Source organism: Ascaphus truei, chromosome 4 (assembly GCF_040206685.1).
Source record: "Ascaphus truei isolate aAscTru1 chromosome 4, aAscTru1.hap1, whole genome shotgun sequence".
Classification (NCBI taxonomy): Eukaryota; Metazoa; Chordata; class Amphibia; order Anura; family Ascaphidae; genus Ascaphus; species Ascaphus truei.
This window is the reverse complement of record NC_134486.1, coordinates 245,175,284-245,236,231: the sequence shown is the minus strand read 5'-3', so window position 1 is coordinate 245,236,231 and position 60,948 is coordinate 245,175,284. Positions and strand designations below refer to the sequence as shown.

General features: G+C 44.1%; 2 protein-coding genes across 3 annotated transcripts; both read right to left on the bottom strand.

The window, feature by feature from the left end:
• Window positions 1-295: 295 nt before the first annotated feature.
• On the bottom strand, window positions 296-23,172 carry ZC2HC1B (zinc finger C2HC-type containing 1B). Its single transcript, XM_075595010.1, has 7 exons — window positions 23,041-23,172; window positions 20,538-20,599; window positions 18,334-18,453; window positions 8,609-8,744; window positions 4,829-4,974; window positions 1,257-1,374; window positions 296-306 (listed from the first exon to the last, which is right to left on the bottom strand). Exons 1-7 carry the CDS (start codon window positions 23,081-23,083, stop codon window positions 296-298), a joined length of 636 nt encoding a protein of 211 aa, XP_075451125.1. The 5' UTR covers window positions 23,084-23,172.
• Window positions 23,173-32,984: 9,812 nt separating this feature from the next.
• LTV1 (LTV1 ribosome biogenesis factor) lies at window positions 32,985-47,811 on the bottom strand. 2 transcript variants are annotated; one of them, XM_075597159.1, is made up of 12 exons: window positions 47,745-47,811; window positions 47,361-47,554; window positions 45,063-45,194; window positions 44,032-44,220; window positions 43,693-43,780; window positions 42,851-42,983; window positions 41,669-41,918; window positions 39,679-39,806; window positions 38,041-38,177; window positions 36,754-36,806; window positions 35,314-35,514; window positions 32,985-33,854 (listed from the first exon to the last, which is right to left on the bottom strand). In XM_075597159.1, exons 2-12 carry the CDS (start codon window positions 47,361-47,363, stop codon window positions 33,741-33,743), a joined length of 1,428 nt encoding a protein of 475 aa, XP_075453274.1. In that variant the 5' UTR covers window positions 47,364-47,554; window positions 47,745-47,811; the 3' UTR covers window positions 32,985-33,740. The 2 variants fall into 2 exon arrangements, with proteins under 2 accessions (XP_075453274.1, XP_075453275.1); XM_075597160.1 differs by lacking the exon at window positions 47,745-47,811 and having other exon boundaries at window positions 47,361-47,588.
• Window positions 47,812-60,948: the final 13,137 nt, after the last annotated feature.

The window sequence follows — 60,948 nt, the reverse complement described above, 5'->3', positions numbered from 1 at the left end:
CACTGCTGGATTAGAGGCACATTTCCTGAACAGGGGTAACTCCCCTGTTACACCCCCCCCATACTGTCGCCACACACACTTCCCCCCTGATACCCATACAAATCCACTCCCACCCACACAAAATACAACACACACACACAAAATGCAAAAAAATACTTACCCTGCTGGTGGTCTGAAGCTGCCGGCCCCTGCCCTCCCCAGCTCCTGCGGTTATCTCTCCAGCTGCGGGTATCCTGCCTCTCTCTCCCGCCAGTGTGTGCTGGAAGCTGGGCCCAGACATAAGTCTGGGCCAGCTTTAGATGCACACTGGTAAAAGAGAGAGGGGGGGGCGAGAGGCAGGATACCCACAGGAACTGGGGCTGGGACCAACTTCCAGCGCCAGCCGAGCCCCCCGCAGCCACCGTGCCTGGGACAGCTGTCCCAGCTCTTCCTCCCGCACCACCCCCTGTCGGCATGCATGTACCTATGCACCAAAACTTAGATTGTAAGCCCATCTGGGACTGTGTAAAACTCCCACAATGTGTGCTGCGTACTGCGCACTATACTGTAATTGTGAAGCACTTTGAGTCCCATTGGGAGAAAAGAGCCATATGAAATAAAGTTATAGAAAAAGGCTCGGGAGTGTTAGTATTCGTTACCAATGTATGCATAATTTTGTATATTATTTACATATCATGATGGATCTGTACTAGTGACTGATCAGCGAGCACCCACACATTATTATTTGTGTCTTTCTTATTTATTAGTGCATATTGTTCCTCTTTATATAGCTAAGGCTGCGTCCACTGTGCTGCTGACCGCGCTCATGCTTGAGTGGTGACGTAACCAACTCTCCAAGCATGAGCGTTCGGCTGTCCGGCAAATTTTTGCAGACGTGTCTAAGACATGCAAATGAGCATACAGGAATATTTCCATTTGCTATATATATATATATATATATATATATATATATATATATATATATATTTCTACAGTGCCATTCATGTGCATGGCGCTTTACAGGAGTAATACACGTAATATAATAGGAATAAGCGCTTCATACATAAAAGTAGACATTAGGAAAAGGACGTCCCTGCCCCAAAGAGCTTACAAAAATACGTTTCTAAATTCCTGCTAGGGTGGACCTCATTAATGATATCAGTATGTGTCAGTGTGACTAATGCATGCGGTTTCCCATATTACACTGCCTTGCATATTATGCTGTAACCCAGGGTACAGCGTCACATTCAGAATACTGCTGCACGTTACATCTTTACCTGTTCTAGTTTTGCATAGGTTGGACGTGGGCTGCGTCCTGCTACCATGTCCCGCCACGTTTGTATCCAACGCTGACGACATCTCTTTCCTCTGAGCTACTGGTGCCTGTGGATTACGCTAAAGGACCAATGTCAACATGTTAATTAGCTGGTCTTTGCCTAATGCACATATACCCAAAATTAAATGACCTGGGACCCCATCAGTCTTAGAGGCTCCTTCAACTACTGCACAAGTCTCCCTAGCACTAAAGGAGTTAATCTTTGCATATATCTTCCAACAGCCATACCACATCTAAACTCTCCATTTAAAAACGAATAAAGCAAGGTTCAAGATGGCAGATTTACTGGGAATTTCAACTTGGGTATCTATTGGCTAATTTTTTTGTACTATTTTAGTCCTTTCTTATTTGGGAGGTGAAACATCTGCACTTGATTCAGAACCAGCGTTTATTGATTGTTACTCCGGTTTAGTTCAAAGTTCTCGTCGCCTTATTGGTCCAGGAGAAATGTAGCTTTGTTGCAGGTTGTATTAACTCTTAGGGAACCTATTCAAGAATTCGTCATAGATTAAATTAGTGTACAAAGCTTTCATCATCTCATAGGTTTATCTGAAGGTACAATTGATATTTGAAAGTTCTCTACAATATCCTTTCATCTATGAAGAACCCTAGTATTTGACCCCTACAACGTGGTGCTTATTTAATAAGGTCTGATCATGCTGATTCAGCGCCACTACATGAAAACTCCCATTGACTTATTACCTAAACGTTTTACCAATGTAAAATAGATATGGGACAGCTGAGAATTCGCACTGGCACTGTTACAAGATGTTAATGTAAAATGAAAATGTTTTGCCATTGATGTACTTTATAGTTTTTCATAAATTTAGTTTAATTGAAGGTGTGACGTTTGTGCTAAACTTGTACATTCCACATGTTCTCTTGTGTAAGTATATAGCAATGTAGTTTTGCATCATCGTTATTGTAAGTGTGTGTGTGTATATGTATATACATACTCACACACACACACACACACACACACACACACACACACACGGTCCTCAGTTATCTGCCCGAATCCATCCCACAAACCGCCATCGGATTGCAGATCAATATTAATTTGCGGCGGTGAGCAATGGATAATCCATTCCAATGCATTATCTGGTGTCGGATAATCTGTTCAACGGATAATGGATCGATGCATAGCGAGGACAACCTATGTGTGTATGTGCAGTGTTCGACAAACCTATACATTTGCTCGCCCCGGGCGAGTGGATTTAACCCCCGGGCGAGTAAATATTGGCCCAAGCAGCACACGTTTGGTACTAGGTGGCGAGTAGATTTTTTTGGTGATTTGTCAACCACTGTGTATGTGTATATATAAATATATATATCAAATGGAAATCTTACTGTGTGCTCATTTGCATGTCTTAGACAAATCTGCAACACTGCCTTTTACCATTATCGCCCAGCATACAGTGCTTCCACTGCAGCAAGGGATTCTAGGAAATGATATGCAAATGAGCACACAGTGCCACCGTTTGCTTCAAATCCATTTTGACATGGACCCCTATAAGATTATGCTTGCTGCATTGCACAGCTTTTCAGCACAGCCTGGGTTAAACCTACCCACAGATAGTTGTTTCGACCTTTTGGGTCTTATCAGTGTGAGGCTGGTTATACTGGCTTTGTAATTTGAAGCTTGGTATAATCAAAAACAAATACTCAATACCGTTGTGTGGCTAACGAAATGCTTTTATTTGTGCGAGCTTTCGAGATACACTGATCTCTTCTTCCGGCGGTGTTACAATGAATAAAGCAAGAAAAGTTTTACTTTAAAACAGCCTGAAATGTTACCCCCCCCCTCCGCCCCCCTGTGCAGTATGTGATTTATGACTTTAGGTGTTAAATGGTCCCTGAATATTTGTGATAGATGAGTGTGTGTATGTATATGTGTGTATGTGTGTAAAATGTAAATAGACATTTATAAAGCGTCCACAGTGTATACAGCGCTTTACAAAAGGTGTGTAGAAGGGGAGTGTATACCAATGGTGTTCGTGGGTGTTGAAATGTAAGAGGCTGTTGCATCACAGGAAGGCCCCGCTTATCGGCGATCCGCTGATACGGCGGTACCGAGAAGAGGGCCGCCATGTCTGCGCATGCGCAGAACAGGGAAGTCAAGGGTCGCGCATGCGCAGAATGGCGGTTGCGCGCGCCGAACAGAGGTTGCACATCCGCAGAAGGGGGGGGAGGGGGGATTGATGGTTTGCGCATATTCAAAAAAATCGCCGGTTCCGCTTTACACCGATTTTTGCTTTGCGGCAGACCCATAGAATGGAACCTGTCGCATGCCCGGGGCCCTGCTGTACTATACATTTTTTTTAACTGCATATGATACACCCTGGCCATGTCGTTTATTGTATGTGTGTCACCCCATGTAAAATTTACAGTGAAACAGTGACAATTTGTAGAATCATATACGGTTTGTCTCCCTACATGGGTTATTATTATTAACGAAAATGAAAACCTTATAATCCTGTATGTGTTCCCTGCATAACATTCCCTTGATATATGAGAAGAAAGGGTCGGGGGTCGCCATGCGGCCATTGACTTCTCCCCTTTTTAGCACGTTGTACACAATATTACATGGAGGAGGGGTGGCCGCATGAGAGACATGTTGTCCGGTATATGTATTCACCCTTTGTGCAGTATCAGCAGAATTTGTTTAAGTAACTCATTTGTGCAATGTTACATTTTCCAATCCCCAACAACTGCAACCCCCTGACCTTGGTCACACATTATATTACGTCCCCTTTCTTATTGGCGGGCAAGTCGCCCGAGCCCTGCAGTCGGAGCGTTCCTTTAAGCTAACCACATAAACACAAGCCTCTAGGATATCAGAGCCAAGTAGTCGGCAGGATCCGAACCTGGCGGGGAGACCCCAATGGATTTCTAGTCCATCACCCTAACCACTCGGCCACGACTACAGATTTCAACACACCAGCACCATTGGTATACACTCCCCCTCCACACACACACACACCTTTTTTTAAAGCGCTGTATACACTGGGCGCTTTATAAATTTATATTTACACACATACACAAATCCACACACACACACCCATACACACTCTTACATCACAAACATTCAGGGACCATTTAACACGTAAAGTCATAAATCGCATACTGCACAGGGCGGAGGTGGGGGGAGGGAAAGGCCTCATCAACAGATAACATCCCAGGCTGTTTTAAACTAAAACTTCTCTTGCTTTATCCATTGTAACATCGCCAAAAGAAGAGATCAGTGTATCTCGAAAGCTCGTACAAATAAAAGTTTTTCGTTAGCCACAGAACGGTATTGAGTATTTGTTTTTGATTATTAAGCTTGGCTAACACAGTACAGATACCTCTACACACCACACCATATATATATATATATATATCCATCTATATATATATATATATATATATATGTGTATATATATATATATATATATATACACAAAGAGAAATAAGAACATGTCTAAGTTTTTAATGGGAGGATTCTTAAGAAATGTGAAATGAGCTTATTACCTGGGTAGCTAAACTCTGCCGTGTTGCTGAATATTTGGAAGGATTGGAGAAGGCATGACGGGCAGCCAGGTCCTTGCAGAAGACAATGTGCCGCTCTGCTGCAGTTTCATTAAACCTTCTCATGCAGTATGGACACTGGATGTAATCTGGCCATAACAAAGGATATTCCTTATTCTTCCCTACAAGTCTTTCCTTGCAGTTGAACTAGTACATACACATAATACCCTGTGAGAAAGGCTTTATCTGTCTGACAGTAAATTAACTGCAGGTGCCTTATACCAGGGGTACTCAACTCCAGACCCCCTCCCCAGCCCCCTCCCCCAGGTCAGGTTTTCAAGATAACCCAGCTTCAGCACAGGTGGCTCAATCACAGGCTCAGTCGAAGCAGTGAGCCACCTGTGCGGAAGCTGGGATTTCCTGAAATCCTGACCTGTTGAGGAGCGGGGGGGGGGGGGGTGGGGGCTTGAAGATTGTAATTTTGCACCCCTGCCTTATACATTTAATGGTAATTGGTACGTTTGAAAAACAAAAATCCTTGGTTTAAGAAGAATTATAGGCAAAAACTGGTAAATTCCGGGCATTATTGAAATCCCTGCTTTCCGGGAATTATCCAATCAGGAATGGGCCGGAATTTTTGGCACACTGCCAAGTTTTTCAGCCAATCAGCTTTCAGTTCACATTTACTAAGAGTATGATCAGGTCTCGGACAAGGGAGGTGATTGGACAGGAGGCACCAGCAAGACACGGACTCTTCCCCCATCCTGCCTGCAGAGAGCTCCGAGTGAGGGGAAAGGTTTGTATGTCTGTCTGCTGTGTGTTGTGTGTGTAGAAGAGGGCTGCAGAGTGTTTTGTTGGGGTGTGTGTGTGTCTCTTGTGCGTTATGTGGGTGTAGAGGGGGCTACAGAGAGTCTGTTCTGTTGGTGTGTCTGCTGTGTGTGTTTTGTGGGTGTAGAGTGGGGGGGAGGGCTGCAGTGTGTGTGTGTGTGTGTGTGTGTGTCTGTCTGTCTGTCTGTCTGTGTGTGTCTGTGTGTGTCTGTGTGTGTGTTTTGTAGGTGGACGAGGGGTGCAGAGTGTTTTGTGTGTGTGTTTGCAGTGTGTGGGTTTACAGGGGGGCTGCATTGGGTGTAGAGGGGGGCTGCTGGTGTGTGTTTTGTGGATGTAGAGGAGGCAGCAGTCTGTTTTATTGGTGTGTGTCTGCAGTGTGTTTTGTGGGTGTAGAGGGGGGCTGCAGTGTGTGGGTGTAAAGGGTGGAGGAGGGCTGCAGAGTGTGCGTGTGTCTGCGGTTTTACAAGGGTCTGCAGTGTGTGTTTGTAGAGGGGGATGCTGTGTGTGTGTGTTTTGTGAGTATAGAGGGTGGAGGAGGGCTGTCGTGTGTTGGTGGGACTGCAGAGTGTGTTTGTGTATATAGAGGGGGGGTTGCAGAGTGTTTTTGTGTGTATAGTGGGGGGGGGGCTGCAGTGTGGGGGGAGAGAGAGAGACAGGGAGGGTGAGACAGGGAGGGTGAGAGAGGGAGAGAGGGAGGGTGAGAGAGGGAGAGGGAGAGAGAGAGAGATACAATTTTCATTTAATAAACTTGCAGTAAAAGCAAAAGAATGTAGACCAGCGGTGCGCAAACTGGTGGGGGGCGCAGGGTTTACAGAGTCCCCACGCGCTTCCCGAAGGTGCTTAAATTAAGTGCCGGGGACGTGGCGAAGGCCTCTGTAGTCCTCACTTACCTTGGCTCCAGCGGCTTCTTAGACGCGCCGCCATGGCAAATGACGCCGCGGGGGACAATTAATGCTTGTATTGCAAATGCTTGTTTGGCGTGTTTTGATGTTTTTTATATGTAGTTTGCTTGTTTGATTAGAACTGTTTCTGCTCTAATAGACGGTTTAACCAGCGTCTATTGTGTGAAACTAATGCAATTGTTTGAGTGTCTCATGCCCAGGTGCAGTCCTTCCAATTAGATGGAACAACATCACCTAAATAAAGGTGACCGGCTCAAGCACATTCTACGCAAAAGCGCTTTTTATCTAAAGTGGAGAGGCCCATTCCAGATTCTTCTCCGTCAAAGTATTTTTCCTGGATCCATGTTACGCAAGTGCACCCACAGTCGCTTCAAGTTAAACCGCAACACAGGAGGGAAGGCCTAAAGACACAGCTATTTTCAGTTGGTGTTTTTGGGTCATAATAAAACCCGGCACTAACCAACGAGGAGAAAAGTTCATAGGCAGAAATCCGGACTTCAACACATGAACTTTGAACTTTTTAATAACCTTTTTTTCTTTACAAGTTTTATTATTTTTAATTATAATGTATATTCTATTAGGTTTGTATAAGCAGTGTACACACGAAGACGACAGGAATATTTTGTTTAGTAATATTTCTTTTGTTTTTATTGTCCTGTGTATAGCATAGATGCACACTCTTTTGTTATATAATAGAATCCTGGTAAACAAAGCCCATATCTTATGTGCAATGTAACCCAATGTACTATCCATACCCAATAGGTTGCACCCCAGGAACACGAGAGTTATATTTAACCCCTTGGGAAAAAGACAATATGTTATAAGATATTTGTAGAACCATATATAAGAAATTGGTTACGAAGGGGGTAGAAATACGAGTTTGCGCTAGGGAAGTTATTGACTCTATGATAGAAGGACAGATAGAGTATTACCCTGCAACTAGACCAGATTATGTTATTTGGGAAAAGTGGTTCCAGTGTTTAAAGATAGAAATGAGGGATGGGGTCCGTTGGGACTTGGTGGTTGGATTATTTCACTGGGACCGAAGTTAGCGAATGTTTTTGTATGTGTGTCTGTCATACTCATTATTCTCTTTGTATGTGTTATGTACAGCAAAATTTTGGTCCAAAAGTGTGTTGCAATTGCCCACCCAAGCTATGCCTCTTTTTTGTGATGAAGATGTCAGCAGTCACCCAGAAGAAGAGACCGAAGAAGAAATCAACTGGGACAATATAATTGCCAGAAAGGAATCAAGTTATGCACCATAGGACTGTTTTTTGGTCCAGCAGGACTGTGACAAGGAAAGGATCACTAGTCATCCATTTTGACCATGGCAGCCATTTTGTCTGGTCCGATATTTTGAGTAAATTAAGTATGTAGTATGTAAGATGTATGTGTTGTGCAGTCGCTCCTAGGAAATATTAACCCCCACCAACCCCCACTTATTCTCAAAAATAGAATTTGTCTGTTTTTCAAATAATGTCCAGCCTACCAAAGCAAAGAATATGAAATTGAAGGGCATTAACCATTAAAAGTAGCTCAGCTAAAAGAGTTGCCATTTCGCCACTTACTGCATAAACCCCACGGTCTTCTAGGGCTTATGTAGAGAGTCACAAGGATAAGACGTAGCATTATAGTACGTAACTCAGGCTTCTGCCTGTTTTATTTTGTACCCATAGGTGACTGCAGTTTCAACAGATACATGTTGGAGGCACTCAGCCATTAACCTTCAGTGTTTATTCTTACATTAGTGACACAATATGTTATACAGCCTGTCACTTTAAGGAAACGAAATCATAAAAGTAAAGCATATCCCTTTTAGGGAAACTAACTATACAGCAGCATAAGCCTCTCTACTTGTCACTGGCCAACTAACCTGGGTCCAAGTTTAAACAACACATTCCTGTTTAGGGTTACTATATACTTAATATTATCCACAGTCTTTAGGCACAGACATATACATTGATTTCTTATCTGATAGAAGGGGACAGCGTCCCAATAGATTGTCTCAATAGATTCTCTGCAATACTATAAGAAATTTTGTTAGTAAGACCTGCATTGATGGATGGAGGTGGTGGAGGAGGAAGAGGACGTCCCTCCCTCATGGCTGTTGTAGCTTGCTTTGCTGATCTGATAGCTGTGATGAACTCCTCGTGCTGGTCTCTCCATGAATACTTTCTTCCACTTTGCTGCGTGTGAAAAACACAAAGTTTAAAACTACTTCTTCTTGACTGGATAGCAGAGCATAGTAAAGGTAAGAAAACCCATTATCAGTGTGATTTTGAACATACAGTACAGATGCAGCCAGTTGTATCTACAACCTGCCACAGCACTAGTGCTGACCAAACGTGGAGCGTTCACGGCAAAGTGCATAGCATCGAGGAATGGCCCATAAGGATTAACACATTGGGGTCCCTGCTTCTGAATGGGACTTCCGCGTCATGACCCTTGTGACTGGAACATTTAAACATGCAGGAGATATCGGCACCTTATACCGGGGCTTGTAACTCTGGAAGCAGACTGATGCAGCCCGGTAGGATTCACACTGCGGGAGTCCCATTCAGAAGCAGGGACCCCTGCTGTGTTAATCCTGATAAGCCATTAGTCTGGTTAGCCTTAAGCCATTAGTCTGGTTGCGGAGATTCAGCATGGATGCAGTAATTCAGGCAGCTGACATCTATGGTTTCCTGGCAGACTAGGTGACCAACCACCTGGCTGCATCTGTATGAATATGCACACGTTTTTCTTTAAAGCAGCAATCCCCCCTCAGAAGCCTTATTTAGTTTAAATCGTATCATTTTAACCCTCCTTGCCCAGGCTCTAAAGGAGTTTACATTGAGTTAAACTATATACTGTACATGGCATTACTCAGTCTTTCATACCTATTCAGGGTGCTGGGTTGGAGCACGATGGGTATGGATATGCAGATAGATTAAGGATGGGCTCTTGGAACTTTTATAGTACAATAAGAGCTTTATTCACATCCGTTTATAAGGCTCGCCATACAAGGACATACTTCATGTTAGACTTATTAACTGGTGGCAAATCATAAAGTTACTCTGTGCTTCTTCCCCTGGTTGCTCTCGCTTCTAGGCAAGGAAGGTACTCATGCTTGTGTAACCCTCCCTGCCCGGCTCCTAGGAAGTCTACATCGGTGCGCAGTATTTGGCTACACAGCGTAAGCTATCTCACTTCAGGGTGCTAGATTCAGGTGGCTGGGAGATGAGGGAGCAAGGTTGAAAATGATGGGCACCATGAAGTTTTGTAGTACAACTCGGTCTTTATTCAGACACGGGGATACATCACACACATACTCAACTTAGTTGCGCGTTGCTTTCAATATTCTTGGTTACTCATTGAAACTGTGCTTCCCAAGGTGCCCTGTCTTAACACTCAAAGGTAGGTGCATTTACTTGGTTGCATTACTGTACTTGTATTGAACCGGGCCCCACTTGGTGTAATATCCATTGTACCCCATATACTTTGGGACGGTATTAGGATCCTAGCTGTTTCTGTGCATGTTAAGACTAGATTACATTCCCATACGAAGTCAAGGACTTTGTCTCGGCCTGTGTGGTGTGCGCACAAACCAAGGTGCCACGAACTCTGCCATGTGGGCTCTTCCCATTCCATCCCATCCATTCCAGCTTGAACTTCCTCCATCACTCAAGATTCCCTTCACCTTCCATGTCTCCTTGCTGAAACCGGCCAACTGGAACAGTTTTTCCAGGACTCTACCCCTTCCCGCTCCAATTTTTGTGGACGGTCAACTGGAGTATGGTGTCCACAAGATCATTAGTCCCGTATCTCTAGAGGGTCCCTCCAGTACCTGATCGACAGGAAGGGGTACGGCCCTGAAAAGAGGAGTTGGGTCAAAGGCATACGGTGTCCACGCTCCTGCCTTGGTTAAGAACTTCCATCAGGCCTTTCCTATTTCGGAATAGGGGACCTCTGACAGCTCTGTGTAAATCAGATTGTGTCTGTAACAAGTTGCTGTTGCTGAAATAATATAAAGCAGGGGTGGCCAACTCCAGTCCTCAAGGGCCACCAACAGCCCAGCTTTTCAGGATATCAAAATGTCTGAGTCACTGATTAAGCCACCTCTGTTGAAGCAGGAAAATCCTGAAAACCTGAACTGTTGGTGGTCCTTGAGGATTGGTGTTGGCCACCCGTGGTATAAAGTGTTGTATGTTACCACTGCTTTCTTGTGATTGAGCAAACTCCTCACAGAAAAATACCCAACAGATATGTTACTATGAGGATCAGCGTAAGGTCCCGCCCCCGTCACGCATCTCGCGTCATCACCAATGATGCGCGTCAGCCACAACCTGCCCCCAGGCACCGCGTTGCTGGAAGGGCAGGGACCGTCCCCAGGCTCCACCCTCGTGACGCATCCCACGACGTTACAGGTGACGCATGTCAGCCACAGCCTGCGCACAGGTGCTGCGCCGCTAGCAAGAGTGACACCGCAGGGCCCGTCTCCAGGCCCCACCTCCGTGATGACATGGGCAGCGCACAGCGTACGCGAAATATGTGCAGATACCGCACGGACACAGGCACTGAAGACTTGGCAAATTGGCTGAGCATAAACTTTTCACTTATGTGCTTACCTCCTTGCTTCCTGTTGCCTTGCCATGTTGTTCCTTGTATTTTGACCTCAGCTTGCACCCGTACTCCCGACTTCTCTGACCTCTGGACCACTGCTACAGACTCAACTATTCTTCCCTCTGTAGCCATGTGTAAAATTTGTGTACATATCTTTCTCATGCTGTGCAGTAATCCCTGTAAAGTGGGCAGGTTTGCCAGTAGTCATCATGGAGGTTTGCCCTCAATCTCTGTGATGTGTAAGATTGTAGCAAAGGAAGTGACAGCATGCTCTGTGTCCACTGTTAGTGACACGGAGGTGGGTCTTTCTGGAGCTTATTTATTGTACAGTACTGCCAAAAGTTAGTAGTTCAGATGAGGAGTCAGACACTGCAAGTGTCTGGGGCAACAGCTGCAAGTCTGTGCAGCTTAAGTGCAAGTGACAAGCTGATCACACACTGTGTCCAGGGCTCTGGCACAGCTGGTAGTATCCCTTAGGGGAGAGGTGGAAAAGACCAATCTGATTAGAGTACAGAATCAAGAAGGAACCTTTCCCAAGATGGTCAACCTGATAATGTGCGGCTAAGTGTCGGCCGCTATGATGGGCAGTCTGCCAGATACTATGCAAATAAAGATGCCCTTGTTCAAGAGACCCTTCTTGTCTGAGACTGGAGTTATTCAGCAAGAAGATGCACCCAGGAGTTCTCTTCCAGAAACTCCTCCCTGCTATCATGGGGATTTGGAAGAGATGGAGGCTGCTGTACTAACTGTGAGTAGAACTCAGCACACTACCTCAGACGCCTGTCATGGTGAAATTCCCATTACCAACGAGCGGGAGACTCAGGAGTCCTGTTGCCAGCAGGTGCACCACATCACACAGACATGTAACTGGGGCAGTTTCTCACATATGGGGTCAGGATCAGAAGGGCCCAGGGAAACACCGTTACAATTGGAGGCGCTGCTGAGATACCTATAGTCAGGACAGGCTTTTGCTAGGCACACTGGGAAACAGGAGAATGTATGCTGCCAGGAAGTGCTGTGGAAGTGACGGGACTTAGGGGTAGTCAGGAGCGTGACGGCCCGCTCGCAAAGTACACCCTAGGGCCTTGAATGGAATAAAGTGGGTCTGGAGACAGGGCTATAGCTGTTCTAGTCACCTTGAGGCAGCTAGTCGTAGGATGCCTGAGGGGATAGCCTGGTTAACATGGGTCAGGAATTCCTGAGAGGGTCTGCGCTAGGTGTAGCCAAGAGTAGGTTGACGCCCCAAGTACTGCATGGAAAAGCCAGAGTACCCTAGCCAGTAACCAGACCACTTACCACAGAGCACATACTGGAGGAAAACAGATACAGCATACAGAGAGAGAATGAGCCTAGCCTGAGGTAGTGCATACATGAGTAAGAAACACACGAGATAAATGGAGAGGTGCAGTGGCATTCTTTATTGCATCGAAATGGCGACTGCCCAGCAGAGAGGAGCACCATGTGCGATTGCAGAAAGAAAGAAAAAATGGCGACCGCAAGTGATGTTCCGCGTGGTGCGGAGAGTCCAAGATAGCGGCTTGCGTCTGATGGAGAGTGCGCACATGGGGTGTGTACCACTGAGGAACAGACTACCGAAGGGACTTTTGCTAGTCTGTTATGGAGTGGCGCTAAAGCAGTGGCTGCACCGTTTTTGTCCTGCCTAGGATCCCGGGGTGCTACCCTGGAGGAAAGTGTTGAGAACATTGCTATTATGTATGGAAATAGTGGAGTATCTGATTACTAGACGGCGACCCATACACAAACTACCTCAGCTGCTAATGTGAATGGCCGTGTAATCCAAGATGGCGGTTCCCGCTTCCCTGGGAGACCGTGTGAAGAAAATTTTGCAAACAGTGCTGTTGCAAGAAGTTGGCCGGGAGAGGCGCGAAATAGAGAACCCCACCCTGCTAGGGGAAGTGGCGCGAAAGCTGTGGCCGCTCCCTCCTGGACTGTGACAGGCTCAGAGCCAATTCTGGGTCACCAAGTGAACCTGTGGGACCCTCCTCTAATATCTACCAGGGGGAGGGGTCCCTGTATCTGCCAATTGAGAATGGAGCTAGATGAGGGAGGAGCTGGATGTGCGCTTCCTGCCCCTCAGTTGCGAGGAGCTGGTGAACAGGAGAGACTGCTGTGCCGAGTATCTCCCTTAACCAGTGCGACTAAGAGTGCAATGGACATTGCTGTACACCCCTACCTATTGCCAGGAGGCTTCCTGGTAGTGAAAGCAGGTGAAAAAGAGACCCTGCAGTGCCTGTGCATGCAATGCAGGTTACCCGGCGGAGAAGCCAGCACCACTGCAAGATGCCCCCAGTGTGGCATACACTATCTATGGGCCGTGGAGTCATTTGTGCCTGGGCACGCCGCGGAGGCGGGAGGAGAGACAGCCAAGCTGATGGCTGGAGCCTCGCCCAGAGTGAAAGCGGAGAAGGCTGATCCCGGAGAATGGGGATCCCTGCTGATGGTGGCACCTGGAAAGAGTGAGATTGGGGCCTGCAACCGCAGCGAGAAGCCGGAACCTCGCTGTCGGTCCCAGGCGGAGGTACCGCTACCAGCATCGGAGTCTGTCGCGTCGGACGACGAGCAAGGGAGCCCGACATCGGTGGTGATGCGCCTACCGGCGGACCACTACAGCGGTGCTGAAAAAGAGCAAGCCCTTACCTGCGATGTGGAGGAGCTGAGTCTCGAGAGTCCGCAACAACCTGCGCGGATGCGACCGGAGCGGATGAGTCCCACGGCCGTGGCGACTCCCAGCGTGAAAGGAGAAGAGGACCTCATCGCAAGCCAGAGGAGTGGTGAGTTACCCTCTTACTCCCCTCAGGCTCCAATGGAGGCGACGGAGAAGGAAGCCCAGCCAAGGCCCAAGCGGAGCAGCGGAACGAACCATCGCGATCGGCGCCGGATGTCGTACTGGAGGAAGAGGTTCCGGTGGGGGACCCCACCCAAGATGGCGCATCGTCCCGCGAAATCAATGACATCACTTCCGGCGGACACAGCGGAGCCAGCTGGAAGCAACCAGCGTCACCGCGACCACCGTGCAGCACTGGGCTGCCAGAAGAAGAGGTGGCCAGGTACCGGCAGACCCTGCGGAGTCTTGGAAAGCAGAAGATGGGTGAGCCTGACTTGCCCAGCGCTGGCACCGGCCGGGGTATTGCCAAACTACAGATCGTGGTACCGCATCGCCAGCACACTTCCCACTTTGCCCTGCACCCGGCCATTGCCCAAACCCCTGCCCCGTCACGTCTTCCTCTGGGTCCCTTTCTAGCCAAGGGTGGTCTGGGGAGTCACGGGACGCATCAGAGGACAGGACTGGGTCAACCATGGACTGGGGGGAATGCTTTATGTCCGATGAGGGATCGGGGAGGGAAATGATTCCATCTGGGACATCTTCAAGAATGAGTCCTACTAATTGTGATACTAATGGAGGGGTAGGCCTAAACGTATTGGGTCGGCCTCTAGGTCTACTGGCACATCAGGTGTCTCTTCTGGGGGAGAGCCGGAGGAAAGTGAGATAGCAGTGTCCGTGAGAGAGCAGGCTGTAGAGCAGGAAACCAAGTGGTGGGCTCCCATGTTTGAGGGGTATGAAGCTTGGCTGGATCGTACTCGATTCATATTGATGAGGAGAAGTAGTTGACCACTGGTGGGATGTGGGCGAATACTCCGAGGAGGAACGCCTGGAAGAGTTAAGGAGACGATGGTATGAAATTCAAAAGGGCCTAGTTACTCCAAGGGGGTCCTCTATTTTATATGATGTGATTGCCCCTGAAGAGCCCTTGTCGTGGGTACTGCCAGGCAGGGCAGGAAATAAAAAGTTAATCAGAATCAGCAGGGCTGAGAGGGCCATAGTTGCATGCTACAAACGGTCCCATGGTCTAGAATACCCCTATGTACCAGAACCTCTTGTGCAGGAAATAGAGGACAATAGGGATGCTTGGTTGAGGGAGTCTATAGAGGACTACATCAAATCTAAGTCGAGCCATATTGAGCATAGGACAGAGGAAAGGATCTGCTACCTCATGAGGGTATGGAGTGTTGGGCGCAACATATACATGTACAAAATGGAGTACAGGCCAGAGAATGGACAGCCTAGATGTTACAGCATATCAGTGCTAGATGCTAATGGGAGGGAGGTGAAAAAGCCTGATCCCAGGCATTACTACTGAGGCTTAAATTCTCCTAAGGAGTAGTTCATGTGTAGTTTTGGAAGTCATGATGTTAATATGTACAGGTGGGAAGATGTATACTAATGTATATTGTTTATGTTTTGCTGTTGCCTCTGAAGGAAGGTTCCGCAAATTTAGGTCCAAGAGGGGACGTTGGATTCCACCAGGGGGAGATTGTAGCCATGTATAAAATTGGTGTACATATCTCTCTCATGCTGTGCAGTAATCCCTGTAAAGTGGACAGGTTTGCCAGTAGTCATCATGGAGGTTTGCCCTCAACCCCTGTGATGTGTACTGTAAGATTGTAGCAAAGGAAGTGACAGCATGCTCTGTGTCCACTGTTAATGACACAGAGGTGGATCTTTCTGGAGCTTATATATTGTACAGTACTGCCAAAAGTTAGTAGTTCAGATTAGGAGTCAGACACTGCAAGTGTCTGGGGCAAGAGCTGCAAGCCTGTGCAGCTTAAGTGCAAGTGACAAGCTGATCACACACTGTGTCCAGGGCTCTGGCACAGCTGGTAGTATCCCTTAGGGGAGAGGTGGAAAAGACAAATCTGATTAGAGTACAGAATTAAGAAGGAACCTTTCCCAAGATGGTCAACCTGATAATGTGCGGCTAAGTGTCGGCCGCTATGATGGGCAGTCTGCCAGATACTATGCAAATAAAGATGCCCATTGTTCAAGAGACCCTTCTTGTCTGAGACTGGAGTTATTCAGCAAGAAGATGCCCCCAGGAGTTCTCTTCCAGAAACTCCTCCCTGCTATCGTGGGGATTTGGAAGAGATAGAGGCGCTGTACCAACTGTGAGTAGAACTCAGCACACTACCTCAGACGCCTGTCATGGTGAAATTCCCATTACCAACGAGCGGGAGACTCAGCAGTCCTGTTGCCAGCAGGTGCACCACATCACACAGACATGTAACTGGGGCAGTTTCTCACATATGGGGTCAGGATCAGAAGGGCCCAGGGAAACACCGTTACACCTCTCTACCAATAGACTCTGGCACCGCATCAACGAATATCCGATCTCTCCTCTCCTTGACCACGGCAAGTACCTAGACCACTCTGATCTCTCCTACCCTGACCCGGCTACACGACTACCAGTCTGCACTCCGAACGTGCTTGCTCGGTTGTTGTCGGAGGCTATCAATATCCCCACCTCAGCCTCGCAGTTCCGCCTTGTGTGTGGTGAGCAGTCGTGACCGTTTATTAACTTTGTGATGCCTGATTTTCTTCAGATACACATCTGAAGGAAAGAATTTGGAGTTCTGAAAGCAGCACTCCCACCTGCCCATTTGTGTACCTGATATCTATATCAGAACATAGTGGCTGCGCAGTCACACATATATATCTCACTGTGAGGGTGGGGAACATTGAGTGTGGATACTGGACACGGTGTGGGTACACGGGGAGGGGGTCGCGTCCTGCGAGACGCAGTAGCATAGTGTCTCCTCTAGGGAGGGACACCTGTTGATTATATGCAAGGTTATGGTTGTGTTAGTAAAGTCATTGGTTATTTTACATGCTGTGTGTGTAGAGTGATATACATTATTGTCCTGCGAGGAACAACTTCCACTCTGCTGGGAGCCATCGCAGGTGGAGGCGCTGCACCAAGTAAGAGGTTATTATTATTCATACGAGTCGCCCCAGGCTCTCCGTGGCGGAGGCTTAGGCCCTGCGAGCCAACAGGTTACACAGCATTGGTAGCGTACTGTATTCGATAAGAAGCAGGGCTACATAACATTGGTGGAATTGCAGCTCTAAAGCTTAAAGCACTACATCAAAGAAGAGTGGTAATGTGCAAGATCTTGTAGAGAAATGACAGATGAGCCAGCATAGAATAAACTACATATTTCAATCTGCACCAGCACCACTTTCTGAATGTATACACTTATTTTGTTGTTAGTGATTACTGTATTAAGACTCTGATTTTGTGACGGACCAGTCACCCGCATGTCACATATACTATAACTAGACGTAGTGTTTGCTGAGTGGCTATATTTCACTCAACTCCAAAAAATTCAACATACAGTATATATGATCTGTGAGGCTTAATAATTTTTAATAAAAAGTTACTGTAGAACAAAGCTAAACAAAACATTGGACTATGTATTGTAATCATGTTTATGTTTATTAGCATAAGAAATGTTGTTATACATGGGCTTTCAAAACTAGAAAAAAAGCCCTCTTTGCAACAAAAAAAAAAAGGAGTTGGATAGGCATTGACTAAATAGCAATGGTTGTTGTAAGGATTCTGCCTGATCCGTACCGGGTTTTGCTACAGTTCGGGTTATCCAGGTTGCCTTCCCTTTTTCCTCAGTTCGGCCATTTTGGTTACTGGCAGCCTGCTATATAAGGCTTCAGTTCCAATGGGAGTCGCCGAGCAAAGTTCTACGTTTTGCCGCTTCTGTCGGTCTTCGCTGTCACGCCTTTCCCTGTTGTCTGTTTGGATTCTTTTGTTGCTGACCCCAGGCCGTGACCCTGACCTTTTGCCTGTTGCTTGGACTTTGCACCACTGCCGCCAGCCCTGACCTCTGCCTGCTTACTGACGACGGATACTCTAACAGGACTCTGTCCTTGGGCTCTGGTCAGTTATTCTGCATTCCTACCTCAGCCCTGTGTGTCCGCTTCTTGATTGGAGACGAACACCGTCACAGATGTATCGAATTGTAAATGGTAAGCTGCTTCAGTTCTTATATCGTATGTACAGAATAACTGTTGTCACCAAGCTTGTGTGTGGTCACAACAGACTACAAATAAGAAGATCTACCAAGAGTTTTCCACTGACTGCAAAGAATACAGTTTTCCCCAGTACCAATGCTGCTCCTAACTTTTATACTACTGGAATAGACACACTATAAGTAAAGAACAATTCGCTGATTCTGTTTGGAGAATCCTACAAACTCAGGGTGACGCATTTCTGTGCTGTTAAAATGTATGAACAAATATAAGTAACTTCAGTACTGAGGGGATATTTCCTGATGGTCAATGTGCTGCTATGACAATAATACCTTGCTCACACCTGTCACCTTCTTCGTTACAGGACCATAGCTCTCTGCTCGCTGTTTGAATGAATTAAATTGTACGCACTTCCTCTTGGAGAATTTTCGGCATATTGGTACATGTCTTAACTAGAAACAAAAGAGATGATTGTAATTATATACTATCCTACTGAGTGTCAACTGATAGGGAAATCAACTTTAGGCCAGTGCAGGTTATTGCTTCAATTTCTCGAGCATTTTAACACTGGACTTAAGACCTTTCATACTTGGGTTTACAAATACTAGAATGAAACGCTTCCAGGTTCTGTTGCAAAGGATCCTGGGTATACAGCTGGGATGCAGCTGCAGATTGGAATTTGGGGAAACTATTAAAAATCAGGTGAGTGTCGACATTTTACGATAAACAAATAAAGGGGTTCATTTAAAAATCATTAGTCATGGGTAGTGCCAAGCATCTAATAATGAACTGTTTTCATTTTGAAGACAAGGCAAATATTTAGTCCAGCTTTGCAGTCGAGAGATCGTTATCACAGCATCTTATTCGCAGTGGTAGCTTGATGACACACAGGCTGAGGCAGGTTTGATAAGAGACTAGCAAAGATTTTCACCTTTTAATAAGACTAGCCAGGCCTTCAAGGGTGAAATAAGAAATATAAGAATGAATAGAAAAATAATAAGGACGTTAGTCATCCACACAAACGTTGAAGAGAGTTCACAAAGGAGTAATAGTAAAATAACAAAAGCAGAGATCTCACACCTGTTATCCCACTCTCCCCACCCCCTTTTTTTTGTTTGTTTGTTTACAAACAGATAACATGTTACAATTTTGATAAGAATATTTTTATTCCACGTTTGAAATTTCTGAATATGCAATGTTTTATTTGATATGAAAAATTCAATAAAAATTTGAAGTTGAAAAAAAAAAAAAAAAAAAAAAAAAAAAAAAGAGACTAGCAGAGATAAAAGACCATATTTATTAAGCAGTGCTGTTACACCTTCTCGGTGACAGTTGACACCTTATGCCCCATTGAAGTGAATGGCTTGGAACATTGGTGGGTAACAGGCGACCCGCTTGTACATAACGCTGAGAAGCAACTTCCCTGTGCTGAAGAACATTTCTGAATCCCATTCATTTGAATGTAGCAGAACACAGAACTAGGAAAGTCATTCTTACCAGGTATTTGAACACCTTACTGAAAATGAAAATACAGAACTGAAAGCCCTACTTTCTGCATGGTTGTGTAAATGGGAGAAGACGCCTCACAAGGAGGAAACACGCGATGCACCGCCGTCAGAACAAATGGAAGGCTGGTCAGCTGACTGTGAAAAAAACTTTATTGCTCCCAATGTAGAGCTAGCACACTTTGACGCGTTTCAGCCAATTGGCCTTTGTCAAAAAGTGAATAGCAGCTCACAGACCGCACATGATATAGCGTGTTCAATCATCTACACCTGTCACTCCCTCGTCACCAAGGTGAAGAGCCGGTGTGTGATGAACACAGAAATATCCACTATGTATATATGTTTTTAACTCACTCAATGTGTTAGTGGATATTTCTGTGTTCATCACACACCGGCTCTTCACCTTGGTGACGAGGGAGTGACAGGTGTAGATGATTGAACACGCTATATCATGTGCGGTCTGTGAGCTGCTATTCACTTTTTGACAAAGGCCAATTGGCTGAAACGCGTCAAAGTGTGCTAGCTCTACATTGGGAGCAATAAAGTTTTTTTCACAGTCAGCTGACCAGCCTTCCATTTGTTCTGACGGCGGTGCATCGCGTGTTTCCTCCTTGTGAGGCGTCTTCTCCTATCTGCCATTTTTCGGTCGCACGCCGGGTTGCTGGAGCAGAGACCACTCAACACACCGCCGGTCATTGACCGCCCTCACGACGGACGAGTCGTTCGAGGGTTGGCGGTGCTACACACCGGGACATCCATCACGGGCACGGCATCCACAGCTGGTCAAGGGTGAGTCTCATAACATTTTATTATAGTGCTCTTGGGGAGCCACATCATTGCTAGAGACCCTGGCGCCCTGTCAGCTTTGCCCTATGCCTACAACTTATACTTGGAAGAGACATTTCTCCAGCAACTTTTACACATTTCTGAGCACCTATATTGGTGCATCCCTGCACCTATGTTTTTCCTGGTTGTGTAAATGGAAAGAGATGGCAGTTAGGAATCCAGGGTTCAATGTAACATATTATTACCAACACGTCTTCCGCAAAAGTTCTACCACAGGTCTTGCAAGGCTGCAAAATCTGTTCCTCATCTGCATACAAAACAAAAGAGAAATCATAGAGCAGCCACTTCACCATAAATCTGTCATTAATGTTATACTAATAGTTCACAGTCCCATAGAGGAAAAATAATGTTTTTTTTACCTTTTGTGCTTTAAGAAGAGCTCAATCAGTAGATGTTATGTCTACCAGATAATAGTGGTATACAGTAGTGACCACCTCAAGGAAGAGATTCACATAATGGCAGGCACTGTCACCAACAAGTCTTTGCCTTTTAACTGTGTGTAAGGGAGTGAAGAGGTTTGCAAGCATCAGGAGACTGCACTGGTGTCGGGTTTCATGCACGTGATGTGGGAAACTCCTGATTGAACAGGTATAAAAGGCAGGAAATGAGAACCTGTCAGTGTCCCTGTTGAAGGCTCTGTGAGAGGATCACAGACAACAGAGCTCACGCCCACAGGGATCCAGGCTTGTTGACCAGATGATTTTGTCTGGCAACAGTGGGGATCCCAAAGCCCTACACAGGAAAGAAGCCTGCACAGATAGGGCAAAATGACTTACTCTGAGCAGCAGGATTTCACCACCTATGTCTAAAGTGCCCAGAGAAATTGGGACACAAGACCAGAACCACAGATAAGACTTTCTATATTGTTCCTTGTCATGTTAATATTGTTTGGGTTTGGTAATCAGCTTAGCTGGCGACTCAGTAAGAAAGGGCCGGAGAAACGTTTATTTAGTTTCCCTAAAGGGAATAGGTGTTTCTTTTATGACTTATGTTTTGCCTTAAAGGGGCAGTAGCACCAATGTTTTAGTGGTTTTTGTGGAGAATAAAAGCACTCAATGATTGGTTTACCCTAAAAATTGCATGTGTGGAATCTTTTCTGACCTGGCCTACAGGTTTTAACACGCCTTTGTCAATGAATACCTTAAGCGCTTATTCTATAAAGTGCAAGAGAGACGATTCAGCACTATCGCAATGGGCGTTTCCATGAGTTATTGTCCTGATCGGCATTATCACAGTTGAATTGACAAGCCTCCGTTACTAAATAGTGCTAGATTTGAGCACCCATTAAGATCAATGGGATTGTGAGTTAATGTTCAGTAAGGCTTAGTAACTTCAGGCCCTAATGTGCTAATTTTACCCATGGTTTTCTGAATGGGGATGGACACTTTAGTGTCATTTGTCTATCTTTACTTTCAAAACCGACCTAATTCTCTACTGCACTTTTATGTGCTGGTATGTAAATGTATAATGATCTATACAACGGTATAATGTATGTGTACGAGGTGGTGTAATAACTATGACACACAAAATATAATCAGAACTGCTTCAGACAATAATATACTGTATATATTCATGAGCTTCTCCCTGGTTGGAAGATTCCCTGCTTTTATCCCCTTTGGTGCCGGCAGGTCCTGAATGGGAACCACAGGCCCCTTTGACAGGGTTAGTAACTTGAACAGTGCACTCAAATAAATCAATCAGCACTGCTGCATTGATAACAAGATGCGGGATAGCGAAGATGCAATACTGTACAATCTTCCTTTCTTTAAAAAATCGATTTGTGAAGGTGACAGAATTGATATTGTGAAAATATACTCCATATGCAAATAAGTCACACACTCTGAATCCCTGTGTACAGGTCTTTGCCATAAATATACAGCATTTGTGCATTTTCACATCCACATTGACTGCTAGAAATGGCCTACAGTCTAGGCCATTTCTAGCCGTCAATGTGGATGTTAAAATGCACAGGCCCATTGTGCCAACATTGCAGGTCTTTCTAACAGAGAAGAGATAATATTGATCATTCTGCATGTAGTTGCTGAATCCCAATTAGATTCAATGACAAGAATACATTACTCCCAAATAGCCTTAAGGGCCATACCTACCAAGCAGTCTTTGACTTCAATGGACTGTAAGGTGTCTTTGAGCCCCACAAAATGTCTCGTGGCAAAAGACTGCTTGGTAAATATAACCTTAAAACTGTAAGTGCTGGAGTTGCTTGCTTATGAAAGCCCTTCTAGCAATTAACAGGTTAAAAATAATCATCTCAGTACCACCTCACTTACTTTTAACTCCAAAGAAATAATGTCTACCCAAACTATAATCTGTTTTCTTTTTGGTGGTGAGGGGGGAAGAGGGAGAGGCTGAGCTATGTTTTGTAAATGTATTTCAAAACAGACATGCCTGTGTCTATAGGTAATACCATCTCCATTTCCACCTAATAATACAATCCGCATAAAATCAAAGTCCCGAATAACATCACAATGGAACACTTATGACATCGCTCACTCTATATCGGTATGCAGTGAAGAGCCTTGCATTGCAACGGGTACTGCTAAGGAAGTGTTGGTCATTCTTCTTGGCTAACCCTATGACCAACTTAAGTGTATCTAAAAGATATATCCTATTACATGAGTAGTGGAAGTCCATATCTACATCCTTTTTTAGTCAGGTTATAGTAGTCACCTGTTTTTTCCGGCGCATTCTTGACAGCAGGTTTCAAACTCATGTCCCCAGGCAAAGCTGTTACCTGATGTATCCTGCTCCTAGATACCTGTATATTTCAGGTGACATGGGGAACCACATGCTTATTCAACAATAATACACGTGTGCAGCAGAAAACTCAGCAGCCAATAACCTAATAATGAATGATTGTGACATCTGGCAGTATGCAGAAAAACTAAGGTACAGTAAAGTTTCTGAAGTGACAATTCAGATGAAGAATAAAGATGAGCTATCTTTCTAGGAGGGACCACAGTGTATCCAGCTACTTTCATATTTAGTACAATAAAGAAAAATAACTACATATCAAAACATAAAACTAGATAAAATAACATCAGTATAATAATCATAGAATCCAGGATATTCACAAAGAGCCCAAATATGCAGAGACGCATATTAACATCACAAAAACTATATCAAACCAGCAATCATATACACCTCGCTAAGCATTGCTTACACATACTTGCATTCTTTTTTTATATAAGAATGTATTGTGACAGAAACCAGGGGATGGTAATAAATTCCGTTTATAGGGCTCCCAGGATACTAGACAGTTTCTATCCTGTTTGGCCTGGGAGTGCAGCCTTATAATACATACACTCCATCCCACAGTTTGGCAAGCGCTGGAACTGAGGGATGAGAGATCCAGACCAGAGTTTGTCTGCTGCCTGATTTCTGTCACCTGTCATGCTAATTAGGAATCAGGTATGAAAGACTGATTTCCTGTTTGCTCTGGGCTCCCCACAAGAGCCAGGAGGCTGGAAGGCTGCTGAACTACAGAGGGGAGAAGCCTCTTCCCCAAACAGGTTCAATCTTTCTGTTCATTTGTGTAAGACTGCAAAAGTACCGTGTTTTGATGTTGGAAGTGGAAAAGCCACTTCCAACCCTGAGTCAGGGATATCTAAGTTAAGTTATCGCTCAGGTGAGCAGCTTTTGTTTTGATCTGTTTTCTGTTGTATGCACTGTGTCAGTCTCAGTGCCTGGGACTGAATAAACCAGGCATAGCCTGTTTAAAGGAACAGTACGTGACTCCTCATCATTTAACCTACCCTAAAAGACCGTGTTCTAAACAGTCCCGGACAAACGACGGAGCCCCGGAGTAAGCCGTTTGTCACATATGGTGGAGAATGCGGGCAGAACACTAGGGGGTCTGCGGGTTGAAGAACTTTGAAAAAAAAAAAAAAAAAAAAAGTTTTTTTCATCCTCTGCAAACAAGATGGAAGACGTGGTGGGTGCGCTGGTACGCAATGTCGCTGCCCAGAAAGACGCAAATGAAACCCAGCAACAGCTGTTAATAGCCCAGCAAGAAACTAATGCAAACCAGCAGCAGACGAATGCAGCCCAGCAACAGCTGCTAATAGCCCAGCAAGAGATTAATGCCAACCAGCAACAGGCGAATGCCAACCAGCAACAGGCGAATGCAAACCAGCAACAGACGAATGAAGCCCTGCAAAACGCGAATGCAAACCAGCAAGAGACAAACCGCTTGCTGAGAGAGGAGCAACAGCGGTTCGCTCAGGGCTTTCAGCAGGAACTCGAGATCCTGAGGGGGACTATCAGTAACCTTCCACTGGCAGCGGCAGCCCCAGTTCCGAAAATGACCAGGGCAAGCCACTACCTTCAGAAGATGGGACCCTCGGATGATGTGGAAGCCTATCTTCTCACGTTTGAACGCACGGCACAGAGAGAGGGATGGCCAGAAGCTGAGTGGGCTGGTCTAATCGCACCCTTCCTAAGCGGCGAACCCCAGAAGGCTTACTTTGATCTAGAGCCAGCCGAAGCTAACGTCTATGCAAAATTGAAGTTCGAGATCCTCGCCCGCCTCGGCGTAACCACGGCTGTTCGCGCCCAAAGGTTTCACGCATGGTCCTTCACGATGGATAAAGCCACCCGAAGCCAGATGTATGACCTCATCCACCTCGCCCGGAAGTGGCTACAACCCGAGATCAACTCAGCCAGCCACATCGTGGAACGGTTGGTCATGGACCAGTTCTTGAGGAAACTTCCCTCTGCCTTACGCCGTTGGGTCAGTCGGAGTGACCCCCACAATGCGGATGAGCTTGTGGCCCTCGTAGAAAGGTACAATGCAGCAGAAGAGCACCCGCAACCCACAATCGTGGAGCAACCCCACTACCCGAGGTTCCAGGACTCTTCCAGAGACGGTAAAAGGGTACCGGGGTTAAGGGGCGCTGAAGAGCGGCGACCACCTTCACGCAGCACCAGCAACAGTGGTTCGCACACTAAGGGCAATAGCCAACATGGGGAGCCGAGAAAAGGCTCTAAGTGGGACACAGACTATGTACCTAAATGTGTAAATTGTCATGAGAGGGGCCACACAGCAAAAATCTGCCCACTAAATGATGAGCCCATGCAATGCAACAGCGTGGAACCTTATTCGCTGTTGTCCCAATGTATGGGCCCTAGCCCAGAGGACCCCTTGAATAACCATCTGTGGGCATTTGTAAAGGTTAATGGTAAGAGGGTTCGGGCACTTCTTGACTCTGGGAGCATGGTCACACTAGTGTCCGAATACCTCTTGCCCATTAAGAAGAAACAGGGAAACAGTTCACAAAGAGTGGCAATTTGTTGTATACATGGGGATAATCATGAATATTCCACTGTTGATGGTTTTTTTGAAACAGAGTTTGGTTCTTTAGATTTCAAGGTGGGTATTGTACCCAAACTGGCACATGATGTGTTAATAGGGACCGACTTTCCCCATTTTCTAAAAATGTGGTCCCCCGCTCAGAATAGCGCCCAGAGTTCAATAGCGGACCATAACGAAGTATTAGAAGAAACAAATCCTTTCCCTTTTTCAGAAATGGAGGTTGACGAGGGCCCAAATAAGAAGGGGGAAAAGGAGGAGTGCTGTAAAATTCCCTTCCCCATCACTACTTTGGTAGGGAATACCCCAAATCAAGATGTTGAGCAGACACTTACCACCCCAGAACCGGATAAGACCCTCGCTGACCTAGAGGTCAGTCCTGGGAGTTTTAAGAAGGCCCAGTGGGAGGACCCCACATTAGCGGTAGCAAGGGGAAATATACGGGACCAGAATAGTACTCCTGGCCAACCAGATAGGTCACTTGCTTACCCCTACTTCGAGGTAGAGAACGACCTAGTATATCGGGTTGATAAAAGGAAATCAGTTACAACTAAACAATTGTTGGTACCACGGACATTCCGTAACGTAGTATTACACCTCGCACATAGTCATCCATTGGGGGGACACCTAGGGGTGGAAAAGACAAAAGAAAAGGTTCTCCGAAGCTTCTATTGGCCTGGGGTTCTGGCAGAAATTATGAATTATTGTTCCTCATGCCCAGAATGTCAGATCACCGCCCCGTTCAAGGCGTACCGCAGCCCATTGGTACCCCTTCCCATAATAGAGGTACCATTTGACCGGATTGCTATGGATCTAGTAGGACCCCTAATAAAGTCTGCTAGGGGACATCAGCATATATTGGTAATATTAGATTATGCCACCCGATATCCGGAGGCAGTTCCCCTACGTAGCACCTCAGCTAAAAACATAGCAAAAGAGTTAGTAGTTCTGTTTTCCCGGGTCGGGATTCCTAAAGAGATTCTATCTGACCAGGGAACACCATTTATGTCCCAAGTAACGAAAGAGCTATGTAAACTCCTAAAAATCAAGCATCTCAGAACCTTAGTCTATCATCCACAAACAGATGGTTTAGTGGAAAGGTTCAATAAAACCTTAAAGAGCATGTTACGGCGGACGGTTGATAAAGATGGGAAAAACTGGGATTGTTTGTTACCGTACCTGTTATTTGCCATTAGGGAAGTTCCCCAATCATCCACAGGCTTCTCCCCGTTTGAACTATTGTATGGCCGACACCCAAGGGGCTTACTGGATATAGCCAAAGAGACTTGGGAACACGAGGTTACCCCTTACAGAAGTGTAATAGAGCATGTTGCCCAGATGCAGGACCGCATTGCTGCAGTCCTACCCATAGTGAGGGAACACATGGAGAAAGCTCAAGAAGCACAGAGGAATACATATAATAAGGGTGCTAGGGTCAGAATTTTTTCTCCAGGTGATAGGGTACTAGTTCTGGTTCCCACCGTGGAGAGTAAATTCCTTGCTAAATGGCATGGGCCATATGAGGTCTTGGAAAGAGTGGGAGAAGTAAATTATAAGGTAAGACAGCCAGGTAGGAGGAAACCTGAGCAAATTTACCATATAAACCTACTCAAGCCCTGGAAAGATAGAGAAGTCTTGTTAACCCTAGTACCCCCAGGTCCGTCAGAGAATCAAGAAACTGACCCAGAGGTTAGCATAGCTGAAACCCTGTCTGTTCATCAGAAACGAGAGGTTCAGAATTTAGTGAAAAGAAACAAAGAAATCTTCTCTATACGGCCAGGTAGAACTAGCGTAATTGAACATGACCTAGTCTCTGAACCGGGGGTCCGAGTTAACCTTAAACCGTACCGAATCCCAGAGGCCAAAAGAAAGGCTATAAGTTTAGAGGTTAAAAAAATGCTAAAACTAGGTGTAATTGAGGAATCCCAAAGTGGGTGGAACAGCCCTATAGTCTTAGTCCCAAAGCCAGATGGTACAACTAGGTTTTGTAATGACTACCGGAAACTAAACGCGGTGTCAAAATTTGATACTTATCCTATGCCCAGGGTAGATGAACTTGTAGAGAGACTGGGCAAAGCCCGATATCTCACAACCCTAGACCTAACAAAAGGGTACTGGCAGGTTCCCCTCACAGAAAGGGCAAAAGAAAAGACAGCCTTCTCAACCCCAGACGGCCTCTTTCAGTATAAGGTGTTGCCTTTTGGCTTACATGGAGCTCCCGCCACATTCCAAAGAATGATGGATAAAATTTTAAAACCACATGCTCGGTATGCTGCCGCCTACCTGGATGATGTGGTAATCCATAGTGAAGATTGGCAATCCCACCTTCCAAAGGTCCAAGCTGTGCTTGACGCAGTCCGGTCTGCTGGACTAACTGCTAACCCCGCTAAATGCACTATTGGTCTGGAGGAGGCCAAGTATCTGGGATATTCTATTGGCAGAGGTTTACTCAAACCCCAAACACTCAAAGTGGAGGCGATACAAAATTGGCCAAGGCCAGTTACAAAAAAACAAGTAAGGACCTTTTTGGGGTTAATTGGGTACTATAGAAGGTTTATTCCCAATTTTGCAACTAAGGCAACCCCACTAACTGACCTCACAAAAGCAAGAGGACCGCTAATGGTAAAGTGGTCCCCCGAAACCGAACAGGCCTTTAGAAGCCTGAAAGAAGCTCTCTGTGCCCAACCAGTGTTGGTCACACCTGACTTCTCCAAAGAGTTCGTAGTCCAAACCGACGCATCTGAGGTAGGGCTGGGGGCGGTACTCTCCCAGGAGTCTCAAGGTGAGGAGCACCCCATCCTTTATTTAAGTAGGAAACTAAATCCCCAGGAGAAAAATTACTCCATAGTAGAGAAAGAGTGTCTCGCAATAAAGTGGGCTGTAGAGACGCTCAAATACTACCTGTTGGGGAGAAAATTCCGGTTGGTCACAGATCATGCACCCCTTACCTGGATGTGTCAAAACAGGGAAAAGAATGCTAGAGTGACCAGGTGGTTCCTAAGCCTACAACCCTTTAAATTTTCTGTGGAACACAGGTCAGGGCACAAACATGGCAATGCTGACGGGTTGTCAAGGATGCACTCCCTAATATCCATGGTCGCTCATCCCTCGAGGTCTGAGCTGGGGGGGAGGATATGTGACAGAAACCAGGGGATGGTAATAAATTCCGTATATAGGGCTCCCAGGATACTAGACAGTTTCTATCCTGTTTGGCCTGGGAGTGCAGCCTTATAATACATACACTCCATCCCACAGTTTGGTAAGCGCTGGAACTGAGGGATGAGAGATCCAGACCAGAGTTTGTCTGCTGCCTGATTTCTGTCACCTGTCATGCTAATTAGGAATCAGGTATGAAAGACTGATTTCCTGTTTGCTCTGGGCTCCCCACAAGAGCCAGGAGGCTGGAAGGCTGCTGAACTACAGAGGGGAGAAGCCTCTTCCCCAAACAGGTTCAATCTTTCTGTTCATTTGTGTAAGACTGCAAAAGTACCGTGTTTTGATGTTGGAAGTGGAAAAGCCACTTCCAACCCTGAGTCAGGGATATCTAAGTTAAGTTATCGCTCAGGTGAGCAGCTTTTGTTTTGATCTGTTTTCTGTTGTATGCACTGTGGCAGTCTCAGTGCCTGGGACTGAATAAACCAGGCATAGCCTGTTTAAAAGAACAGTACGTGACTCCTCATCATTTAACCTACCCTAAAAGACCGTGTTCTAAACAGTCCCGGACAAACGACGGAGCCCCGGAGAATGCCGTTTGTCACAGTATCAACACCCTATACTCACTATATCAGATTATGAAGCATTTCTATAGCATACATTTTTATATATAAACATACCATATCATTTATACCAGGTCAGAATTTAAGAAAAGGTATAGTCTCCACAGATTCCTTAAAACCTGCAGGAATGTGAGTATGTACAGTAAAGATTCACAATTGTTCTCTGAGTCAGAACCCCATCCCTATTGCCTTCCCTGATAGATTTCGCTTCAATTTCTAGACCCCTAAATGTAAAAGTAGATGGATCACAAAAGCACATGTTTCTCTGCAAAGTGTTTATAAAAGTTGGAACCGTTTTGCCTAATGATAATAATCTAGGGGCACTTTAATTACCATATATATGCTTTCTCCTCCGAACATTAAGGGGACAGATCATCTTCCCTATATACTGCGTCCCAAAGGAACAATTGGCCACATACTGTACATAACAAATGTGGAATAACAATTAATGAATCTTTTTACAGCCATTTCATATTCATTAGAATAAGAACAAATACAGGCAGTCCTCGTTTTACAACGCTTCGCTTTACAACGAATGGCTTATCCAACACTATGCAATGCATACCTATATTCATTTTTACAACGCCAAAACGGCTTATCCAACGCTCTTACGACACTTTGCAAAGTTGTTTATGTGTATATAATATATATATTATACTATATTATACTATATAATATTTTATATTTTTATATTATATTATATATTATGTTATATTATATATATAATACATTATATACACTGTATAATTTATGTGTATGCTGCATATCTTATTGTCTGCGTAAAATATTTTGTGTATTTTAGCATTAAAAATGCCTTCAGGAACGGAACCTTTCATTTAAACAGTGTTCCTATGGGAAAAAGTGTTTCGCTTTACAACGTTTCGCTATCCAACGCCATTTTGAGTAACGCATTGTGTCGGATAACCGAGGACTGCCTTAGGACTAACCTTATCTTTCTTCATATGAGAACAAAAGCCAGGGTGTGCAGCGCACAGCAATAAGGAGGAGCAGGTCTTGCAGAAAAAATAGTCCTTTATTTAATTCATGGTGTGGGACAACAGCAAACCTTCAACGCGTTTCGTTCAAGGAACTTTATCAAGACTTCTTGATAAAGTTCCTTGAACGAAACGCGTTGAAGGTTTGCTGTTGTCCCACACCATGAATTAAATAAAGGACTATTTTTTCTGCAAGACCTGCTCCTCCTTATTGCTGTGCGCTGCACACCCTGGCTTTGGATCTACACCCTAATACAGCTGCACGCTCTGGAGGGGAGACTGGGGAAGAAAGAAGACTCAGTGAGTACTTAACCTGGGGCTACCTAATGAGGAAAGAGAGGGCTGTCTTTGGCAACCCACTCCTACCTTCAGGGTACCTTATGCCCATTTAAAGGCACAGTACTATTGCAAAATACAATTATCACCCAGCACACTCCCCTCCTTTCACATAGTCCCAGCACTATTGAGCACCATTACAAATACACTATTTCATATGAGAACATTTTTCAGTTACCACAATTAAAATTCACAACAGGCTTTGTCGAAAATCCCCCTGAGGTGCAAGATCTCATATCCCTTCAATAAACATGGGGCCAGGACATTAATTTTTTTAAAGGATTTTGCCTTTCTAAAGAATGCACTAGGTTTCTCACTAATATCTGTCAGGGCCGGGTCCAACTTCTGTATCTTCCAGTGTTTCCCATCGCTGAATTTATCCTTGAACCAACGTGATTAAAAACAGTAACAAAATAATATTGTCCTTTATCGGAATTAAATCTTTTTGTTGTTTCTGTTATTTTTTATCGTATTATTTCTATTTACACTACTATGTATATGACCGTTAAAACATCCTGATCCCTAATATTATTAAGAACTAGCTGAGAGACCCGGCGTTGCCCGGGAGTCACACTGTCCCCCCCCTCCCCCCACACACACTGTCCCGCCCCTCCCCCCACACACTGTCCCCCCTCCCCCCCCCCCACACACATACTGTCCCCCTCCTCCCCCACACACACAAACTGCCCCCCCCTCCCCCACACACACTGCCCCCCCTCCCCCACACACACTGCCCCTCCCCTCCCCCACACACTGCCCCCCCCCCCACACACACTGCCCCCCCTCCCCCACACACACTGCCCACACACACACAGTCATCCCCCCCACACACTGTCCCCCCCTCCCCCACACAGTCCCTCTCCCCAACCACACACTGTCCCCCCCTCTCCTCCCCCACACACTGTCCCCCCCCACACACACTGTTCCCCCCCTCCCACACACACACACACTGTCCCCCCTCCCCCACACACACTGTCCCCCTCCCCCACACACTGTCCCCCCCTCCCCCACACACACTGTCCCCCTCCCCCACACACACTGTCCCCCTCCCCCACACACTGTCCCCCCCCTCCCCCACACACTGTCCCCCCCTCCCCCACACTGTCCCCCCCTCCACCACACTGTCCCCCCCTCCCCCACACACACACTGTCCCCCCCTCCCCCACACACGGTGTCCCACACACACTGCCCCCCCCTCTCCCCACGCACACACAAAGCCCCCTCACCTCTGCCAGGACTCACAGCACCGCTCCTCTCTCCCGCGCTCCTCCGATTGTCACGCGCCTGGCCCTTCTCTGCTCTCTCTCCTCCCGTACGGGGAGCGCTGCGCTCACGCCCCCTCTCTGCACCTGTGAGCGCGAGCCGCCGGGAAACGTGCAGCAGTGAAGGTGCAGGGCCTGTCCGTGTGATGGGGGAGAGTGACGGCCACCGGGAGGGGGGAAGGTGCGGGCCTGTCCGGGGGGGGGGAAGGTGAGCTGCGGTCCGGGTGACGGGGGAGAGTGACGGCCACCGGGAGGGGGGGAAGGTGAGCTGCAAGGGGGCCTGAAGCAGTGGTGTGAGTGTGTGAGGCCAATGAGAGGTGTGCCAAGGGGGCCTGAAGCAGTGGTGTGAGTGTGTGAGGCCAATGAGAGGTGTGCGGGGGCGGGCGGGCGGGCCAAGGGACCAATGAGATTGCCGCTAGGGACAGGGAACACACCAGGGAAACATACATACATACAATGCTTTCAGAAATATATAGTAAAGATAAGTAAAGTATTTCTATCTGTAGCTATACTCCTCTATAGGGCCTTATTAATATCCCAGGGTTATAAGTCTTACCCAAAAACCTCCTCTTTAGAGTATTTCATTGCTCCAAAATTTTTATTTCATTGGAGAAGATCCTCCTAATACGGAGAAAGTGCCCCAATGGAATATTGTCTAGCATGGTTACTAGTATAATCTTAATAGTTAGACATTATTAAAGAAAGTTGATGTCAATTCCTATTTGTTGATTATCAAGGGTTCCAAATGCAAAAAGTGCATCTTGTTACAATTTTCCTGAACAGAAAGAGCGATATTTCTATTATTATTCACGTAAGATACAGTAGAAAAGAAGAGATCCTCCACAAAGGTTTTTTTTTTGACAATATTTTAGTGTCATAAAATATGAAACCTTAAAAAAGGCAGAAAGTGTTCCGTAAAAAAATAAAAGAAATAATAATTAGTAAGGAGGCAATAGTCGTGTCAGTAAACAAGTAGTTGAATTCTGGGGATGTCAATTAAAACGCAGTGGTACTCAATATGCCGCACGGCACCCACATGCCAACCACTGCCTGAAATGTATTGTAAGGAGTTTCAGGGACCACCACTACAGTTCTTAGAGACCACCCAACCCAAGGAAGCGGATTCAGATTATATAGCGAGGTTAGATAATGTGTTAAACAGTGAATAGAAAAGACCCATAAACAAAAACGATGCCAAATTACTCCCAAATACGATTTATTTAATATGTCACTGGTGAAAACATATTGTACTGACTTTGTGACTAATGGCAAATTGTCCAAGTCATCTCATATTTCACAGCAAGAAATATTTTATTGCAAAGCAATAAATAGTAAGGTGAACACATGTACAGTAGTTGCACTGTAAGCTTAGTCTTCATTTGATAATTAATTTAATACAGACAGGTCTGTAACTTACAACAACAAAAAACACCCTGGTAAACGAACAGTTCCACAGAGCCAAGTTAATCCTGTGCATTACTCTCCTGTAGTTGTAATTTAAATTGAGACGTTCGTGTAATTGCGGTTCGTCTTGCAGCACACACAAGACAAGCCGGTGTGGTATGACATGGGCTCCTCACCCCACCCTCCCTAGATGAGGCCCGGAAGATGAAGTTCTCCTCTTCTGTACTGATCGCAGCTGCCACGGTTTGGAAACCTAGGCTGCGATCAGCCCTGCTCGGCGTATAGATTATGACAACTTGAGGCCTTGAAGGTTCTGTCGCAGATTCAGCTGTTCCTTTTCCTGTCTACTTTTCTCTGTCTTGAAGGCCAGTTTGTTGGCTTTTTTCTCCCCTCTACGATCCTGGAAAGAGAATAGATAAGGGTTTAGCTTTGTGATCTCACTTCCAGGCGGAGCATAAATACTGTATGTTCACTGCACAACTAGAAATTAAGTGACATGAGACGTGAAAGGCCGGCTTCATTTACTACTGTGTGATCGTGTCATTGTGATACGCAGTTTATTTAACAAAGGCAATTACAAATCATCCTGACCAGAATGGAATGATTGTGTATCCACGACACTCCTACACATGTACGGTTATATTTTTGTTTAAGGGTCTTATTTTGTACGTGCTACCAAATGCTAAAACTAGTGCTTCCACTGCAGCAAGGGATTCTGGGAAATGATATGCAAATGAGCACAGTGTAACCTTTTGCCTCAAATTCATTTGGACATGGACTCCTATAAGCTTATGCCTGCCACATTACAAGCTTTCCAGCACAGCCTGGGTTAAAGTGCAAAGCCAGAAAACACAAAAACCATCCACCGTACAGTGTACAGAAAATAAACAATATATATATATATTATTGGCCAACACTTGGCATTTAATGTATTAATTTCCAGACGGACATGTGGTAAATATCTTAAATGACAAATCGAGCAATGGATTTCAGAATCTGGAAAAGTTATGCCATGTTCTAATAAATATGATCTGAAAATAGGTTTTTCTGAAGAAAATAAATGGGTCCATCAAGCTGAACCTTTGCTAAATTCTAGTTGTTTGAGACACTCGTATTGTGAATGATTTATACTGATCCAGAGGAAGGCACACAAACTCCAGTGCCATATTGGTCAATTATTTATCACAAGGGAAAAACTGGTGCAATAAGTAAATGGCAGTAAAATAACACCCATGATCATTGCTTTGCCTATAGGTTTTTTTTAGGCCTTCCAACCACCATACACCTTTCCTTTTTTTTTTTTTTTTTTTAAATAAAGTCTAATCTTAAACATATTTGCTGTATCTGCCATCTCCGTTTCCAATAGCAGTAATATCTACATTTTGCTTTGTTGCTGGTGAAATAGTCTTTCCTGTAATCCTGATGGATAATCCAGAGTCAATTATAAAGCCAAAAAAGTAGGAGGGCTTGAGATACTTCGTTTTTAATATAGAATAGTGTATTATAGACAAGCACACAACCACCCAAAAAAAAAAAACACGGAACAGCTAAAACGGCCACAACTGTACATTTCAGGAAGACGTATAGTGTAATAGTTATGTCGCCGTCAATATAAAAAAACACCATAGGTTCCTTTCTAGCCCCAGGCCCTTTCCACCGAGTGTGACCTCAGGAAAATGAGCTCTCTGTACCTTTCCTCCAATGTAACTTTGGGAGACTGCCAAGCAGACCACAAACACAAGAAATGTGAGTTCAGAACAATAGCGGCTGCATTAATATCTAGGAATTGTAATAGAATATATGATCTCATTATTTGCCAACGTGGAAAACAAATACACTTAGAAGCCTGTCGGAGTCACCTTGCGCTCTTCCTTCACGGCTTGCTTCCTAGCCTTGCGCTCCTCCGTGCTTTCATGTTTAGAGCGCAGCTGTGTTGAGACTCTGGGCAGGTCACTGTCGTTAATCATTTCCATGCGCTCCACTTGCTTATTGGTGAGCCCCCTCGCAGGCAGGACGTCCAGGGGAATCCCAGTTTTGACGGACACCTTTATTAATTTGGACTGAAGAACACATACTAAATCAGCACATTTTCTCGTTAGCTCAGTGTTTTCTAACGGAGACACTAAGACATACAGTACAATTTATTTTTTTACATTGGAGAGAGGGGTAGAGAATTTTAATTAAAATAAAAATAACACTAAGGAATTTTTCCCTATGTTTATCATGTCTGTTGGTCCAATGTAGCACAATCTGCCCCCCCCCCCAACGATAATATATTATTGTCTATAAGGAGGTTAAGTGCTGTCAATGGACACATCAGATTGCAGGGCAATATTAAAGAGGCAATCCAAGGAAGCGAATTCTTTTGCAAATGATTATTTTTAATATAGAGTTGAAGCAGGGGGTCTCCGGATCTGAACCTTGTTAATTTCAGCTCCGGGGACCCATTCTTTCGGAGATACTTACCTGCTCCACTCTGCTTCCAGGGTTCACAATATGGCTGCTGTTCAGAGATCTCCTGCTCTGCGGACCAATAGGAAGCCGTGATGTCATCTGTGCGGCTCCCTATTGGACCATGTGACGCAGGAGCTTTAAACTTGAAAACCCTGCTTGCTGAGCCGGAGAAGCTACTGGAACATATTTCGGAGGCAAGAATCTCTGGAAGTATGGGGCCTCCCGGAGCTTAAATTAACGGGGATCAGCTCCGGAGACCCCTGCTTCAATTCTATATTAGAAAAAAATAATAATTCTCTGGCTTGGATTCCTCCTTTAATACCCACACATACCACTCTGAGATCTTAGCCACATGGAAAAATGAAACAAAAAGTTCCGCGAAAACGGTTTCAAGCCAGTTCTCCTTGTCTAGAAGAGATACAGGCCCATATTTACCAAGCCGTGCTAAAGACATTTACTTGAATGGTTCAGAAGGTAAACAACAGCTTAAAACTGCTTAGTAAATATAGCGCACATTCCTTTGTTCGAAAAGTGCATACGTAACACATTCATAAGTGACTCAACATCAGCACAGTATTATACAGTATCTACATGGTTTTCTCTTACTTTAAGCTGGCAGTGCTTTACAGACCAATCTGTCCCTTCTCTGCTACAATGTGACTTGCTAAAATCACAAGGTCGTCATGCAGAGATTTAACAGGTTCTCGCTCGTGCCTAAGCTTCTTACGTGGAGTGTTATTATTTCCCATAACACGCCACTATTTTAAAAAAATAGCTGTGTAACTACCAATGTGATAATGGTGAAAATGTTAGACATCGTTAAAAAGACACTGAGTATCCTATACCTTCGGTGGTTCCTGGATAATCTGGGGGTGATTATATAGATTAGAATATGTACCTGTTAAGAAAAAAAAAAAGAAAAAAAGCAGTTAAATGTCAAATTCATTACAGAGCATCAAATACTGTAGGTCGTTTCAGAAAACAACAAATCTCTGAAATTAGAATAGAAAAGAAAATGGGAACCCCCCCCCCCCCCCCCAAGAGAAATGTATTGCAAACCATTACTACATTTTAAAGGGAAACTGTGTAGAAAATGGAAGCAGGCACACGGTCTTATGCAGAAAATATTTAATGTGCCACCAAAAGGTTCAACGTTTCGGCAGAGAATTGCCTTGATAAAGGCAGTTCTCTGCCGAAACGTTAGACCTTTTGGTGGCACATTAAATATTTTCTGCATAAGACCGTGTGCCTGCTTCCATTTTCTACACAGTTCTCCTCTGGCACGTCTGGACCTCCGTGGACCCAGTGGACCGGCAGATAAGAACCCCCCTCCAGCACCATCTTGCAGTGTGCATGTACTCCTCTCTCTGACTACATTTTAAAGGGACACAGCTGCTGCAGTATTTCTATAAACGGCAATGTTAACATCTTTTTCTGGCAGATAACAAAATACAGGTAAAAGAAGATTTATCACATTACAACATAGTGTAAAAGAGTTATACAAAAGGACAAAGATGTGCTGATGGAGTCCCCAGAACAGGTTTATTTTTTAAATTGAAAAGTGCCCGATGTGTTAGAGAGAGGCGACCTGTTTGTTTTTGTCAGAAAATCTATGTTTTTTTCAAGGGGGTATGGGAGACATGTTTTGTGTTATTTAATTAATGCCCTTGGGGAGATTTAACCACCCTCATCATTGTACTTGTTCTGTTAAAATGAATGTTTTTAGTTTCAAAGGGTCCTGTAAAAGTTCTAGCTTTTTTTTTTTTTAATATAAAAACAAAAATTGTCCACGTTAGGTGTGGGTAGTAATGGTATAATCGCTAAAAAATACATTTGTGGAACCTTGGATCAACCAGCTAATTGTCACTTTGTAGACTCCTTTTAAAAAGTGAAGTCCCACTATGTAAAGCCACATATACCAATTGTTGTGGTCTCTTGCAAGGCATGTTTGCTGCTACATTTCTTTACTGATCAAGTAGGCTTTGACTGGGCCACCTGTGCTGAAGCAGGGATATCCTTAACCTGACCTGTTGGTGTCCTTGAGGACAGGAGTTGCCTATTCCTGGCCTATTATGCGTGACGTGCTCTGTCCTCCCTCCTCCCGGAGGGCAACACAACGTTCAAACACTCACTCAAGATAGATTCGCAGTCCCACTTCTCCCCAGGCTCCTCGATAACTATGGTTTGCATTGCTTCCTTCGGCTCTTCATCCGCCTCAGTGCGAAAATGTACCCTCTTTCGAGGCTCCAGGTCTTCCAGTTTGACACATCTGCAGAGGTAAGAAGGATGCAGAGTACACAAGCACATCAGACACAGGCTTACAAATGGATTGTGCAACCTTCAGCATTACTTCAACTTTAAACTTACTTCAAAAGTTTCCAGGTAAAGAGATTTGTTATGTAGTGTTGCAGCACACACCGCGTTTGAAAATGATTCTACAAGCATAATGGGCCTGTCTTTAAGTCGCTACAGAACTCTGTATGATCACTGGGAAACTGCATCTTAATGAACAAGCCCAATGAATCTTTGCCTTAGAGGCACGTAAAAAAAAAATGTCATTTGTTTTACTATATGCAGCCTTTGATTACCTTTATTAAAACTAATTAACTAAGCTGCCGACCAATTAGTTCTCCAGTGATCAATCAGCAAAATCCTGCTTCCCACGGTTCACTTAATGGCCGCCTTTCAGTTTCAATCAATCCATCTCTCAGTGTAACTCAGCAGCTACAATGTATCCTTATTTTACTACGGTAACAGCTATTGTTACAGTTTGCAGCTCAAACTGCTGGGAATATTGGCAACAAATTATCCCAAAAAGGAAAGTGTTGCAAAGATCTTGCACTGCTGGGGAGGTGGGCCAAAACCTGCTATAGAAATCAAAGGATGCCCAGCAGTGTATTAAAAATGGCTTTAAGAGTTGGATTTTTTTTTTTTAAAGTAGTATCTAATACTACAGAACCGATTAATTAAAAAGGATATTGCATGGATTGCTCCTTTTAAAAGCAAAAGGCGAATCAAGGCACTGCGGATTTGCTTGAGAAGAATGAATTTATTAAGCCATAAAAAATACGACGTTTTAGCCGCTCTATCGGCTTTTTTCATGTGAAGTGTCAGAAACGTCGTATTTCATGGCTTAATAAATTCATTCTTCTCGAGCAAATCCGCAATGCCTTGATTCGCTTTTTGCATTGGATCACATTCTGGATTACCGACAGGTTTTCCCTGAGATCAGGAGCACCGGTAACTACCAATTTCCTTTTATATGTTGGTGTGCAGCATACTCTTTTGCATTTCTCCTTTCAAAGCCAGAGCCATAGGATGATAAAGTGACTTTGCCCACAAGATGAGAAGACACTGGGCTTTAAACCTTGCGGTGGAAAGTTTCGTTGACGATAAGAAACTTCATCTTGTAATCCGAAAAGAGCTTTGCATTCTCTTTCATTATAATGAACCCTTGTTTGCGCTTCAAACTGCAGTGGCTCTCATGTCTACAGTCAGGGAGCGCCAGATCCCGAGAATATGCCAACGAAATAGCAAGTAAATGCAAAAGCAACTAGATTACACACTGTATGCATGGCACAGTTATGGGTTACTGCAAAGCATGGTCCAGCCATCTGCAGAGCCTACTGAAAACGGATACGTGCTAATAAATACGCAGGTCACTCCTATGAGCTACTGCGTCTCAGTGTTCAGAGAACGGGAGATTGTGATGCAAAGTGTCTGCAGCCGGATTCCCAGAGCATGATGTAGGACGGGAGGCGGACACGTACTCCTTTGCTTTCTGCTTGAAGTAGTCGTTAATGACTTCCTGCAGGCGGCTGCTGTCTGCGTGAATGAAGCCTTCCAACTCCGCATTATCCAGGGCCCCGATCTCAACGTCGTCAAACTGTTCATAGAACTACAAGCAGACAAGAAAAGCGAGTTAGTGACCTCATGTAAAGCTGCAGTTCAAGCAGCATCCTACGTGTTATTTTTGTTTGTTTTATTAAATAAATCAGTTCTGTACTATGAGAAAATACTTGTAGCATTTAAAAAAAAAAAAAAAAAAAAAAACAATTTAAAAGATATTTTTCATGTATTCTAATGTAAAGCATTTTTGTTCCTATAGCAACCCTTCTGAAACAGCATCACCTTTTTGAGCCCTGCCCTCTCTCTAGCAATGAACCTGCCTGGTCACATGATCTTCCTCACAGAAATGTGGCTACCAGTGCAGCAGAAGAGGACCCAAGATACATTTAGTGAACCCCGAGCCGAATCTTCGCCGATCGATCGCATGAGAACGGATCGATTGGCAACTTAGCTCATCACTTGTCGGTGTGTAGATTTTATTGATGCACATATTTAATTCAGTTTTTTTTTTTTTTTTTTAAATGACAGCTTGAACTGCAGCTTTAAAGGTGCAATCCCATCTAACTGGCCAGAAAACAACCATGTGTGAAAAATGTAACATTTGCTTCATTAACCAAAACACAGGTCAATAACCCAGGTTTAACTGCTCTAATTTTCCGAGAAATTAATTACAATTTGCATTTTCGAGCGGGCCTGTAAATGGGGAAGTGTTTGTCAGTGTTTTCTTTACCTATTATCCCATACCTGTCCTTATCAGAAAGCCAATAAAGAGAACGTGGTGTGTGGAGGGGAGGGGAGGGGGGGGGGGCCTGGCTGCACATGCACTAGCTGATCACACAGTGAAATCACACACAGAGGGCACAGCCAGAGGAAATCAAAACTCTCCCCCCCCCCATCCTCAGCTCACCATGTTCACAAATTAACTTTAAAAAAAAATAAACATTCAGGTGCATCAAATTTGGATAAATACATTTAAAAAAGCATCAAAACCCCAGATGTAACCCCCTTAAATATGTCACTGGAATTAGTAACACAGAATTAGCTAGCGCAAAGTCTAGAAATCAATAAGTAAACATTTCTAGAAATATTAATACATGCATTTTCTTCCCCAAAAATCTGACCCGCTTGCCATTTTTTTGGCAAATAATTGCCATTTGTACACTTTTCTCCTAGGCGGGCCTGCCTGTTCAACTCTTCGCTGCTAAAGCAGAATGCCTTGCAGCTCCCTCTTGCAGCAAAGCGGGTAAACGTGTTTTAATTATAATGCTAGAGCTGGCGTATACTTAAACTAGGTTCTCCACCTTCCACACAAGTATTCTTTACCAGTGGGACACCGCCTTTCCTGGTTTGTAACATATTCTGCTCCCCACGAGTCAGGTTCTTGCCATTTCTGTGATTTATCCAACTCACCAACTTCCTAGTCCAACACTGGTATACGTGGGACACCATGTAGCATCATTTCTCCGTCCTTAAGGACCGGTTTCAGGGTCAGAGGATCGCAGATCTGCAGACCTTAGTTACGTTTTGTCAGAACGTATTTGGCTGGCATATCTTCCCCCCCCCCCTCCTCCAATAATGATAGTTTGCATAACTGTGCTGCAGAGCACACTCGTGACTTGCAGCAACACTTGGTATATTTTATTTAAAGATGAACAGTGAATAAGCAATCTGTTCCAATCAGAGCTTGGGATAAAGCTTTCTGTAACGTGTTTTAACCCAAGCACTTATTTTTGAATGCAGGAGCCAAGTGAAAGGTGATGGTACTATGGATACAAGACTATTCCTACTTGTGTTTTAGAACCATAAATGTTTAATTTCTAAGCAGCTTTTCCTCTGTTGATCAGGCCAAGAATGTCTTATTCTCCAGGAAATCCCCCCCCTTTTTTTTTAACCAGGCCCCGAGCTTCACACCTTTTCAAACCTCTCGTCCAGGAGGCTGAGCTGATCGTTCCTTCTCATGACAGAAGACGTCAGGGAATATTCCGTGAAGCGACTCTTGGTCTCTTCCTGCATGAACAGGAACTCTTTCATGGGGCCGGCCATTCTGCCGTCTTCCTCGTCTGAAACGGGGCCGTCCGAGTCAAAGTCGCCTTCCTCGCTACCAGTGCCATCCTCGCTATCAACATCTTCCCAATCATCGTCATCTGTCCCATGGGGCTTTCTGTGGAGTAACGTCAAAATACAAGCAATGGTTAATAAAGCTCAACCCCGTTACAACGCGATTCATTATAACGCGATTCGTTATAACGCGATGCAAGCGTGGCTCCCAATTTTCGGGTTTATGAATACTTTACAACACGATTATTGGTATTTTAAATACTTTATTGTACAATCCATACAATTGTACATTATTTCTGACGCGATCCGCTTATAACGCGATGTGATTATTTGGATCCCAAGCCCAGTGTTATAAGGGGGTTGACCCGTATTATTAATAATAATATTGTTAATACGCCCACACATTTCCCTTACACATCTCTAGCCAAGCACAGCTGCTTCATCTTCCAAAAAAGACAAATGAAAGTCTGCATTTTTTTTTTAACCGTTATTAGGGGTTGTCAGTGCTGCGTAGCAGACATAATTAGTGGGGAGTTTCAAAATAATTCAATATTGGTACTGCTTTCAACCTATATTGACCAAAACAAATATTCTGCACTAATCTGCATTGTTAGTGATGAACAATAGGTTAGGAGACATTCTTCCACAGATCTGAATTAGGAAAGGCATAAAATCAAACATCTTTGGATATTCTCAGAAACGAGACTAAATTTCCTTCGTTGATGCATTCACCAGGTACATTTACTAAACTGCTCTTGCTTTTGATATAAGTGTATGTAGATATATTTTATTTGTACAGTGATAACAGTACAGACATCAGAATACTGTGAATAACACAATGCAGGGCCGAGTGCCCCCAATATAACAGTAAATATTAGAGGAAATAGATCCCCACCCAAAAACAGCTGTATTTCCTTCACTTCGACCTGGAGAAACAAGTGGTACATTAAAGAATAGCAGAGCAATGTGCTGCCGTCCCCACATCAAAAGGACTGACATAGTAGCAGAGCTTGATGCAAATGGACCCCTACGTACCTCAAATTGTCCCCAGTGTCAGGATCGTTGGCCTGTACAATGAAGTTATCATCAAGTTGATTCTCTGGATCATCAAAGTCGAAGTCATCATCCAGCGCTGCCACAATGTCTGGGTCCATGTCCAGACGCGGACCTGAAGACAAAGCAGGATGCGGAAAAGTGTGACTGACGCACACACGTTGCAGGTCTATGTACATTTCAGACACAGCTCTCAGCCATGTTTCACAGATGAACGAGCCCTACTGAACTGTGGGCGAAGAAAATGGTGAGAAGGGCACATCTTAAATGTGACAAAGTCTCCCCCCCAGTCATATCTCGAGTAAATAGGAACCTGCGACGTCATTGGTTGCGACGTCCTACTGGACAACCTTTTAACTCCCCTTTAAAAACCAGGAATTAATACTGGTAAGGATTTTTGTAACCAATGGATCCCCGGAGCGGAAAATGGTGTGGAGAAAAACAAATATATATTTTGTGTACTTTATACTGACAATAATAACTTATTTCTTCCTTTAAATCAGTAATAAATATTCAGACTGACTATATTTGTGTGCAGGCACACCATTATTACATGCATGGAAACCACTCTGTGCTGCCTGGTGGAATGGAGCCAGTGTGAAAAGACAGCAGGCGTTTCCATGCGAACACTCTACTGCAGGCTTTGGGGCCTTGTAAATAAATGACAAAAAGGATCATGGAAAATCAGAAAGAGCTAGGAAACAAATGAGAATAAGATTTGGTAATCTGCTGTGAATGGCATCACAAAAAAAAGTCATATTGGGCAGAACTGCCCTTTAAATGCTAAATAACGAAGGAATCAACATGTCAAGTGGTTAGTGTACCTGGAACAGGGGCAGCTTTGTTTAACATCCCCACAGCCTCCTCAAATTCAGACGCAAACACTGAAGAAGGCAAGTTAATGGATGGGGCCTAAACGAATGGAAAGACAAAATCAGACAGTGATTTAAAGCTGCAGTCCCACCACACCTGCCCATAACAAAATCACACACAGGGCGCAAAAAATGAGAGGGGGGGGGGGAGCGAGGGGCAAAGAGAGAGAGGAGAGAGAGTGTGGGTAATAGAGAGGGGTGAGGGAAGAGTGAGCACTAAGTCTCTTCTGTGAGTAAAACGTTGCAGCAATTCTAGAGATGCACCCCTCCCAAGCTGCACGGAGATCTTACCATGATGTGTTCAACCTCCTCTTCTACATCTCCATCTTCAGCTACTATGAGCCGGCTCTGTGCACGGGGGGTCCCAGAGGGTACGAGCTCTCCGGGGCAGGTCTCTTTGAGGTGTTGCAAGTAATTGTAGTCATCGTCAAAGAAAACACCAAACTTTCTCTGCTCATCTCGCCTCTTATCTACTTCAACCTGAGAAGGAGGAGCACAAATCTGAAAACCTGTGTCCCGGAATTAGCATGTGAATCTCACTCAACCATTATGGTCACAAAAGTGATTTGCAATATCTTCTAGACAGCCTACTACTACCTTGAAACAGAAAGTATCTGCTGCAAATAACTGTGTCTACTTTAGGTGAAGATCTTTCTCTGTACAGCCATCTATCCATCTACATGCAGACACGCAAAATTCACCTCTTTGTGTTGCCACCCTTCCCAGACTCCACAACTCCAGTTTTTGATTTGACTAAGCAAACACACTGAGAAACAGAAGGGACCAGTAAAGCAGAGGAAAGTGTGGGTAGGAGCTGTCATTTAAATCTGCAACAGCCCTCCAGTGGATATGTACTAAATAAAGAATATTTCATGGGATCAACGCTTCTTTCCCAGAAGGGACCTTTCTCAAGGTCATGCTGGGATGGAAAAGTTGTCCAAAAAGTCCATGCTGGAACTGAAACACTCATCCAATTTAAAGAAATATGCTCTAATTAGCACAAGTCCACTGGGCGGCTGATTATCTTTTTCACATGCTTCTCCAAACCTGGACGTACACCTGTGGCAGAAACCCTACCCGGAATTGTGAGTGCTCTTTTTCTTTTTATTTGTGACCCCGCTGTAAATGATTGGGGTACATTTGTGGGACTTCATTTAGAGACAGGAAGGTGCACTGGAGGCTTTCCTGTACACCGTTGAGGTGTTGTACATTGTATAAGCATGTTTAAAAAAAAAAAAAAACTGGACTAAGGCAAGGAACAAAATAAAATGATATTACATAGCACCAAATGCTATACGAAGGTTGAAGAATGCTTAAGGCACCTTATCAGCTGGTAACAGGACTCTCTGAGGAGCAGTTTCATCTGCAGCCAGTGGATCCCTCTGACTTCTGTGCACCAAGTGGAAGGTCACTGCTTTCTTCTTTTCTATGAATGGTTTCTTCCTTCTGTGCGGCTAAAAACAAAAAAGTTAAATAAATAAAAAATATACAAATGTATACATATACAGTATACACACACACACACACACAACCTGAGTAGTTCTCAAATCCAATTTCTAATTGATATTGTAGTGCACCTGTGCCCTTGTTTTACCATCCAACGGTACATAGTTACCAGACACTGTCTGTTTATTTGGGTCCTGCACCTATTGGAGACCATCTGTACCCATTGTACTTGTGTGTGAAAACATAAAAAGGGGGGAGATTTCACAAAGTATCCCGGCTGCAAAACGGACACAAAAACTGCACCAGATTTACCAAAGAGTTTTTTACTTGAATATATCTGATGCATCGATTTTGCAGCCAGTGGACTTTGTTAAATGTCCCAAAGTTTCTGTGTGCACTGTCAAGCTGCATAATTTAAAGGACTTCCATAAGAACCGTTTGGAAGTATCGTCATTCAGCACGGGCAGAGGAACTAAAGTCCCTATTTTACATGTGTCACAAGTTGGTAAAATATATAATAAATCATACTTTTCAAGGAGGTGCCAGAGTGACAGCACACAACATTTACTTTTCATTACAAAATGTAAATAGCAATTATACTTTACAACAATAACACAACTCAAAACATTATTTCTGGATAAGGAACAGAATAAATAAGACATTTGATTGAACAGGGGCTTGGTAAGAACATTTCTGCAAATTCAAGCCGAATGTGACACTTCAGCCTTACAACACATCGCTAAACACACTTCCGGCTCCGTCAGCAATAACAGAGTAATTCTATGACACCCGAAGAGGAGATTCAGTGAGCGCTTTGATGTGGTCAAACACGGGATCGCAATAACCTGTGTGAATCCCGGAGAAAGTGCTTCTCAGCATATCACACTATTTCATATGGCAATTCTTTCGTTTTTTATTTTACATGCTCAACCAACAGAAATATGTGTAGCCCCTGCTACAAATATATGTGTATACTGGGAACAATACAGAATTAATGTGCTCCACTTATCACATGGTGCGATACGGAATAAGAGACCCTGTCCCTGATCTGCCTGGCAACACGACAGGAGATATGGGATTGGATAAGAAGAAAACCAGACAGAATGTTGAAACAAACGGTCAGTTTGAGAGACACAGAGGGAGACGTCTGCCAGTCTGACAGCAGACAGAGTGTCAGTCTGAGCGGCACACAGACACAGCCCAGACATATTATATAATATACGCCCCGTGAAAAAAGCCGCCCAGGAAACGGATAACAGTACCCAAACAAAAAGAAATACGAATACTTTAGAACTAATAGCCACATTATTAACTCAAATGTGCTGTGGGGCACACACCATGTATAAGAGAAAAGGAAAAGAGACTCAAATAATAAGCACTCAGGGTTATACCCAGAGTGCTTATTGATTATGGGGATAATGTTTTCACTAAAAGCGAGGGCCGCCAGGTTAAGGCTGCCCAGGGGTATAAAGCAGTGGTGCTCAAAGTGGGGGGGGGGGGGTGTCCCCCCCCCAGGTGGGGCCAGGCGCCTACAGAGGTCCCGCGCTCTCCACCAACGCACTTAAATTAAGTGTGGGGGGGACCGCGTGAGGCCTCTGCAGCTTGTCTTACCTGATCTTCAGCAACACGTCGCCATGGTAACCAGCGTCAGGGTCACGTGATAATAGGGGTCATGTAGATCAGGTAAGCAAATGTCTTAATATTGCACTTTACTATGCAGTACAGGGGGTTAGTATGTATTAATAACAAATACCTTGTGTAGGACCTCCTCATCATCATTTTATTTAAGTGGTGACTGGTGTTTGTCTTTAAGTTTGATATATTGGAGTGCCAATAGGGAAATAAGGCACTACGATAAAAGAAAACATTTAATACAGTGATCCTGAGATCAAGTTTTCAGGAGTCCCAGTAAATATTCTTATCTGAAACGTCAGGTTCAGAGAGTTGATACATATGTATATATCCAGTATAGACACGAGTCCCAGATGATCATACACTCACCGGCCTGTCAGTGAAATTACGATGCGAGTTGTATGAACACTTCGAGTTAAAAAAAAAAAAAAACAATAGATGTAATTTATAAAGGAGAAAGTGACTTGTTAATGCGTTGTATTTGTTGACAAATTAATTTCTCTGGACACAGCACTGTGCTCCTAAACGGTGCCGTCTCTTACCATGGCGTGTTATATGTGATCAGACGACCTCCTATCAGACAGCTGTCACAGAACCTTGAGCAGACCCTCAATACAATGCTGAGAACCCCGGGACGTTCCTTTTCAGAACACGGCGATCACCAGCGTTCCATGTATTCCAATTCCTCTCCACGCTGCAAGAGCCACGTTGGATTGCACCAATGTCACTGCTAAACCTAGGGGGAGCCGCGCAACGCAGTGTTATTACTTCCTGCTGTGTATTCAATACCCCACGTGAGATTAAAAAAAAAAAAAAAGGACGGCGATAAAGAAACGCAATACAGCTTTGTTCATATCTATGCGGGTTTGTAAGGCACTACTGGATTACAATGTAATAACATGAAGGTGCTGTCCCACCCCCCTCACCGTTTGGTTTGTTCTGCTGCACACATGAGTAGCAGCAGAGGAGACGACGCTTCGGTCGCCTGCGTGATGACGTCATAGTATTGGATGTCTGAACAGAAGCAGAATATGAGTATACATGTGACGTGTTATATTGTTAGTGCTCATTTATTCAGCATCAGAAATTACACTGGGGCAGACAATAACAAAATGACAACATTCACTAATATTTACTGATGATGAGTTTCTGTAACTGGAAATATAAAGAATTACACATTAGAAATGCACACACTGGAACCGTAGGTAAGGAGAGTCCTGCTCCACAGTGATTACACTATATAAGGAAGGGAAGTAACGGTTGGTGTGTGCCTGAGACCTGCTTGCTATGAAGCATGTAGGATGCACACAGCTTTATTACAGATGCTCAGTAGAGGATCGAGGAGATCAGGTGGATGATGCATAAAGTTCTTGAAAAGGGGAGTTTGCAGGTAATGTTTAACCCTTTGGGTTCCCCAAGTTGTAGTCACTATGTCATGGGGTCCGGCGCTCCAGGGGCCCCCTTGACATAGTGTCTATCTATGTCCTGCCCGCAGTTTCCCGTTCAGATCGCGCCCTGCGTTCCCATGGAGTGCAGCAGGACGCGATCTGAAGTGAAGGGACACGGCTGCTGAGGAGAACTCCTCTTTTGTTTCCGGGTTAAAGGACGCCGTAGCTTTGGAACGTAAAGCCGCAGCTCTTCCGGCACTCAAGGGGTTAAATGTGAAGGGTGGGGGGTTCCACTGGTGTCACTTATTGATACAAGAAGAAAACAAAAGGCGGTGAAATCCCAAGCAGGGGTTAGACTGCCCCCACACGACTGACAAGTGAAATATCTCATATCCAGGCACATCCTGCTGCACTCATACTGAAAGAAATGCAGAACTGCTCCATCTGTGTGTGCAGTGTCATATGTGTCAGGCCTAATGATTTGTTGATAGTCAGTGTTCTTATTGGCTGAAGAACCAAGCAGGATGATTGGTTAATGTTTTAAATATTTTGATTGGTTGGAAGGAGTGTTCTGAATGGCCAATAAAATGTGTTTTTATTGGCTGTTGAACCAAGCATTGTGATTGGTTAACGCTTCAAGCATTCTATTTGGTTAACGCTTCAAGCATTCTATTTGGTTATCAGTCGTCCAGTGATTGTCCGTTGACAGTAATACCGTTGATGGATGTATTGAATATTTTGATTACTGGCCAATGTACAATTGCACCTGGACTTAACGGGGCTATCAGAACTTCTGTGATAATTACAGCTGTGATTGTCCGATGTAGTTAGCGTTGAACCAAACTTGTCTCTTTGCTGATGCAGCTACAGTTGCATATTGATTATTATTATTATTTCAGTGCCGGGGGTCTGGTGGCAGTCGGCCCCTCTATGTCATTGGATCTCTCTTGGAGTGATCATGTGACAAGGTGGTCCCCCGCATACAGGGAAGGGAACGTCACTTCAGTGGCCAGCCAGATCACCCCCTAAAAAACGGGCACGTACCCATAATGTACCTGGTACGTCACAAGGGCCCCTGGCACTGAAACGGTTAATTAGGCAATCTATATTAACCCAGTGGCTGAAAATTCCCACTTAAGCACCATCTTTTCATTCATTGTGTATAACATTAAACATTCCTCACAATTTGGAGCAGATATGGAATTTACTGTTAACTCTTATAATTTATATAGATCATTTATATATAACATTTAAGAAGTAATGCTTTGGGCTCTGAATGAACTGTTGTACGCTCTGGGGAGAGTATTGACGTTTTCAAACACATTTTGCTAAAACTGATGTGTGTGTAAAAGTGCATAGTTTTTTTCTATAATAAACGGGGACCTGGGGCCCTCGCAAGTATTAATTTGACATCTCGTTTGCATAACTACCTCAGGTGGTGGCAGTGAATAGATATGATTTGCAATTGAGTAGGGATTAATATTAACTCACTGGAGGTACCTTGCGCAGGCGAAAGGTGAGTTGGCTAGAGTAGCCGTGTGTATTAACCCTGCTGTTTGTGTCGGTGGTCTATTGGGACGGATGTAGGAGAGATATAACTCATTTGAGGGACCTTTGCAAAGGTGAAGAGTGGGGCAGCTTGTGGGTTGTGTATTGATCCCTGTCCACCACCATAGACTTTTACCCCCCTCTCAATGTTTGAAGGAACATAGCTGTTGCGGCCACCTCCTTACCTGCCGCCCTCCGTCTCCTTCTGAACCGCGGCATCATTGATGTGACGTTACAGTGCGTCTCATTGCGATGGCAATTCAACATCACAGCGTCAAATCACGTCACGTTACCATGGCGACGAGACACCATGCGACATCACATTGGTGACGAAATGATGCCGCGGTTCAAAAGGAGAAGGGGTGGCAGCCGCAAAAGCTAAGTGCCTAGGTGTGGTGGATTTGAAAATCGCTGGTGCCAGGGCGGCGTTGAATTTTGGCAATGTCCAAACACACACACGGCATTCTCTGCAACAAGGGATTGGACGTGAGCGTCAGGGAACCTCCTGCACGTGGAGCAGTGCAGGAAGGTCTAATACACAGTTAACCCTCCATGGACCCTACGAATGGACCAGCAGATGTCAAGATCTGCTGGGGGAGTCCCTGAGAGTCGAAATGAGCAAGTTGAGTTGGCTGAGGTGCCAGTGTTTTTTAAATAGCAAGAGGATTCCACGAGGAAGAAAAAGCGGAGCACAGCAAAAGGAATGGGGGCTAAACACCAATTCATGTAAAGTTAAAAACACCTTTAATCCATGGTAGACATCATGGTACAAAAGCAGGTCAAATCTCTAACGCGTTTCGGGCAGGAGCCCTTTGTCAAAGACTCTTTGGCACATTGGATCTCATGATACTCACGAGGCTGGATAAGGTTGTTCCCCAAACTCATGATCAATACTTCTCAAGACATTGCATTATAGTGTCTCAACATTTCTGAGCACCGAATTTTTGAACTTTTCCTGTTTTTGTGTTTTTTAAATACCCTGAACGTCATAATGGCAATGAAACGGTTCATTTTTGGAAGATGGATTAGAGTAATTATATTAGTAATACAAGTAAACGAAAAACATGCTTTTGTGTGTTATAAAGACAATTACATGACCCAAATAATTTAACCAACTAGGAAGGGCACAATGCCGGACCTGGTAAAAATATACATGTGGAAGTCCTAGTATCTCAGTGAGTAAAGACACTGACTGGCACTGAGTTTGAAGCAGGGGAGCCTGGTTCAATTCCCGGTGTCGGCTCCTTGTGACCTTGGGCAAGTCTCCCTGTGCCTCAGGCACCAAAAACAGATTGCAAGCTCCACGGGGCAGGGACTTGTGCCTGCAAAATGTCTCTGTAAAACGTAAAACAAGCAGCGCTATACAAGAACATGCTATTATTAAAGTTAAGGAACTATTGGGAAACTGATTAGAACACGGTCTCACTTGAAATAATGTATCCAAAACGGTATTTCATAGAAATAACCAAGACTCTTAATGTTAGAGAGGCACATTTTTGTGAACTAAGGAAGAATCTACAAGAAATAAATTGGGAGTAAGGTTTTTGCAGGAAATAAGAAAAAATATACATGGGCAGTTGTTAAATGAGTATACATAGGAGCTTTTTATAAAACGTGCAATGGTGTCGACTTGCTCCTACTGCACGGAAAGTCCCATTCAAGTAAATTGGCCTTTCCGTGTTTTAGTAGAGAATTGGCGCTATCACACTTTATTAAATAAACCCCATTGTTGGATTAGCACCCTTTGGTAATAAATGTAAAATAAGCAAATCTATACCAATGTGAGTAAATAAACAAGTAGTTGCGGAAATGGAAAGGAAGAGATTTTGTTGGGGTTCAGGAATCTCTGTTAACATAGATCGAGCTCCGATACCTATTAACAACCATTCAAGTCAATGACTGCTAATGACAATAAAGCTTTGAAACCCGTAATTCGTCAATACCAGGAACTTTCAAGTGAGCTGTTCATCTCAGGGACAGTACAGAGGAAAGGGTTCACTACAGTAGGGCCAGTAAATAAGTGGCATTTACTGCCCATGGAGGGCCAGTATCTCTCCTGTCAGGATCCGTGATGCGCGTCCATCGCATACCCCAACCCGCGATCGGGTGTCCCGCTGCTTCCGCCGTCTGTGATGTTCCTCTCACCCCTGCCGGTACCAGCCGCCATATAAGGGGTGGGAGCGCATCCCACGTTATTGGAAATACAGCTCCTACTGGACCCACCTCCAGGTTGCGCCCACGCGGTGACGTCACCAGCGCACACGCCGCAACACCTCTGCTCATCAGGGCTACTGCCCACACCTGCCGCTGTCATCCCGACAGCCAACCACTGCCTGATTTACTGACGTGTCCCGTCGGCCTGTCCCTCATTGGTGCTTTCTCCCCATATATGCTCAGCCTGCACTCTGGCAAATCGGCTGAGCACAAACACTCCTATGTGCGTTGTGTTCACGGCTATTCTTGCCTCCTGTGGGAAACCTTCGGTTCGGTGTCTTGTCTTGCCTGACCCGGCTTGTTCTCTGTACTCCGCTCTTCTATTCTCCTAACTCCGGCTTACCCCTCCAATCCTGACCTCGGCAAAGTACCTAGACGATCCGCACCTCTCCAATCCCGACTATGGCAAGTACCTTTGATTATTCTGACTTCTCCAACCCCGACCCAGCTACCTCGACCAATCTACACTCCAGACGCATCCTCGTGTCTGGAGGTTGACGTTACATCAAATCCCCATCTTGGCCCGGCGGTCACGCCTTGTTTGTGGTGAGCACTTCGTTACACCTAATTAGAATGCAACAACAGTTGAACTTGATGGACATAACATGTCTTTTTTTTAACCCAATCTATTTTTAGGAAGCTAGACGAACTTTTGAGTTCACAAATAAGAAAATATGCATTTTTTCCCCTCAAGTTCGCAGTTATAAATGCTTATTTTCAGTAGAACTACAGCAACAGTGAAATTTCAGTTTTTCGTTTTAGATTTCCATTTGCGGAGTAAGCAATTTTGGTAGAAATATAAGATTGAATATCACCAGTGTGATGATGCAGGGTCAGTCACTTGGCACTTATGAAAGGTTATTGCAATGGGGACACGGTCATTTAATTTTCAGGGGGGGTAATGGCGCCTACAGAGGCCCTGCGCACTTCCCCAAAGCACTTAACTTAAATGCTGAGGGAGTGCGCAAGGCCTCTGTAAATTCCCTTACCTCGTCTCCGGCGGCTTCTGGTGATGCATCACCATGGTAATTACGCTGCAGGAGTCACATGATGTAAGGAAACGCTGAAGACAAGGGGGGAAGCGCGAGCAGGGGGGAGAGCAGGTAGGGGGTGCAGACCATAGATAATATAGAATCAACTATGTTTACTCATTTGTAAACTGTTTCAATAAATGTTTTTCTTTATTTCAGGTATACCGAACTGATGCATATCAGATAAACATAACTATCTGTATGGCTAATGATGAAATCATGACAAAGAACAAAACAATATGACGAAAGACATCAGTCTTATCAAAAATATATATTAAATATAGATTGTAACTGTTTTTAAAGCATTATTTTACCATAGAAAATTTAAATGTATAAAACAAATATTTATATATACTTTTGCTTGTCCATTTTTATTTATTTGAATGTATTTGTATGTGTCAACATAAGCACCATTTAATGTATTAAATAAGTAATTGCCTTCCGTTCACTTTTACCCTTGGAGATACTGCCCTTTTGAAAAAAATTAATAATAATAAAAAATAAATAAAATAAATATATATATATATATGTAGAGGTATCAGTACCGTGTTAGCCGAGCTTCAATAATCAAAAAAATAAATAGTTGACAGATAACATTCCAATAGACACTGTTTATAGTATAGCTTTTGCTTGCTTCATTCATTGTAACATCGCCGGAAGAAGAGATCAGTGTATCTCGAAAGCTCGCACAAATAAAAGCATTTCGTTAGCCACAGAACGGTATCATCTATTTATTTTTTGATTATATATATATATATATATATATATATATATATATATATATATATATATATATATATATATATATACACATATACACACATATACACACACGCCTTTTTTAGCTGTGTGTTAGAATTTTAAATGAAGAGGTACTGCAGAAGGACATGCGTTTTCACTTACTATATTCTTCCTCGGTGTGACAGCAGATAAATAGCTAAGCTTACAATAGCAGTAATAAATCCAACATCTTGGGTTTGTTTAGTTTTTCATGGAGCCAGCAAGGTCTTGTTTGTATTCCTTAGTCTGTTGAGATGAGACAGATGAGGTCGGGGGGGAAACTGAACCAATGCAAAAGAGGAGGTCTGAAATGCACAGGGAGCACTGCTAAGCAGAAACAAATGTTTCAATGAGAAGAGATGTCGTCTATTTGACAGACTCGCTAATAAACAATTTAGAAAGCCCGAGTGCAGTTTGAAATATTCCATCTTTCCTAACTTGTTTTGTGACAAAGAAACAATACAATTATTGATTACATTGAACATTTCTTGATGAACCTACATATTCTTCATGCACTGTTGAGGCAAATACATTTGTTACAAGAGGATCAGAGGGAAATTCATATCTATAGACATGTAGTTCACAAGTGTCAGTCTGTATGTCATGCTCTGTATCTCCTATAAACAATGGAAAAGAAGCAATAACACCCTATTCCAATCAGGGATCACAAAATAGAATACAGTAAAATCCTAATAACTATAGGAATTCAGCCAATAACAGGGATTTACACACAGATATTGTTGGTGAGATATTCCAGTCTCTAGGAATTCTAAAAAAAGGAGAAAGAAATCTCTTAGTCCCACTGCCGGAGTCTGTGAGAGGGCGTTTCCAGATCCTTCAGAAGACACGTGTGCCATGATGGACGTCCTCTGGCGCGTGGACCAAGCATGATATTTAGATAGAAAAATTAGAAAAAGACAAAACAAATTGTCTTGTAACACTATTCAAAAGACAGTCATCATTGGCAAGTAGATATAGATATGAGACTAGCACTTAAATGTGCATCTTGACTGATACAGTTCCAGTTAGGAGACAACCAGTTTGTTATAAATCTGGCTTCCTTGTTATGCTTAAAATACAAGATAGGCGTTTGTATATCGAATATAAGGCTTTCCAGCACTCGGGATAATTCCTGCTCCTCTCACTTTGATGGTCACGTTATCGGTGACTTGTGCTGAACTCGGTAGCTTTTTAACTTCCGTCCTCTGGAATATGTTGATATCCACCACACTCGGAAGGGGTAGTGTGTGTTCCTCCTCTCTGTCCTCCTAGATCTTAGTGGGTGGAATGTGAGGGCGGAACGAGTAGGTAACAGGCTTCCTCTCCGTAAACCTGTAGTCCTAGGGAGACATGGATGATGTCTGGCATGGTGAGAGTCTCGGCAGATCTTGGCGCATGCGTGTGTGGTTCTCAGCAAAACACCTGTGGGGTAACCCAGAGGAATCTAGAAGCGAAACGCATTGGGTTGTCCTGGACGTCATCCATGTCTCCCTAGGACTACATGTCTACGGAGGGGAAGACTTACCTACTCGGTCCGCCCTCGAATACCACCCACTGAGATCTATGAGGACAGAGAGGAGGAACACACACTACCCCTTCTGAGTGTGGCGGATATAAACATTCAAGAGGATGAAAGTTAAAAATCTACCGAGTTCAGCACAAGTCACCGGTAATGTGACCATCAAAAAGGTAGAGGAGCTGGAATAATCCTGGAAAGTGCTGGAAAGCCTTATATTCAATATGCTTAAAACACAAGATAGTTTGTTTAATCCAGATTTATAACAACTGGGTGTCTCCTAACTGGAACTGTATCAGTCAAGATGCACATGTAAGTGCTAGTCTCATATCTATATGCCAATGATGACTGTCTTTTGAATAGTGTAACTCTATTTTTTGTATTTTTCTATCTAAACATCACGCTTGGTCCTGTATGTCCTACAAGCTTCTTGCTACCCGGTCATTTGATAGTACATTCTAGGAAATTGGCGGATTTTTTAATTGGTACATTTTTTGCACTTGATGTGAAAAAAGGGGGAGTGTGCGCTCCGCAAACCACCACTGATGTGAAAGGGTTACCTTTAAAAGTCAAGAATGTTCTCTTAAGTAGTTTGTGTGCAGGGTCACAGTAACTAAAAATGTTCTATTAGGATACTGTAATAGCTAGAAGACATGAACCATGTGAACCTATGTACAGTCTGAAAATTGTAAAATTGTACATATGTGGATATTTAAAAAAAAAAAAATGAACGCAGGATGTATGACAGTAATAATAACTGTATTGGAAAAATCTAATGAAATCGAGGTCCATGAAAAACGCAGGGGTTAAAGTTATGTCCCACTGAGTCCAATGAAATGGTACTATCTTGGGTACTATAGTAGAGTTAGTCCGTAAAATAGATAATCTGCTATATGTAAGCTGCCCCAACACAACGGATAACCAATCCTGAAATAGAGATACCAACAAGACAAAACACAAAAACAGGGGCGCTTGTTGTAGCAAATGTATATATTGTATTGAGATGAATGTAGTGAAGACAAACTTAGTGATATAATGGAATAACAAAGAACTTTTGCCTGTATGAGGTTGAGACTTCTTTGCCCGGTCTGGGTGATGGTGTTAGCTGCTCGTTGGAAAACGGGCTGGTGTTTCCCTCTGGGTCACCGGAATTGAAGTCGCCTCCGGAGCCGATGTTACCACTGCACTGGGTTCTCCGTTTGCCGTGCTTGTCCCTTGGGTTGTAATGCTCAGGGGGTGTTGCGCCGCTTCCTGGAGTTTCGCTCGTGCTGTGGCTGACGTCCTGGATCTGACGTGGTCTCTGTGCACTTCCGGTGTCCCTGGTAGGGGATTACCCCTCTGACAGGAGCTGTTCCGTGCTTTACACTTTATACACTTTGCTGCTGTACGCAGCCACCTCTTAGGCTTAAATTTGAGGTTGTAAATCGTTTCTGACCAACAGTCCGCAACTGCAAACTTGAATATGTCAGTGATTTACAGATAAAAAAATCCTACGCGTTTCGGCGTGACTGCGCCTTCCTCAGGGATATAATGAAGCACTGTTAAATCTTCATTTTATTCACATCAGTGTGTTTTACACCAACATTTTGGCAAAACTGTTTTAGTCTTCACTCTCATCACTGGATTGAGTTTTCAAACGGAAGCCTTATAAATTACATCAAAATTTATGTAACCCTCCTTGTCCGGCTCTAAAGGAGTTTACATTGACTTGAGCTATACAGTATACATGGCAATGCAGTGTCTCTCACACCTGACGAACACACAAAGAAACACCTTGCTCTCCAACTATAAAGAATAATCAACGGTGCAAAGGGAAAAAAACAACAAGAACAACACAGATAAGTGACCAGAGATTGTCACTAGAAGTCCCTAGAGGTTGCAGTCATTATAAATAGTAATGTCATCTACATTAAGTACCAGTTAGATAACCAGTACCACTAATATGAAAATATAGCAGACCAATGGGAAATTACCCACACAACCCAAACTAGAGCACAACACAGAAATAAACCATTTTATTACATGCTAAAATACGACGAGCTGCATAAAATGACAACTAATATACTATAAACTAAAAAGAAATCCATGTGGGCGAAACGGAAGATAAGGTGATTAGAGGTGCTAGTATGAACCTATGTTAGGTACCCCATATATATATATATATAAGGAGACAATGTCCAAAATATACCAGCACTGCTAAATAGCTTCACCAAGATGCAATGCAGAGTAACATATCAACACAGAGCAATTCCACAAAGCCTTTTAGTTTATAGTATATTAGTTGTCATTTTATGCATTTCGTCGTATTTTAGCATGTAATAAAATAGTTTATTTCTGTGTTGTGCTCTAGTGCTCTGGGGACTGGCCAGGTCTGCGGGCATACAGGCGTTACAGTTACTCCGTGATTCTTCCCCTGGTAGCTCTCACTCCTACGCTTGGGGAGGTCATTATGCTGGTTTCCCTTAGTATTAGTTAGATTGGCAATCTCCTGCATAACTATGATAATGCCCCATCTCAAGTGGGCCTATGGTGGGAATACACTCTGCTTTCTGGGATCAGTAGCCTGTTACTTTGTCCATGCATATTGGAACCGGTGACAATGGTGGGGTTCGGGGAGTGCAGGATCAAGTATGAAAAATAAAGAAATGCATACATATTGTAACAATGTACAAATGTCCAACTGGGTGGGGGTGGGGGGTCCGGGGACAATGGGAGTGGAAATATATTAAAGTGAACAATACTACTACTCACATGGCCATGTGAGAACATAATGCCCTAAATGGTATCTTTGGGGATGTCCCTCAAAGCTCCTCTATCTTCCCTGGACCTGGAACATGGACATTCAGTGGGAGGCAAGTGTGTACTCCTCCCCGTGATGGTGCCAAGTGATGTCTCGCAGTGTAGGATATTACACACTGAGAAAGTGGAATTTAAAAATGATGTTTATACAAATAGAAATAAAAGCAACAATGCGCTCACATGTTGTGCTAAGGCTCCAACAGTAAACTGTGTGGCCTCTGATCGCTGAGGCGCAGAGGGATTCCTGCGTCCGGCTGACAGGGCTGCTACACAGCTGATTGGGGGATCTACGGTGGCTGTCTGGAGCCAAAAATAACAGCGTCCACGATAGAACAATGCGTTTTGCATAAAACTATGCTTCCTCAGGTCCCGTGATGGACGTGCCTGTTCCTCAGAGGTTTAAATACCTCCCGATTGATTAAGAAATTAAATACAGTTATGTATATGATTCTCTTAGGGACTAACAAGCGGATGCTTGTGGCATACGAACGAAGTATACAGCAAACAGACAGACATATTGCAATTGCACATTTAAAATAACATCTGATCTGTAAATTGCAGTCTGCTAAATTCACATACATTAAAAATAGATAACACATAAAACAAATACAAGGTGGATAACCTTTCTGTCATATATAGGTGGTCATGAATGCATATGTACATCATAGCATCATGTTATTGACAGTAAGCAGGGGGGTATCTGCAGTTCCCAACGTCAAGGCGTGCCTGTGTAGTAGGCGCCGTATCCGGGTGCACCTGTACAGTAGGCGCCGTGCGGCGTGCCTGCGCTGCATCTGGCCGTGTTTGCGCAGTATGCACCGCATCTAGCCGCGCCTGCGCAGAGGCTTCCGGCACCAGGCACACACACATGTACGTATACATGTACACACACGGACGTACGCACACGGCAAACAGCTCCCTTTATGTAGCTGCCGTTTGCCCAGGCTCTTATCGACACAGTCTTCTAGGGTTTCATTTGTAGAAAAGGGGGACAAACAAGTGTATACACACACAAGGGCACTCAGCGGTTTACTTTTCCATTAGTGACACTAAACATTTTGAACACCATCACTTTAAGAACAAACGAAAACATAAAAACAAACATCTACTCCTGTCAGGAGTCTAACTCACATACATATCCCTATCTGCAATGTTGGCTGCGTAAGCCAGTTATCAACTTTAAATAACACAGAGATAACATTGAGTCCTTAACTATCAGATGGGGACAGCGTCCCAATAGATCCTCAGATGCTGCAACACATGGGGGGCCGTCTACCCCGAACTGGATCCTGGGGAGCAGCGTCCTCCCAGCCTCCAGAGATAGTCTGAAGCAGCCATTTTACAGAATTCACAATGGGGATCCTCCAGAGCTGAGCCACACAACTTTTTTAACTCGAGGGATAACCGGGTTCCCCAATACTTACTTAACATTTTAGTTGCTGGTTTTCGTCCTGGATTTTCAAATATGACTCCTGCAGTCATCCAATAGGAAGCTACAACATTATCCATTGCAGCTTCCTATTTGCCCATTGTACCATGGTCAATTTGGCAGCCACTTTGATTTCTCGAATTTGTGCGGAAACACCAGAAATCAACCAAGTATCTCAGGAACGAAGGGGGGGGGGGGGGGTGGGGGGGGGATTGTTTGGCTCAGCTCCAGTGGACCTCCTAATTTGAATTGTTACAAATAATCCAAAATGAAAAAAAAACGAAAAATAAAAGGGAGTAGAGGGGATTGCTGCTTTAAACCACAGTAAATGACAGAATTTAACTCTTTGATCACTAAAGGAGTTGAAGGCCCATCTGACACTCACAGGATGTTTCAAGTGTCCCTGTTTACCTGCAGTTCCCACAGAGGTCACTTATTCAATATGCTGTGAATACTGTAGGTCTCCCCTTTGCTCAGGAAGATACAAGCTTTGAGTCCCTCGATAATTATCTTTTTTATGGACACTGCACATGCAATTATTGTAAACACTCCAGCTATTAACTCCATGGAATTACCTGTATTTTATCACTACAATACATGCACTTCACGAACAGACCGCGTGACCCACAATGACTCACTTATAGGTGTCTCACTACCATAACTTTGTCTCTCCATTCTTCATCTGAACTGAAGAGTTGATAATATCGTTTATTTGTGATCAAGATGAGGGAGACAATATATGGCATTGCGCTAGTGCTAGTTTGGAATACAGTTAGGTCCGGAAAGAATTGGACACTGATACAAGTTTTGTTATTTCGGCTGTGTACCAAAATAAATTCAAGTTACAGTTAAATCATGAATATGGGCTTAAAGTGCAGCCTATCAGCTTTAATTTGGAGAAAGGGTTTAGGAATTACATCTCTTTAATATGTAGCCCCCTCTTTTTCAAGGGACCAAAAGTAATTGAACAATTGACTCAAAAGCTGTTTCATGGACAGGTGTGGGCTATTCCTTCATTATTTCATCATCAGTTAAGCAGGTAAAACGTCTGGAGTTGATTCCAGGTGTGGCATTCGCATTTGGAAGATGTTGCTGTGAACCCACAACATGCGGTCAAAGCAGCTCTCAATGCAAGTGAAACAGGGCATCCTTAGGCTGCAAATAAAAAGAAAATCCATCAGAGAGATAGCAGGAACATTAGGAGTGGCCAAATCAACAGTTTGGTACATTCTGAGAAAAAAAAAGAACGCACTGGTGAGCTCTGCAACACAAAAAGGCCTGGACATCCACGGAAGACAACATTGGTGGATGATTGTAGGATCATTTCCATGGTAAAGAAAAACCCCTTCACAACATCCAGCCAAGTGAAGAACACTCTCCAGGAGGTAGGCATATCATTATCCAAGTCTACCATAAAGAGAAGAC

What these genes read in the sequence shown, in the direction of transcription:
- ZC2HC1B (XM_075595010.1), bottom strand. Translation starts at nt 23,083, where the DNA reads ATGAGTTTGAAACCTGCTGTCAAGAATGCGCCGGAAAAAACAG. An exon ending in AGGTGACAGGTGTGAGCAAG is followed by an intron (nt 8,745 to 18,333) that starts GTATTATTGTCA and finishes TTTCACACGCAG; the next exon opens with CAAAGTGGAAGAAAGTATTC. An exon ending in GGCAGAGTTTAGCTACCCAG is followed by an intron (nt 1,375 to 4,828) that starts GTAATAAGCTCA and finishes TTGGTCCTTTAG; the next exon opens with CGTAATCCACAGGCACCAGT.
- LTV1 (XM_075597159.1), bottom strand. An exon ending in TCCTGTTACCAGCTGATAAG is followed by an intron (nt 44,221 to 45,062) that starts GTGCCTTAAGCA and finishes CCTCCTTCTCAG; the next exon opens with GTTGAAGTAGATAAGAGGCG. An exon ending in TTATCCAGGAACCACCGAAG is followed by an intron (nt 35,515 to 36,753) that starts GTATAGGATACT and finishes TGTGTTCTTCAG; the next exon opens with TCCAAATTAATAAAGGTGTC.